General features: G+C 33.7%; 3 protein-coding genes across 6 annotated transcripts; 1 reads left to right on the top strand and 2 right to left on the bottom strand.

Moving 5' to 3' along the window:
* Positions 1-275: 275 nt before the first annotated feature.
* Positions 276-2,803, top strand: LOC107914632 (protein FATTY ACID EXPORT 3, chloroplastic). Of its 2 annotated transcripts, none has more exons than XM_016843590.2 (7): positions 276-693; positions 809-1,187; positions 1,350-1,517; positions 1,613-1,659; positions 1,769-1,806; positions 2,255-2,347; positions 2,523-2,803. In XM_016843590.2, exons 1-6 carry the CDS (start codon positions 454-456, stop codon positions 2,331-2,333), a joined length of 951 nt encoding a protein of 316 aa, XP_016699079.1. In that variant the 5' UTR covers positions 276-453; the 3' UTR covers positions 2,334-2,347; positions 2,523-2,803. The 2 variants fall into 2 exon arrangements, with proteins under 2 accessions (XP_016699079.1, XP_016699080.1); XM_016843591.2 differs by having other exon boundaries at positions 328-693; positions 812-1,187.
* Positions 2,804-4,669: 1,866 nt separating this feature from the next.
* LOC107914526 (vacuolar-sorting receptor 1) lies at positions 4,670-9,880 on the bottom strand. 2 transcript variants are annotated; one of them, XM_016843470.2, is made up of 12 exons: positions 9,050-9,880; positions 8,063-8,755; positions 7,509-7,597; positions 7,350-7,419; positions 7,183-7,266; positions 6,921-6,997; positions 6,756-6,837; positions 6,582-6,664; positions 6,428-6,494; positions 5,734-5,862; positions 5,421-5,527; positions 4,670-5,014 (listed from the first exon to the last, which is right to left on the bottom strand). In XM_016843470.2, the coding sequence occupies exons 1-12, from the start codon at positions 9,342-9,344 to the stop codon at positions 4,925-4,927; spliced, it is 1,866 nt and encodes a 621-aa protein (XP_016698959.1). In that variant the 5' UTR covers positions 9,345-9,880; the 3' UTR covers positions 4,670-4,924. The 2 variants fall into 2 exon arrangements, with proteins under 2 accessions (XP_016698959.1, XP_040958098.1); XM_041102164.1 differs by having other exon boundaries at positions 6,428-6,664.
* Positions 9,881-39,672: 29,792 nt separating this feature from the next.
* LOC107914524 (transmembrane protein 87B) lies at positions 39,673-44,274 on the bottom strand. Of its 2 annotated transcripts, XM_016843468.2 has the most exons (5): positions 43,695-44,274; positions 42,430-43,363; positions 42,019-42,114; positions 40,549-40,685; positions 39,673-40,167 (listed from the first exon to the last, which is right to left on the bottom strand). In XM_016843468.2, exons 1-5 carry the CDS (start codon positions 43,955-43,957, stop codon positions 40,032-40,034), a joined length of 1,566 nt encoding a protein of 521 aa, XP_016698957.1. In that variant the 5' UTR covers positions 43,958-44,274; the 3' UTR covers positions 39,673-40,031. The 2 variants fall into 2 exon arrangements, with proteins under 2 accessions (XP_016698957.1, XP_040958099.1); XM_041102165.1 differs by lacking the exons at positions 39,673-40,167; positions 40,549-40,685 and adding an exon at positions 40,866-41,108 and having other exon boundaries at positions 43,695-44,150.
* Positions 44,275-72,089: the final 27,815 nt, after the last annotated feature.

The following is a 72,089-nucleotide window of genomic DNA, read 5'->3' as shown; positions in this document are numbered from 1 at the left end:
CCCAAAATTTAATGATAAAAAAAATAGAAAAACTAACTGGAACAACAACTAGACAATCCAATTTATCAACAGCAGAGAAAAAGGTAAACAGCATCCAACGGCGGAGAGTCGATAATCACAGTATTGAGTGATGATAAATTCATAAGAATTGGAAAGAGAAGAGAACCACGTAGTTTTCATGTACCATATTGGAGCTTCGACTGTGATTCTCTGGGGCCCACTCATACATTTCAAAGCAATTTACGTGTCAACAAAGCATCGCATAGCATCGAAACGGTTTCTTCCAACTTCCAACTTCCAACTTCCTATTTCCCGGGCAAAACAATGTTTTCTTTAAACCGACGCCGTTTTACATCCATTTATTCAAGTGAAAGCAACGAATAAAGACAGCCCCCTCTTCTCTTCTCTTCGCTTTAGCTTAGCTTACTGCTAGGAAAACTGGTAATAGAGAAAATGTATTCGATCAAAAGTCTTAACCCTACCTGCGCCTTGCTGTCGTTGAAGACACTTAGCCGTGCTTCCGCTTCTCCGTTGCCACCGTGTTTGTCGCCGTCTCTACGGCTCAAGCCGCCTTCTGGCTGCAGAGTCTCTCTCGCCGCTCCTAGAGGTTTAGCCCTAAGTTTTCGCCCACTCGATCGGCAGCTTTCCTTCAGCCAATCTGTTGTCGCTTTCGCAGCTTCCCACGAGGAATCAGTGAGTTGAAATTCAAAGGACCTTTTATAACTTGCAATTTTCTTTTGATTCAAAAAAATCCTTTTATTTTGAATTTTGCTAATATTATGGTTTTCAACTTTTGAATTTCTTTTAGAAGCATTCGGAAATAGAAGTGGAGAGAGAAAAGAATGAAGAATCATCAAATGAAGCATGGCAACGAGCTTTAGAAGCTTTCAAAGAACAAGCCTTGAAGATGCAGAACGTGTCCCAAGAAGCTTACGAGATTTACTCCAAGAAAGCTTTGGTTACTCTGAAAGAAACTTCGGAGCAGCTTAAGATTCAAGCAGAAAAGGCCAGAAACGATCTGATTGAAATAGTTAAAGAAACCAGTGAAGAAGGCAAAGTTTACCTCTCAACGGCAGCCGAGAATTCCCCTCCACAAGTCAAAGAAATTGTCGGAACATACTATTCCTCTGCCGATGATTTCAATGACATTTCCAAAGTTCTTGACTTTCACGTCGGCATACCTTATGGTATCGGAATTTTTCATATTCATTAACACAATCAGTGAATTTTATCCCTATCATGCCTGTCAATTTTCAATTCTACACCGGTTTATGAAAGCATTATTTGAAAAAGTTGAATTACATAAACAGAAACTTTAAATTTCTTTTGTGCGTTTTTGGGTTTGGCAGGTACCATTCTTTCAGTCGGGGGATTCCTTTCTTTCATGTTGACAGGGAGTGTTTCTGCAATTAGGTTCGGTGTTATTCTAGGTGGAGCTCTTTTAGCATCAAGTGTATCAAGCTTAAAATTATACAAAGGAGGACAGTCTTCTCCTCTTGCCATCAAAGGGCAAGCAGGTTGTTAACCTTTTTCTTAATTTTGAATTATTACATCCTTAATAGGATCAAATTACCATCTTTTATGATTACTAACCGGACAATATTTTCTGCAGTCATCTCATCTGTCTTATTTTTTAGGGCGTTAAGCTCACTGATTCAGGTGGGGCTTCTATCTCTATGTATAACCTTTTGTTTTCCTTATTGTTTTTAATTCCTCACCAAATTTGTTCTCAGCTTCTGATTTGTGTTCTTATTATTCTTTTTTGCAGACATCAACTCTGGGCAGCTTTCTCACAACCTTAGTCAGGTTCATAAAGTTCTTGTAACATTTTAATTTTCCGTTATCTATACATGGAAACTAGACCGTGTGTGACATCGATGACCATAAGTTTTCAGCCTTGGTTCTCTAAAATATGATTATAGGGCGCTAAAAGTTAATGTTGGTATAAACAAAGGAATGACTGCTATATTAGGTTACAGTTTGATCCTTTACCTTGCTTCTTTCAAGTTCTCTGCAAATGTTTGTTCTCTCTTGTTCTTTTGTTATTGCATGAAAATTTTAGTTTTGCCTGCATGTGTTAATATTCTCATTAGCATACGCTCGTAACGCTCCTGTGAGATATATAATGTGGTTCCTTTTTTTCTTCTTTTCGTTTTTCATTTGGATTCTTCGCTAAATTTTAGTTCGCGAAGGCTTTCTTTATTGCGCTAAACAAAAGTTTTAAGTTTCTCTGAAAAGTTGCTATCATGTGCAGTGGTGCGGTGGCGGCATTCTATGTATACAAGCTTCTACCAAATGACAAGCCAGGCTTAAAACCTGGGATAGGAAATTGAAGTGTTCTTTCGAGGTTAGTTTATTTACATATATGCTTTATTCATTGGCTCTAATGGAAGTTGTCCCTATTCATTATGGGGAATTTTTATACCTCACTTTTGGTTGCCATAAAAATTTAAATATGCATACAGAGTTGTCATTCCACTCACATACTCCCTTTTCTGGATGGTAAAATTTGAATCTTCCAGTGGCAGGATAGCTAGGTTAAGGTGGCCAAGTTGTCTTGTACATTGTCTGAGATACATGTAGTGCATCATTTTAGCTGTGAGGAAGCACAATTGGTACCAGAATAGCAAAGTACATTCTCTTGCTACTATTGTTATAGTCCAATGAGATATAATGATATGAGAGGTAGTTTGATGAATGGATTGGTAGAAGATGTTAAAATTATTTTTTTATTCTTCTTCCCGTCTTCATTAGAAGCTCTGAACAACAACAATAATAATAATAATGTTTGAATTTCTTTTCCTGTTAATCTTGTATACGCAGGTGAATTTTCATGTGCATTGTAACCAAGTAATACAGTTTCTTTTCCTCCTAACAAAAATAGCCCCAACTTTAGAGATTTGCAATAGTTGGACTCCCATTTTAAGAAGGCCTAATTCAAGATTTGAGTTCTTATGTAGGGGAAGGGTGGTATATGACATTTGTATTTCTTTTCCAATAATTTAACTACACATCAGTATTTTCATATCGAAAAAAATCAAATCCAAATAAAAATTATGAAATTTAAGATGAAATTGATTATTTGGCATTAAACTGTTGGGAAGGGATAATATCTCTGTTTCATACAATCATTTTTCTATTAAGTATACAATTTAGTATTTAAATTTTTTAAATCGAGCTTGGTACTTAAAATCATCTTAAAAAAAAGACATACTTCTGTCAATGAAAATGTGCCATGTGTCTATCTTTTAAGTTAAAATTAATATTAAAGTTTTTTTAAAAAAAATCTCAATTAAATGAAAATAAGAACATTTGAAAAATGCGTAAAAGAAGTGCTGAATTTGTATAATTTTAAGTCATTGATCATTCTATGAATTTTGAAGGAGAAGAATGAATTGACGTGAATGGTGAATGATTTAGACTAAAATGACTTGTGAGGGAAAGTGAGGTTTTTTTTAAAAATTGCTTCGGAAAAATATTTAAAAATAACATATTTTTCATTTTAACAAAAATATTTTATTAAAATAATTTTATAGCTTGAAAAAACAAGTACACGCGGCACAATTTCATTGGTCCAAAAGTATTCAGCCCAGTTAAAATTTTGAATTAAAAAGATTAAAAACCGTCCTAGTATTATTCGTAAATTTGGAGTTTAGTACCAAAATAGTTTAGAATTCAAATAGTGAATGAAACCTTTTAAAAAGAATGAGAAAAAAGTCAAGATGTGTGGTTAGTCTCTTTACTTTGACAAAAAATTAAAATTATATCACTCTGCTTTAAAAGTTAAAAATTAAGTCTTTTTATTTTTTGAATTTAAAAACATTAATCCTATAATTAACATCTTTTAAAAATTAAATCTTTTTATTTTTCGAATTTAAAAATATTAATCCTATAATTAACATTGTGAAAAGGTGTTGTATAAGACAATTTTTATGAAAACTACTAACAACAATAATAGTTGAATTAAAATTTTAAAATAAAAAGCTAAATCTTGGAATTGCGCATTTTAAACAAACAAAAAAGGAAACATAAAACCGAAGATGATGTTTAGACACTTTTTGATGCACAAGATTGCCCCAACTGGATTGACTTATAGCTGGCATAATTCGAAATTAAGTCCTTAATATTTAATTAATTTAATTTTTATGTTTTAGTTCGATTTTTGAAAAACATCGTATTATTGTTTTTAATTTTTATATTTTATAATTCTAAAATTATTTGTTGGATTCCGATGATTATATGATTATTATCTAAATTTGTTATAATTTTGTTCTCTTACCGTAACCCTAATCTGATGTTATCAATATAAAACATAAAATTTTCATTTTCATTAAACAATAAGTCAAATTTAAATAAAAGAAACAAAAAACAAGTTCAATTTATCGTGGTACTCTTTTTTTATAACAAATAAATGAGGATTGTATATTTGAAATAATAATAATAATAATAAAATAAAGAACCTAACTTAAAAGTACAACATAAACATAAACATAAACATAAAATTTAAAAATAATAGACTTTGTGAAGATAGTCAAATAGTTCAAACACGAGGGTTTGAAAAATCCGAGAAATGTAACCAAACTAAGAGCCTACTTTTTTGATGCAGCACTGCAAAAAGCCCACGCCTGCACCTTTCTACAAGCTTAAACTAACAATAGAGATGACGACAGAACGAAGCATCCGGATCCAAATTTTATTTATTTTAAAAACTTAATATCGGGCAAATTTACCCAACTATTTTCCGACCCACCCTGAACTCAATTTTTCAAAAATAAATCCAGCCGGAAGATAAATGTAAAAGCCACATAATTATGAAAATTGTTCTTTATTTAGAATTACAATGTCGAAGAGAAGCCAAATAAGTTACGTGACCCAAAAATATAAAACCTACTAATATATAACCAACCCAATCGGAAGAGGCACTTCAGATGTCTGGATGATGAACGTTGTTTGGTTGATTATCCAATGGCATGTATTGTGCCATTATAGCCCGAATCTCTGAATCCATGTATCTCTGCATCAAGTTCAAGAGCACAAGGAAGTCAGCCCAAATTCATCAAAACACCCTCCAACTATCATTTCAGTTCAAACATGGGGTCTCATTCTGACAACTGTCTTCTGATTATCGCCATCTTTGGTTTCTACTGAACATCTATCCAACTACATATGCACTACTTGGACCAATTTGACTGCAGATATTGTAGTTTAGGTTTCTACTTAAAGGCCAAACATGCCTAACCAGATTATTTTGAGTTCCCAGTTTGGTTCAGAATTACCCTTTAATGAATACCTCTAATGTTATAAATTTCCACTCACCAAGCCATCTATCAACCATGTGATGCCTCTTTATCATGAATACCGCAATGGATCTATAACTTATTGGAGAATAGATATTAATATTAGAGCAATGACAATCTTACCCGGATTCTGTATTTGTAAATGGCATACCCTCCAGCTCCAGCAGCAACCAATCCAAGAATTATTACCCAAACAGAGCCCCAGCTTACCTCTGTTTTAACATTCTTACCTGAAAACAAATAACACGCATTTGAGGGGTCTTACGATCCTGAATGTCATCATGTTGATATGATATGCAATTAAATGGACAATCAGCTTCATCTTAAACTCAATACCAACATCTCCTATACCCCATTACAAGATGCAGGAAAACATTATATGAAAACATTTGTATCTAATACAGACTATCACGGCAGGCCTCAAACATATACTCACTGATACATGTGTCATGCTCTCGCATGTACAACGAACCACCACTACAGCTGCACTCATAACTGCCCCAGGTATTTTTGCATTTGCAACCAGGACATTGGCAGGCCAGCTTCTCCTTGCACTCATCAACATCTGGGAGACAGTCCAATGTCAGACATGGTTCACCAATAGATATATAAATGATGTGTAGCTTTAAAACTTATTTGATGCAGCTCTAATAGGGAGCACTTCTTATTTAAAAGCTTTGCACAAAAAATTATATCATAAGATGGTCTATAAGCAATCTTACTTTAAGCATTTACAAAAACCTCACTCATCCCTTGCCTATAAAAGGTACCAATACTTCAGCTTTTACTAGAAAGTTCCTCCTAAATCAGAAATCCCTACAAGTGATTCAAGATTTTACCAAACTCCCATCACATCATTTTAGATGCCGAGAGCACTAATTGAAACTAAAATACTGCACCCAAAATCTCGATAACTTCATGGTGTCTAAAACACCAATCTGATGTAGCAATAGCAGTTAAGCCTCTTGTAATTCACATGTGTTCCACAGATCAATAAAACCACACATAATATTAAATGAACTCGTTGACAAAAAGAAGAAAGCAAAAATCTAATAAGTTGTCTATTCCAAGTGTTGAGAATGGCTCTTGACGATATTAAATGAAGAAACCATGTAAACGTATCCCAGTACCTTCACAGCTCTTGACTCCATCACCCCTGAATCCGTATGGGCACTTGCAACCATGTGAATGATCATCCTGAACATTCCATTCCAGAACCAAATAACTAAGAAACCAGGAAAATGATGGAGAGATAAATAAAGAGATAGACAGAGAGACACTCACAATACAAGCAGAGTATGTCCTTCCTTCCTGTGTTTCTCTCCAACATCCTCCATTGTTGATTTCGCAGCGTAAAGCCGCAGAAGCTGTTAATCAGAAAAGCAGATGGAACTAAGCATAAAGGAGTTGCAAAATGCAAATTTCTGTTTAGCATTAATTATAACCCTCAAGTCCAACCTTCACAATGCGTATAACCATCTCCAGAAAACTTCACACCATTAACTAACGGGCATTCGCACACTCTTCCCCGGAAGGTATCCTACAAGTAAAAAAGGGGCATCAGCAAAAGGGTTAAATTGAACAAATAGCTGACCTGCAAAAAATTTCCAGTAACATACATACCCTGCATGCAGTTATGTTGGCACTCTTGTCCTGCCAGCAACCACCATTGTTTTCTAAGCACTCGTTAGTTTGTATATCTGCCAAGGACAACTTATAGTGAAATAATGAGTATCATCTTAATATAGTTTCTACCCAAAAATACAAATTTATAACTTAAATAGCATGGGAAAAAATGGTGATAGGTTAATGCCAGAAAATTTAAATGTTTCACAGCAAACCACAAGAAAAAAATGCCTCTAAATTAAGTACAACAGATGATAACCTTCAGTTAAACAAATTGCTGGCTCTGTGGTCTCTTGAAAACCTGCACAAATTGCCTTGAGAACAGCTCCTCTGTCCAACTTCCCTAAATCCATTAGAAAAGATGTTGTTACGAAGGTAATTCAAACAAGCAAATTGCTGGCAATGACAGTAAATTTTGATTCATACCTCTATACTGTCTGTTGTTTATCACAAGAGTTGGCAGTATAGTTACATCTCCACGAGAGCCTTTTCCAATCTAAAATAAGAATTACAGCATAAACGAGAAGTTCAATGGTAGGATTGCGCGAATTCTTTTTAACTTGTAAAGTTCAAGAATTGCCTCACCTGTGCATCTTGCTCAGCTTTCAGCACTGGGTTGTCCACATCAGCTTCAGTGTCTCCAATACAGTTGTCTACTTTATTGAGATCAACACCTATAAAGCAGAGAATGGAAGACATACGATAAACATAAGTACACATGTGAGATGTAAAGACACAAACTTGCTTTTAACCCATAACAGATTACTTAAGTAATCAAACATTTCCAGGGGCAAATAAGAATTCTTTTGCTTTTCTAGATCCCAATAAAATCAGAGTTACATACATATATAATAAAAAAACACATACAGGTAGGTGCACATGTAAATGTATATAAATTCATTAGCGCTACTACACAATCCTTTTTCATCAACTTCGGTAAACAGGAAGAAAAAATTACTTATTGCTCATTCCAGACAGAAGGAACCAATTCAATGGTCTTATGCTCCATTTTTGAAGAAATAAAATCTATCAAAATGCAACACTAGCACCTTCAGAGCAGTATAGCAGCAGCAATATTGTGCGACACATTTTAAGAATCATATATGATAGAGAGCATTGTAAGTAAAGCATTAACCTACCAAGGGCTTGGATAACTTTATCTGCACACTCCTTGTTATATTTCTTCTCTTTCATCGGGCAGCGGATAGCAAAGTCCGTAACATAATCCCACCAAAGCCATGGCTTTCCACTTTCATTGGCAACTTTGAACAGGCAAGCTTGGCGAAGATTTTGAACCACCACATCTTTACCATCATAACCTTTACTGAAGTCTTGCTCAGGATCAGGAGCACAGTACCTCCCATGATTGATACACTGTGACTTGCACTGTTTGCTCAAAATAAAAGCTTCAGGGCAATACCAAGTTATATAGTGGGGGGTGAACATAGTGTAGCCCTTCTGCTCAAGTATTTGAGCAGCTCCTTTGAAGTTCTTGACAAATTCTATCTGGCTGTCACACTTTGGCCCACACTCATCGTTGCTATTTGTCCAGAACTCATACTCAACCCGTTCATCAGGATGAGGAAGTGACTCCCTCCAGTCAAGATTCATATTAACCATCTCCCCACCGTTAAGGGCCTTCTTGAGGCTGTCCCCTAGTGATTTACTGATGAGGGCTGATGGAATGGTGATGTTCTGCAGGTATTCAGCATTAGCATTTTCTTCTTCAGGGGTATCCATGGTAATCAAGGGCTCATCCTTGCTGTCAGCAACAAGAATAGCAGCAGCTCCAGCTTTCTGAGCATTCCATGCCTTCAAGGTGAAGAAACAATCTACCACAACAGCCAAGTTAAAGATGATAAGCAGGTGCATTTAAAGCTCTTTGAGAAGAGCAAAAACTGAAAGCCAACTCAAATCCCTAAGAACTACCAAGTTGAAACCAGAGGGCAATGCTAAATTTAACAAGTGTCAACTGCCAGCAAAATTAAGTAGGGTTACTAACATTTAATACCATAAATTACATAAATAGAAAGGCGAAATAAAAGCATAGTTGGATTCATCTATTTCCAAAATTGGAGAATCTATGATAGATAAAAATAAGAAATAGAGAGAAAAAAGAGGCAGACCTCCACGATCAACAAGGAGAAAAGTGGGTAATCCCCCAGGCTTTGATTTGAAAGAGATGTCAAAATCATCGAAGGACTTGCAAGCGCCTTGATTAGCTTTAGGATAAACAACCGTGCCAACCAAGGTACCCCCATACTGAGGAACCCCAAAATTCCCAATCGCACACTCATAAACCCCTTTGATTGATTCCGGCGAAGTCACCTTCAAGCTGTTCTTCTCCACCACAAACCTCCCCAAACAATTCCCCACTAACAAAACCCACATGCAAATTAAAAACCAAGAATTTTCCCTCATCTTTCCAGGAGAAACTTTTTTTCTCTAATAATAACCCAAGATGGGGGAATCTTTCAATCAACAATAACTTAGCATCAAAGTCTCCTCTTTTCGCTGGTCAAGTTTCCCAATCCTTCTTGGGAGCTCAATTTTTCCGTTTGTTTTGTGCTTTCGACACGGCAATGAGGCGTTTGCTTGGTCGTATAAAGAAAAACCCAGAAGTTTAAGAAGAAAGATTTGGAAGAAAGTTGTAAGCTTTTTCAAAGTAGAGAGAAAAAGAAGATTTGGAAGTGTTGTGGAAGGAAAGGAGTTGTAATGTAAACGGAATTTGATTTAAAAAAGGATGCAAGAGGGGCTGCTTAGATCAATTAAATTTAGGAAAATTGTATTCCATTTTTCTAATCATATTATTATTTTCACCTATAAAACTGATAAGACAAAACGTAGAAAGTGAAAGGGTAATGCATCAAATACATGTGTCTTTTTCCTGATTCACTTTAACACGTCGATGCTCCGTTGATAACCCCACCCCATTCCTCGCATCCCGCCGCGGTTTTCTTCCTTTTTAACATGATAAAAAAGATTGCTATTATATATTAAATCAAATCTCAATTCAGTCAATAAATTATTTAATACTCAACAAATATATTACTTTTATATCCACTCTAATGATGGGTGTCGAATCCACCAATATAAACCTACACCTAATTTTGCAAATTTAAGTAATATAGGGAGTAGGGTCGATCCCTCAGAGACTGGGTTTATTGCAAATTATTGCTCTCTTGACCAAATTTATGTCGGGGCAGTTGTCGTGTCCAAAAAATTTGGGGAGGATAAAATAAAAACCCTGGAACCTGAAATAAATAAATAAAATGCGTAAAAAGTAAAAGCTGAAAATAAATAATAAAAAGCAGTTAAATAAATCTGAAGAAAAATTAATTAAAATAAGTTCAGCTTTAGGCACAGATTTTTCCTCGTCTTTGAACCGATCCTCGAAATTAGATGAACTCCTCTTTTTCAATAAGCTAGTTATAGCTAGCAAGGACGCCTCGGACACCAACTCTTCCTTGTGTAAATTAGTTATGGAACGTCCAATAACTAACCCTTACTGATCGAACAACCACGAAACGTTCGTGATTTAGAACTCCGGCAGCTTTGCGTTCTAGAAGAGCCTAGCTCGAACCAATGCCCTCAACCGTGTGGGACATTTAAATCCGGTTACTACTTCCCTTGACGGAACCAAACAGCAATCTCCACTTGGCACGCCAGTGTGTTCACAGAAAACCGATTAGAAACATTCCTTTCGGAATTCCAACTGTACGTCTAACCACACTAAATCAAACGACGTCTTTTTTGACTTAATGTTGATCTGACTTTGTGAGTTGACAAAATCATACTCTTAATCCGAAGAAATAATAAGTACTGGAATTTAGGAGTTAATTTGCTCGGGTGCGTAACTCACGAGTTTTGACGAGGTTAATTCCGGCCTAAAGCTGAAATGGATACTTAATAAAAAAAACTTGGTAATTAAAAACTTGATTAATGACTTGATTCATGACTTGGTTCAAGACTTGATGATAAAATGAACAAAGTAGTCCACTATTTATACTAGTGGCTTTGCTAAATATTAAAAATCCCTACATAATCTCTCACTAAGTCAACAAAAATTTTAGCTAATTAATCTTGGAAAAATTCTGCTTTGGTCCTTCTTCTTTTCTTCTTTCTTCAATCTAGCCCAATTGTCTCCTTTTTCTTCTATTTAGCCCCAAATTGCACCCCTGCACAAAATTCAACAAAAACATGGAAAAATTAGTGGTGCACTCTCATAAATGAATCAATTTAATTACATAAAATATGTAACTTTAGCATTTAATCATCTAATATATATATGGACGATTAACTTTTTTCACAGTTGATTGGAAATGACATATCTCATCATGCTTACTCAAAATTTACTCTCTTTGTCACATGTATTTATTTCTTGAATATGTATGTACTCTTAATTTATTTTTAATTTACTTGTGTAAAATGATTTCTTATGCAAGTTTATATTAATTGAAATATGCTAGTTGACAAATTTATTCAGAGTGTGGTATAATTATAACTTTTTTACATATTAAGAACATTACATAATTATCACTAAGAATATAATTTACAATTATATTGATACACTATTAATATTTATCAATTTCATCAATGTTAATATTTGTAAATAAGGAACCTTGTTTATTTAAAATTTTAAAAATATTCACTAATTAATTTCTATGGTAAGTAATAGTGTTTTATTTCAATAATTTCACCAAATAAAGACTAAAGCATTATAAACAAATAAATACTTAACAATAAAATGTGTCATGCCCTTATTTGTCATTTTACATATATTAGCATTCAACTATCAACTAAGTTTTACCAAACACTTTTAAATAAACAGTTAATAGAATCAGTTGGTCAAACCAGCCACTGCAATCAATAATCAACTATCAATTAATTGCCAAATAGTGTCTTTATAAATATATTTGTTACATAATTGTTTTCACTCATATCATGGAGTGTGTCATAATTAGAGGTGTTCATGGGCCGGGCGGCCCGGCCCGGCCCGACGACCCGTCCGAAATATGGGAGGGTTTGGGTAAAAATATAGGCCTGAAATATGGGCTTGGGTAAAAAAATGAGGCCCGATTAAAAAACGGGCCTGGCCTCGGGCACCACTTTTTTGGCCCGGGCCCGGCCCGGCCCGACCCGAATAATAAATATTTTTATTTTTTAATTTTAAAATACTTTTAAAATACTTTTTTTTTAATTTTTTTAATTTTAAAATTTTTTAAAATACTTTTTTTAATTTTAAAATATTTTTAAAATACTTTTTTTAATTTTTATTTTAATTTTTAAAATAAATTTTTGGTATTTATTTAAAAAACGGGTCGGGCCGGGCCGGGCCCGGGCTTATGATTTTTTTCCCGGGCCGGGCCTGGGCAAAATTCTAGGCCCATATTTCGGGCTGGGCTGGGCCCGGGCCTATGTAATACCCCTAACCCGTCTCCGTCGCCGAATTAGGGTTACGAGGTATTACCGAACAAACACAACATTTTTAAAACCAAACTGATCACATCATGAAAATTTAATTACTTTCGCATAGCTATTATAATTTACAATCAAAATGTAATTAACATCGTACTCAAACCTATACATGCCATAAGATTGAGTTCAAATATTTAACAAAATACCAAAAGAAGTCGATAGTGTGATGGACTATGCTGAAGATCCCCGAGCTCGTAACGCGTCTCCAAAATCTAAAAAAAACAAATGGATAGAAAACAAACAAAGTAAGCTTTTATAGCTTAGTAAGTCTATAGCATAACAACAAAAATATATATATTAACAAATGCTTATAGACAAATGCATACATAATTATCGACAATTAAAAACTGAATGTATATACACTTTATTACTTGCATACTTTCGAATTCACATATGTACTTATTATGTGCATAAAATTGATCATACACGTATATACACCAATCACATATTATATTCGTTTATATATATATAGACTCATTATGAATTTATACCTGAATACATCGCTAATACATACATTCAAATATATATACATATTCATCATATACATAGAAATGAGTACATTTATATATATATATATCCCAATTACATGCCTAAATAATTATCAAACACATAGGCTCCATATATATAAATTTAACAGCCGCATATCACCATGTACATTTATAAATTCAATAACCGCATATACCTAATGTACATATGCCTTTATCATTTGTATACACCAAATGCATACAACTATGTTTAATCAAATGCAAAACCGGAATGTAGATGTATACTCACTAAGCATATAAAAACCTAATGTTTATGTATACATCGATTTCATATAACCAAAATCATAGATATATCACTTGCATATTCTCACTTAATTTAAATAGATTCACCGGCACTTAGCCTGCTAGGTTTTAAAACCTGATTCGATACACCAGCTTTTAGCCTGCTAGACCTATAGTCCGAAATGTTTCACCGGCATTAAGCCTGCTAGACTTAAAGTCTGAATTATTTCACCAGCATTAAGCCTGCTAGGCACATAGCCTGAATAACTGAGATGCAAAGTTAATCTTTCATATAAATCTTTATAACACACATAGATCTTTCTCAAAAACTATATCTCGATAGGAATTGTTTTATATTCAACTCTTCATAGCAACCTCACATTCGAACCACTTATACATAATTCACAACATTAAATTCAACTCAAGAAACTCAAATCCTATTTTCGATTCACATGTACAATTATATATAATTATTAACATTAAATTCAACTCAAAGAAACTTGTATCTTACATTCTAACCTCTTATATATATATATTTATATATATATATATATTTCATATCTTTTCATTCAATTCAAAACATTACATCATTTATTCGAACCACATATATACATACACTTTATATCATTAAATTCAACTTAAAGAATTTGTATTACACATTCGAACAATATCATATATTTATTTAATTTATGCTATTAACTTCATCTTATTAAACTCAAGCATGCATGATATAACATATACAATATTTGTAAAATAAAATTTCAACATACCAATTTCAACTTGTATATCTAGCTAACAATATGAAAATAACAAAGCTAATTCAACTTATTAAACTTAAAACATACATTCTGCTAACATATTTATATAATTCATAAAATCAACTTCAGCTTGTAGAACATAAAATTCAGCTTATGGAACATAAAATTTGCTATTAGACTTACCTCGGATATCCGCAGACACGATCGACTATTCGATTACTTTTGACTTTCCCCGATCTAATTCTGTTTTCTTCAGTTCGCGATCTAAACATATTCAAATTTAACCCTTTTATTCATCAAATCATTCAATTTTATCCAAAAACACATAAATGGGCAAATTACCATTTTGTCCCAGACATTTTACACTTTTTGCAATTTAGTCCCTATTGCGTAAAACACAAATTACACAAAATCTCACAACACCATAGTTAGGCCGAACCTTTCTTGTATTCATACAAGTCCATGCATTTCATTTATTTCCCATTTTAGTCTTCCAAAAATTTAATTTCACAATTTAGCCCTAAATACTCAAATTCATCAAAAATCCCAAGACAAATCATGTTAATCTAAGACATATCTTCCATTATTCATCATCAAACATCACAAAACACAATATTCATCAATGGCATAACTTAAAATATTCATCAAAATCAGAAATTCAAGCATGGGTCGGGTAGTATTCAAAGCAACGATATCAAAAACGTGAAAATCATCAAAAACCGAAGCAAAAACATACTTTAATTAAAGCTTAAAAGTGCCGAAATGAAGCAAGCTTTAAACCCCTTTTATTTTCTCTTCAATTCGGCCAAAAGATGAAGAATATGACCTTTTAATTTGTTATATTAAACATATATTAATCTTATTATTAATTTACTATATTAACCTTTACATATATATATAACATATATAATAAGGTTACATTAGTCCTTTGCCACCCACTAACTTACATAGTGGACTATTTGCATTATAAAACCTCTAAGTTATAAAGACAACAACAATTAGGTGCTTTTATAATTAACCCTTAAATTTTCATTTTACGCGATTAAGCCCTTTTATTAAATCGGACACTTAAACGACGAAATTAAAACACGAAAATTTCATACAATCACATACACACAAAATAAACACACATAATAATATTAATAATATTTTTTTTCTAATTCGGATTTGTGGTCCCGAAACCACTTTTCCGATTAGGGTCAAAACCGGGTTGTTACAGCCTAGGACCCGGGCCGAAATTTTTTTCTGGGCCCGGCCCGAACCCGGCCCGGCCCGGCCCATGAACACCTCTAGTCATAATCTAATGTTGTATTTGAAAGTTTGACGGAATTTGTGTCATCCATCATCTCATTTGTTAAAATTACAAGGAAAATATTATTTTTATAAAGTAATAAATATTATTTTGTGAATACTTTTGTCTTTTTATATTTTTATATAAACTTTAAAAAACTACATACATATATGAAATTTGAACCCTTCTCATTATTTTATTTCATTTAATGAAGGAAGATGTACACCACGCCTAAAAGAATAGGACAAATCTCTCTCAAGCATGGCAGTTAGACTGGAAGGAACAACATGGAGGATTCTGAGATGATGAACGTTTCTGCAACCGTCTTAGCTAGATGATCTGCTACCATATTAGGCTTTTTCCAAACAAAACAAAAAACTAGTTGTCAAGCCTTCCCTTCATTTTGTCGATAGCTCGTACTAGAGAAACTGCACTGGAAACGGTCGTGGAGTCTTCAACAAGCTTAATAGCAGTCAAATTATCACTCTTCACAATAACCCTTTTAAATCCTTGGCCCTAGGCTAGATTTAATCCCTCAAAAATTGCCCACAACTCTAACTCAAGCATCGTAAAAACACTTAGAAAAACCCAATAGCCATCTTCCCAAAGAGTCATTTATAACATCACCAATAGAACCTTACCAGATGTCGTAGAAACTGCCCCATCAGTATTCATCTTCACCCATACATCCTTTGGCCCCATATATGTCGGGTCCAAGCAACATTATGCTGGAGAACTGACTCAATACTGTCACATTTGCTACTAAAAACAAATTCATTTCTTCTTTTCCACACCAGCCAAACGAATACACCAAAAAAACATATTCCATGGAACATCCATACAAGTAAGAAGCCTATCAACCTTCAAGTTCGCACAAATCCAATCCAGCAGGTTACTAGAGAAAAAAGTAGCATCAATACTGGCATTACTGAATCTACTCCATGCCCGTTTGATTACATAGTAGTCCTACAGAATATGTAGCGTTGTCTCTTGGCCTGCACCACAGATCAAGCGCTGTGGGTTGTCCAACATCCTCCAACAACATCTCTCAACATTTACTAGTAATCGGTCTCGCATTGGTGTACATAAAAAATGACGTACTCTCTGAGGTAGTCTCAAACTTCATACCATTTTCCATTTAAAGTCAATAGCATCCCATCTGCCCTCTATTAAGGATCTATGAGCATCCTTAACTGTGAATTGGTGATGAAAGCCCCGCTTCCAAACACATTGATCCTGTCCGTCGCCTACAGAAGGAGGCTTGATATTCCCTACATGAAAAAGCACCTTATGCAAAATACCATTATTGCAGAATATCCCAATGCAAACAAACACATTATCATTTATTGGCGCATTCCCTATATACCAATCTTTAAGGGGTCCTAAGTTCTAAACCCTCACATTAGACCAAAAACAAATTGACGAGCCTTCACTGATCGACCAGTAGAGATGGGACCATAGTGAATCCCAGATTTTTGCCAAGCAACGCTACATTTAGTTTTTAAATCAATTTTTGTAAGGTTGTTACATAAATATTTTTCACTCACATTGTAAGTGTACCATAATCTAATATTATTTTATTTGTCTGATTTGAAAAATTAAAATCCAATTGATAAAATTATTAATAGATTTTCGTTAAATTTTTGAATATATAACATTTTAGTATTTCAAATTTGTTATCTTTGTTTTTCTAATGTTTTAATATAATAAATAATCCCCCAATCAAATTTGATAAATTATGTTTTAAGAAATTATTTTTAATACTAATAAATAAGTTATTTTTAATACAAATAAATAAGTCAAAAGCTTTAAAATCTTTTTAAACAAAATTTCTAAGTATTTTCAGGTTGGTACGATACCCAAGCCAAAGGAATTGGTACCCACCTTGGCAGAAAGCAAGGTTTCCTTTGGGTACCAGTCCACTTTAGCAAAGGAACTTATACCCACCTTGGCAATAAGCATTTTGCCACAACTCAAAATGGTTCTTTTATATCCAAGGGTACCGAACCCCCTTCGTTTTGGTCTGTTATTTACAGGCTCAACGACTGAACCTCAATGACTAATGTATCGATATTTATGCTTTTGCAATTAAATTAAATACTCGAATTAATGTCTCCAATGGCTCAATTTTCCCTCTAACCATTCTAAGCGGCTACAAATCAACAAGAGGATATAAATAGAGATTAAGAACACTCAAAAGTAGACAAGAAGCAAGCTTACAAAATCTATTGTACATAATTTCAATCTTTACATTATATTTCTCATATTTCTTTCAAGTGTTGTAAAATCATTTGCGTGAGTTATATTCTTGTAAATCAGCCTTTGAGAGGCATTCCTTTTTTGTCAATTTATTTCTCATCTTTGTGAGGGTTTACTTAAAGTTTTGGGTAGAAAATCTTAAGGGGAAGTGGGTCTACCTTACCCATTAAAAAATAGTGTTTGTAAAGGTTAAACATTACCCTCAAAAGGTTTCAAATTAGTGAATTTGGGAAATTTTTAGTTGTGGTAAGTTAAGACAGTGGAGGTAGTCAAATTGGAGTTGAACCACTATAAATCCTTGTGTCAGACTTATTACCATATTTCTTCCAAAAATTGTAAACACCAATTCACTCCCTCTTGGTGTATATCAAGCTTTACAAAGTTATTATTCAAAAATTAAAATCCAATTGATAGCATATATTCAAATTTACATAAGTTCATTAATAATAGATTTGTTCAAGGGTTGGACAGTTAGTTGAAGTTTAAAGGCATGCCTAATATTTGGGAGGGTTTGAAAAAAATATTAGGCTCGAAAAATAAATTTGGGCAAAAAATTTAGGAAAATTTAAGACATGGGTTCAGCTCAGGCTCTAGCATTCAAGACTTGGCTCAGTCTAACTCATTTACTAATTTTATAATATAATGTATTATATTAATTAATATACTATGTGTTTTATATAGAAAAAAATTAAATATATAAAAATATATAATATTATATTGTAAACATTAAAAAATATGATAATTTTTCTAAAAGAAAATGTTCAACAATTAAAATATTTATTTTGTCAAAAAAAGAGCGTAATATTACAATCAAACATTCCAACAGAGTCAACCAATGTTACAAGTTTCATACAGTTTGATGGACTATTACAAATACAAAATAATTTTAAACTAAACTCCTCCATGAACGAATGAGTGAGATAATTGATACCCAAACGAGCATAATATTAAAATCAATCAGTATGAGGAACAAATATTTTGACAGAGTCAACCAATATTACAAGTTTGATACAGTTTGATGGAGTGTTACAAATACAAAATAAGTTTAAATTAAACACCTACATGAACGAATGAGTAAGAAAGTTGGCACCCAAATGAGCCATAACATTTGCGCACTTGTTACCATCCCTAAATATAAAATATGTGCTTAGTATTGTTTATTAAAAGTTGTTCAAGAGTATTTTGTAGTAAAAAACTAAGGTAGATAACACATGGTTAGTCAAGGTAGAATTCTCAATCAAGCTAATCATACTTTTAACATCAGTTTCAATTTCAAGTTTGGTAATATTCAGGGATTTTGCAAGTTGAACCTTAAGAGCACACTGTAATACCCAAATTTTGCCCGGCCCGAGCTCAACTATTAAAACCCAAATATGAAAAAATATCAAATAAATAAAGGTCCAATAAGAGTCCAGCTACAATCCAATACAATAGGCCCAATTTCAAAACATCCAAAATTTAAACCCAAACCCAAAATACATTACCCTGGCCCAAATATCCCTAGCCCAACACTGAAATAAACAAAAACCCTAGGGTTTCTGGGGTCTTTAGCTGCCGCTTTCCCTCAGCCTCACGCACGCACGTAGCACCATTCATGCGAGCCTCCATACGCGCTCGCCTGCACACATCCGTACGTGCCACGTCCCCGACCCTACACGCAGTACCTGCAAGAGACGAACAAACGAGCAGCAAAGCAGACACCAACAGCACACAAAAGGAGCAGAGAGAAAAAAACAAAAATGATAGAACGGGGGCGATTTGTTTTCATTTTTATTTTTCATTTTTCCGTAAATAGAGACTATAAAAGACTAAGAGTGTACTATAACTTTCTCACGCAATCAGAATACAAAAAAATCAAAAAACACCAAAAGGTGATTTCTGGATTCTTCTTCTTCCTTTTATTATTCGCACTTCGTTTTTTGCTTGAGATTCCATGGGGGTTTAGTAAAGAAAGAAATAATAGCATTAAAAAGGGGGGAATACCTCGCCGTCGAATCCCTGTTCTCTCTGCCGCCGTCGAAGCCTGAGCAGGGATTCAGAGATCCGTTTTGAGGGATCGATGAGTAGAACGGCGCATGAAAGGGCCTAGGTTTTTTTTTTCCTTTTTTTTTCCTTTTGTTTTGAAAATAAAAAATGGGCTGCTGATTAGGTTAATAGGGTGTATGTGCATTGAAAAACGACGTCGTTCAAGGCTGAGACCCATGCAGTGACCCGACCTGATGGCAGGATCCGCGCACTTGGGTTTATCGGTCTATTTGCGCGACAAGTCCCCCTTTCTTTTGTGTTGTTTCAATTTGATTTTATTTAATTTTTTAATTTGTACCACACATTTGGTTTCGATTCCATTTTGATCGATATTTAAACGATGTCGTTTCCTGTGTTTGGTTTTGATTATTTATTTCTGCGTTTATTTGCCGTTTTGGTCCCTTAAATTTGAATAGACTAATGATTTAGTTCGTTTTTATTCTAGTTGAAATTTATTTTTTATATATTAATTTTTAGATATATTTAATTATTATTTTGACATAGTTATTTTTAACATCATTTTAATATTTAAATTTAATATTGTTTTTAAGCTTATTATTAGTATAATTTAAAATATAGTATTATTATTTAAATTATTAAATTATATTATTTAAAGTTATCATACATTAGCTTTTATTCACTATGCGTTCTTTCAATTTTTAGTATATTAGAATTTAATTTATCATTTATCAGTGCATAACTTTGTAGATTGGATATAACTTATATATTTTAATGTTTTTGTATTTACCTTTTAATCTTTTGCATATCAAATATTTATGTGATAATACTTTTTATATAATGCTATTTTTTTTACATGTATAGGTTACCAAATATTCTTTTAAAAAGAAAATAAATTAATGTCTTCAAACCCTTTTAATGAATTTTCATATGTATCTTAAATTTATTTTATTATCATGTAGTTTATTTTTTTTAGTATACGCATAATATTTACATTTTTACATATATTATATTTATATGGCATATTATTTATGTGAAATAAATAAATGTATATTATCTGCTATAAATTTATTTCAAAATATTGTTTTATAATGTTGTTGTTGTTCCATGTCAAGTTTGTTTTAAGTTCATGTATCATGTGAGAAAAGTTATTGTTGCTACTTTATTTATATTTGTTTACTGCTTAATTGGCTATTTGTGTAGTCTAAGTTTGAATTATCATGTATCATGTACACTATATATATTTCTTTTAAAATTTTTTATTTTTATTATTCAATTTTACATTAAAAAGGCCTAGCATTCATAATTCTCGAGAGAATTGTGTCCTAACTTATTGGGTTACAATTTTCCCCGATGAAATTAAATAGTTATGTGCTTATTTTATTAAAATCATGCTATTTTAAAACTAAGCATTTAGGATTTCAAAATGTTAGATCCTAACTTACTGGATACAACGTTTTATTATCTCGTTTTTAAAATAAAGGCAATGTTTGATGTTTAAGAATTTCGAGAAAGTGAACCCTAACTTACTGGATTCGGATTTCTCGATTGACTTAAATAGTCAAGTATCCTTCTAAAAGCACATGATTTTCTAAAAAGGAACAAATCTAATTTCGAAGATTGAATGTTCACAACCTAACTCACTGAGTGTGACAATTTATCTCTTCGAAATGAATGCGTCTTACCATTAAAGTTTTCTCACCAAAGGATCGTATCTTAAAATATTTTCAAAATTCGAGAATAAAACATTGAACAATCAATTCAGTACCAATTTTGGGCGTCACGAGGGTGCTAACCCTTCCTCGTGCGTAACCGACTCCCGAACCTGTTTTCTCAAAATTCGTAGACCTAAAATCGTTTTCAAGGTGATCCGATCACACCTCATTAAAGACCGGTGGCAACTCCAATTTTCATTTTTTTTAAGTTGACTTACTATTTTTTTGTTTTTCACAAAAAAGGGCTTCAACACACACAAATCAGTTTCAACATTGGTTACCTTAGGAATAAGTTGCGACAATCCTCTTATCCCACATTTATCATGGTTTTTTTATCATTGTTCTCACATCTACCATGCCTAGATTTCCCATGGAAGAGCCATCCATATTAAATTTGGACCAATCTAAAGTTGGTGGCTTCTATTGCATCTGTACACAAAGAGAGATACAATATTGTTTTGGGGGTAGAGAAAGCGAAAGTTGCTCTCTTACCTTGGCCAACACAATATCATTCACATGATCAAGACAAGAATTGTTCTTAAGTATAATGGAGTTTCTAATTAACCAAACTTGTCACAAAAAAGAAACATAACACAATTTTTTAAATGAATTTATGATTATTCATCCAATCTTTAGAATAGATGTTAGCATCTAACCAATTAGACCAGTCCAAATTTCTAAAGAATTTGAAGGTTAAGGGAAGGTTAATCTCATCCCACCATTTCTCAACCACGTGACAGGCCCTAAAAGGTGATTGATAGTCTCCTTGCAAACTTTACAAAAGGGTCAAACACTTTGATTTTGGAACTTACTCATAATTAAAAAAGATCGAGTAGGAATGGATTTATGAGTGCACTCAAAAAGGAAGAAAGTGACTTTAGGAGGAAATTTTTAAGTTCCAAAGAGCCTTCCAAACACCACCCTTAATATCTTGATTGTAGTTATTTCTAATGATTAGATTATAAGAGCTAACAAGACTAAAGCACCCATTTTCAGTAAAAGCTCATATAAAGGTATCTATACTCTTTATGGTAATGGCAATAGGAATACTAAAAAGAGCATTGATAATGTCTCGAGTCAAAGGCAAAGAAAATGAAGTAGAACCCATTCTCCCCGAATTTTTTCTAAAAACCTCGAAATCCAAGCTCTCTTCATCACAATTTAAAAGACCTTAAATAAGGTTCCTAATCAAGCCTAAACCCGACCAATTATTGGTCTAAAAATCGATGTCTCTCCCATTATAGAATTTCTATTCAATACCCCTCTCGATAAGGTAACTCACTTTCCTAAGAGATCCCCAAACCATGGATGCGTATCTCTTTTTTTTATGTTTCTTACAATTCATAATTTTAATGGAATTCGAGCCCACAATTTCTCTCTTTTAGTCATAATTCTCCAACCCAACTTAATAAGGAGATTTGGTTATGTGCCTTATAGACCTTGATTCCTAGTCCTCCCATACTCTTGGGATTAGTGACTCGTATTCAACTTAACATGGTGGAGTTTCCTTTTATTCTAATTCTCACCCCAAACAAAAATTTGATCAATCTATCAAGTTCATTATAGATAATCACAGGGATTAAGTTACATTGCATAAAATAGGTTAGGATAGTTGAGGTAGTTGCTTGGATGAGGTTTACATGCATGGTAAGAGAAATGAGGTTGGCCTTCCAATTACTGAGCTTAGAGTAAACCTTTTTAACGGTGAAACTACAATCTTGTTTGGACACTCTCTTACTATGAATAAGAAAACCAAGTATCTACCTAGATCTTCTATCTCTTGGATATTGAGCTCTTGAAGAACCAAGTTCCTATGAAATGTCCTAATACTAGGAGAGAAGAATACTTTCAATTTAGTGGAACTAATCTTTTGACTAGATTCATGATAGAAATTCGTTAACACTTGTTTTATGGTGTTAATGTTTTTTATATCAAACTTTGTTAGTACAAATCTCCGGTGAGGAAAATCTCGAACACACGAACGAAACTCAAACAAAAAAGAAAAAATAGGACAATCCTCCAAGGTGTGTATCAAGCCACTATCTTTAAGGTTATATTTTCCCTCACCTATCTTTGATGTGAAAATGAGTTCCAAGCACATTAACCTCGAAGATACAATGAAGCCAATGACTATTTGCGTTTTGTACTGACGAGAATAGTCCACTAAGCACTAAGCAATGTATAGCAAGAAACTTAATTTCTACAAAGAATTTTTGCAGTAACTCTCTGTAGAACAATCTAATAATATTAGAAAATGAAGAAGGATAGAAAGAATCTTTAGAACTTGTCGGTGTAATTTCCAAATAAACCCCTATTTCTATTTATAGGAATTTTCATGTCTCTTCATAGAAATATCTTTCAATAGGTATCTTTATGAATAAATAAATAATAATTATTCATTTAATTTTATAACTATTCAAATAGTATTGTTTGAATAGTTATAATTCTTTTTCAAAAATCAAATGATATAACTTTTGACCAATGATCAAAAGATTTATCTTTTGATTAATTACACTCATTCATTTATAGTTACTGGAATACTATAAATATTTGAAAATGTTCCAACAACCTCCCTCCCATTTCCAAAATATTTATATTTTGATATCCTTGGAAATCAATTTGCATAAATGAATGTGTCTTACGATTGAACCTTCATTTAGTGAAAATATGTTAAAATTAATCGAAATTGCATGGTAGACTAAGGTTTGAACCAACTATTCCATTTGATTAATTGAACACATCTCACACAATAATTTCAACATCGGTCAACGCATAGTATCTAGGGACACTATTATGGCCATGTGTTTGTGTCCTCTTTTCATGAGTGTTGTCAGAGCCAGCCTTTGAGCTCCTAGAAGCGGCCACATTTGCACTCACATAGGTAGATCCTATCAAAAGTGTTCCCGTAATTATAACACTCTAACATATTTATGTTATGGGTTCATTAAGAGTACATTACTCATCCTTCCCTTATCATTACGGGTGCCGAACACTTTAATCTTAGGATGGATTTATTTATAGTGCTAACAGTCACATACTAATGATGTACTTTGTCTCATTGAACTCAAGACTTGACGTTATACCAAGCTTTGAGTCGAGTTTCCATCATGGGTGACTCTAATTAATGGTCTTGAGTCCTATCCCTTTTGAGGTCATTTTTACTGCATTTCTAGCAAGACTTTTTGTCAAAGGATCCGCCAAATTTTCACTTGACCTCACATAATTAATAGTGATCACTCTATCAGAGATTAATTGTCATACATATCTATGTCTTAATCCAATTTGTCTAGACTTTCCATTATATACTTGGCTATATGCCTTTGCTAGAGTAGCCTCACTGTCACAAACGGATAAAAATAGGTGAAATTGGCTTAGGCCATAAAGGTACATCATAAAGCAAATTTCTTAACCATTCTGCTTCTTTAAATGTAACGACTAATGCAATAAATTATGCTGTCATGGTGGAATCAGTAATACATGTTGTTTCTTGGAACCCCAAGAAATGGCTCATCCACCAAGAATGAAGATTCATCCACTAGTAGGTGAATGATCTTCCAAACTTGTAACCAACTAGCATCCGAATACCCTTCTAAAACTGGAGGATATCCATTATAACACAATGCATAATTAATAGTTTTCTTTAAGTACCTAAGTACTCTATTCAAAGCTTACCAATGTAAACTACTTGGCTTACTTGTGTACCTACTCAATTTCCCAACAGCATATGCAATATCTAGTCTTGTACAAGTCATTATGTACGTAAGACAACCAATTAGACTTGTATATTTCAACTGATCAATTTTCCTACTAGCATTAGATACTAATTTTATTTGAGGATCCATGGGTGTAGATGATTGTATACAGTTGAAAAGACCAAACTTTTTAAGTACCTTTTCAATGTAATGTGATTGTGATAAAGTTATAGTGCTTTCATCTCAGGTTATTTTAATTCCAAGAATAGTGTCTGTTATACCCATATCCTTTATAGCAAAATTGTTTGACAAGAGTATCTTTGTGTTTTTTATTTGCTCCAAATTCGTGCTAAAAATGAGCATGTCATCTACATATAAGCAAATTATGACACCTTTTTTATTTTCAAATTTGCTATATTATATACACTTATCGAATTCATTTATTTTATAGCCATTAGCTAAAACAACCTTGTCAAACTTTTGGTGCCATTGTTTTGGTGCTTGTTTAAGTCCATATAAAGATTTAACAAGCTTACATACCTTATGCTCCTGTCCTGGAACAACAAATCTTTCTGGTTGTTCCATGTACACTTGCTCTTGTAATTCACTATTTAAAAATGCAGTTTTAACATCCATTTGGTGAACAACCAAATTATATATAGAGGTAAGTGATATTAAGAGTCTAATTGTAGCAATTCTTGCTATTGAAGTATAGGTATCAAAGTAATCAATTCCTTGCTTTTGTGTAAGACTTTTGGCTACCAACCTTGCTTTAAATTTATCAATGGTTCCATCGACCTTCATTTTGTTTTTGAAGATCCATTTACAACCTATTGGTTTGGAATCCAGTGGAAGATCAACTAAGATCCAAATTTGATTTCCCCTTATTGAATCCATCTCATCATTTATTGCCTCTTTCCAAAAAGCAAAGGCTTGAGATTTCATTGTCTCTTCAAATGTAATAGGATCAGATTCCATGTTATAACAATAAGGTATTTTATTGCATATACTTTCACATTTTCCTTCTACAAGAAACATAATGAAATCTGGTCCAAAATCTTTAACTTCTTTAATCCTCTTACTTCTTTATAATTCTTGACAAGATTCATCATTATTATCAATTTGTTCCAATGGAATCTCATTCTCATTTGAAGAATGAATCAATTGTTGTGCCTGTAATTGTCTTGAAATAAAATTAAATCTATTTTAATAAAAAATAGCATCTCTTGATTCAATAGCAGTATTAATTGAAATTGAATCATTTGGTTCAATTTCCATGAACCTATATGCCTTGCTATTATGTGCATATCTTATAAATATGCATTCAATTCCTCTTTCACCTAACTTTTCACGTTTAGGTGTTGGAACTTTGACAATAGTTCTACAACCCCAAAACTTTAAATAATTAAGGTTTGGTTTCCTTTTCTTCCATTGTTCATAGTGGGTTATTTTAGTTTCCTTATTAGGAACTCTATTCAATATATGACAAGCTGTTAAAACAGCTTCTCCCCAAAAACCTTATCCAAGACTTGAATATGATAACATTGAATTTACCATTTCAGTCAAGACTTTATTTTTCCTTCCAGCTACACCGTTTTGTTGTGGTGTGTAAGAGGCTAAAACTTGATGGACAATTCCAATAGATTCAAAATAACTTGGATTATAGTATTCTCCACCTCTATCCGATCTTAAGCAATTGATAAATGATTCACACTGAAGTTCAACTTCAGATTTATAAACTTTAAATTTATCCAGTGTTTCATCTTTTGAATGTAATAAATATACATAACAATAATTAGAACAATCATTAATAAAAGTAACAAAATATTTCTTTCCTCCTAATATAGGAGTATTATGCATGTCACATAAATCACTATCTATCAAATCAAACAATTTTGCTTTCCTTTTAACCTTAGGGAAAGGGTTTCTTATAATTTTAGTCAACGTACATGTATTGCATTTTTCAATATTATTATTAAAAATAGGAATTAAATCTAAATTATACATGTCATTCAATTTTTCTATAATTCAAATAACCTAATCTATAATGCCATAAACAAAAAGATTCAACCATATAAGCAGAAATAGTATTTTTATTCTTATATAATATTGAGTTTGAACATACTCTTATACATATACCCTTTCCCTACAAAAATTCCTCCTTTAGACAAAATAAACTTATTTGCCTAAAAAACAAGTTTGAAACCAAACTTATTCAACAGACTTCCAGACACTAAATTCTTCCTAACTTCTGGTACATAATATACATCATTTAAGGTTAAAACCTTTCTAGAAGTGAATTGTAGTTCAAATCCTTTGCCTTTGACTGCTGCGGTGGAAGAATTTCCCATGTACAAGCCATTGTCATTTTCACATTGTGTGAACTTTGTGAACATGCTTTGTCTTTGCATACATGTTTGGTTGCTCCAGTATTAATCCACCATGTATTATCATCTTGTGCCATATTAATTTCAAATATCATTGTAACGAACTTTTTGTTATTATCAGCCTTAGAAGATGGTTTCTTCTTTAAACATTGACATTCATTCTTGAAATGTCTCGACTTACCACAATGATAGCATGATCCTTTTTGTTTCATTTTGAACTTAGGTGCCCTATTAGTCTGTTTGAACTTTCTCTTAAATGGTTTAGTAGTCTGTACTTCCTCCGTAACATGCACTTTAGCATTTTCAGAATTTTAGATTCTGATCTTGCTTTCGATATTCTTCTTCAATACGAAGATGATTTGCCAAAGCCTCAAGAGATATGTCATTTTTCTTATGTTTTATACTTCTTTTAAAGTCTTTCCAAGATGAAGGAAGTTTGTCTATTATGGAGGATACAACAATCATTTCATCCATTTTCATATCATATTGCTTAAGTTGATTCAACATCTTTTCAATATCATGGAATTGTTCCATAACAGAACAACCATCAACCATTTGATAATTATTGAAATGAGTAACAAGAAATTTCTTACTTGTAACATCTTCGGTCATGTATCTTGTCTCCAATTTGTCCCATAATTCTTTAGCAATGACCTCATTTTGATAAGTGTCAAACAAACCATCAAATAAACCATTAAATATGTGGCCCATGCACATGCAATCAGCATTGTCCCATTTTTGCCTTTCTCGGGTTACAACAACAGATTCGTTTTCATTCTCTTTAGTTCTTGGAGTATCCAAAACATAAGCAATCTTCAAAGTTGATAATAAAAAAATGCATCTTTTTCTGCCATCGCCGGAAATTGCCACCATCAAACCGATCAAGTTTGACAAAGTTGGAAGCCAACTCCCTTAGTGTTCCACTTTCATGTGTTGTGGTAGTCGTCATGAAATATAACCTTAAAATTGTTAGTACAATTTTTCGTTGAGGAAAATCTCAAACACACGAACGGAACTCGAACAGAAAAAGAAGAAATAGGACAAGGATCCAAGGCGTGTATCAAGCCACTATCTTTAAGGTTATATTCGCCCCCACCTATCTTCGGTGTGCAAATGAGTTCCAAGCAAATTAACCTCGATGATACAATGAAGCCAATGATTATTTGTGTTTTGCACTGACGAGAATAGTCCACTAAGCACTAAGTAATGTATAGCAAGAAACTTAATTTCTACAAAGAATTTTTGCAGTAACTCTTTGTAGAACAATCTAATAATATTAGAAAATGAGGAAGCATAGAAAGAACTTTTAGAACTTGTTGATGTGATTTCCAAATGAAACCCTATTCCTATTTATAGGAATTTTCATGTCTCTTCATAGAGACATCTTTCAATAGGTGTCTTTATGAATAAATAAATAATAATTATTCATTTAATTTTATAACTATTCAAATAGTATTGTTTGAATAGTCATAATTCTTTTTCAAAAATCAAATGATATAACTTTTGACCAACGATCAAAAGATTTATCTTTTGATTAATTACACCCATTCATTTATAGTTATTAGAATAATATAAATATTTGAAAATGTTCCAACAAACTTTACAAACGAGGCCATGCCATCCAAGAATAGAATGTGTGATAGGTTAGGCCCTCTCGTAGAGATTTTGATTAGGTTCCAAATTTTCCTTCATGTGCATTCTCGATACTAAGGGTAAGGCATGCAAAGAAAAATGTAAGGCAAAGGGTAACATTGTTGGATCCTTTTAGAAGGCTTAAAGCTCTCAAGACATTGTCCATTAACTAGAACTAACAATATGGAGGTCAAGATGTAGTCCATAATAAGTGAAATACACTTATAGTATGGTTATCAATCATCAACAAACCTCCTATTCCTTTCCAAGGTTTCTAGAGGATATTGGAATTGTAATACTCATAGGAAACTTTAGTGGACAAAATCAAGGCTGCAACAGAGTTGGAATAGGCTTGTGAGGCTCGAAAGTTAGGAGTCAATGTTTGTAAGGTTAAGAAATGACCCTAACAAACCAATGACCTTCTTTTAAGACATAATCATAGTAAAATACACACATGAATTTAATAAAAAAGCAATACTGCCCTAGATCAATGATTTTATAAGCTCATTTTAACTTCCACAGAGCTTGGAGTCTTATTTTGAGAAAGAAAAAAAAGCCCATAACCTTGCCAAACACTTTAACAATGAGAGTGTGCTCCCATTTCTTTCTAATTTTATGCATATCCTCTTTTGAAAGAAGCATATGCAGTTCACTCTCTTGTTCCATTTCAAAGGTTTCTTTGATTTCCTCATCTTCTGACTCCACGTCCATGATGTCATCCTCCAGTGCCAGTTCATCTCAGAATGAGACTAATGACTTGATCAAGGTGTCTTTGTAGAACTCCAATTTGGACAGATATGCCTCTTTCTCTATTGAAATCGGTTCCTTACTTCTTTTTTTTTAGTTTAAGTTCTTCATTAACTCTATATTTGGATTGTATAAAAACAAGGGAAAGTAATATCATTTTCATTGTTTGGATAATTTTTTATATTTAAGCAAGTGAAAGTAAGGGGAGTTGAATATCTTTTACTTTCTCTTAAATTACCCAGTTTTTAATTACCCCAATTTGGGGAAAAAGTTGAGGAAAGGAAAGTGATGTTTCCTTTAAAATGCAAAATGGCATTGTTATCCTATTAGCTTTGTAGGTAAGTTGTTTTATAAAAAGGATATAATGAAAAAAATTATTATAAGTAGTAGTATATTGTCACTCAAAGGTGAAACCCACCAAGAGAACGTAATTTAGAATCTTGAGGAACCTTAGGAGGAGTATAAGCTTATTAAGGTAGTAGTTGTATTTATTTAGGAATATTTAGTCATGCAAATTTTCACACAAAAAAATAGGCATAATTGCAAAAAAAAAAGCCATCAACCTTTGGGGGGCTTTTGGATATATGCCCCTAACTTTTTTTGTTTCTGATTTCGGCCTTCACCATAATGGATTTTTCAGACATCAACCCAGTTGAAACGGTAATCATCAGCTGACCATTAGTCACCAGCTGGTCAAAAATATTGGTCTATGTGGTGTGCCAGTTAGCTGATGATGTGGCAGACAATCAAATAATAATGCTGATGTGGCAAAAAAATTAAACAAATTTAATAAACATAAACAAAAACCCCTAAATTCCCTAAATCTTCTCAAACCCCTAAATTTGAAACTTTCCCCAAATTCTAAAATCTCCAACTCGTCAAATTCCCCAAATCGTGAAATCCTCAAATCCATAACATCTAAAATCTCCGTTGAATCCCTAAAATCTTCAGTAAACTCCTTTTTGAATCATTGATTGAGGGATTTTTCTACATCCTTAATCCTTTAGAACCAAATCGTGAAATCCCTAATCTTTCTAGAAATTTTTATTTTTCTTCCTTGTCGTTTGAAAACATGGATTCACATAGTTCGAATAGTCAGTCTAGAGGTTGGGTAACACATGGTTCAAAAAAAAATCATTATACGCAAATATTGTTACTTCATCGCGGAGGGAGTATGTCTACAATGGACCAGCAGTAAAATGTCACTGCAATAAGTTAGCTCCAAGAGACACTTCATAGAGCGATTTAAATCTGGGGAGGAGATTTTATGGTTGTTTAGATTTTCGGGTAAGTGAAGATTTTTTATTTGCAAATTGAGCTTGAGCTCAATTTTGATGATTTCATAAATCTCATAATTGACTTTGTTTTCAATTTGGATTATTTCAATTTGGATGAATTGGGGTTTGTTCGTAGGACGGTGGTTATAATTTCTTCAAGTGGTACGATGGAAAAATGTGTGACCATGCGACTGAGTTACTGTGTCAATTGCGTGACAGTGAATTAAATCTTTTGAAGGATAATTTAACACTTAGAAAGAATGTTATGGATTTGGTTGCATTTGATGGTAACCATAATGGTGGCAGTAGTGCTGTTGAAATTGAGGTTGCAAAAGGTAGATTAGTTTGTGGTACTGAAGGAGAAGTAACATTAAGGAAGAAAATGTTGACCATGAAGTAAAAAATTAAAGTTATCAAGAAAGAGAAGTCAATGTATAAGATATTATTTTCTTACTCTATGTTATATATTGTATGCATCACCATAGGTTTCTTTTTTAGCAGTAGTGGTAAGAGGCATATGTAGCTAGCAGTTGCAAATGTTGATTAAATGTAAAATGATCCAACATATGTTTGTTTATGTTTGGAGCTAATGACCAATTTTGGTTTTTTTTTTATGTAATTTAACATTATGCTTGGAAGTAATGACCAATATTGATTGTTTATGCCTAATTTAATTTAGCTTAGTAAATAATGCAGTGACAATAAACATAAGACTAAAAGGACAAATTTGATCATTTAAGCATATGATTTCTCTATTGCAATTTGGATAAATGTACTTTACAAAAACATATATTATACTATACACCATGTACGCTATACCAGCCAAAAACCAGAATGTGAGTGAGCTATACATGAACTACAAAAAAAACCATCATATTGGTTTTCAATACAACAAAATAACATTCAACATTCGTGTATTCCAAAACTAGAATGTTGTTGGGTCAAAATGTGACTACCATCTTGTGTTCCAAAACCAAAATGTTATAGGCTCAAAATATTGTAGGCAGAATACCTTACACCGTCCTTTTTGGATTATGAGCTATCGCAAAATGGTCCTGTGAAACAGAAAATAGATACAAGATAAATGTTATAGGCCAAGCAAGTTTTGGCACGTATAACCAGTATATGAGATGTAAATAGATAAATGAAATTATGGCACCCTGGATAAAATGATTTGCTTAACAAAGGAACTTTGCAGATAGAAAATTGTTGCAATAAGAGACTTGTGTTGTATGACCTATTTGTAGAAGGTTATATGCACAGTCATGAAGTGAGTTATGGCATGATTTGGCATACAACATAAAGAAAAAGATAACATCCCCAGTTCCAGAGAAGCCACAATAGATATATATAATGAAGTTGTATTTTTTCCATATAAGATTGTACTAGTTCAATGGCAAGTTATTACTGTGAATCACAAGACAAACAACAGAAGTCATTCAAAACAAAATAACGATGATTTACTCATGTTTCTTGCAACTGTTGTTGAAGAAGTTTGTCCACTACCATCTTGACATGAAGTTGTCGTCATGCTCCTTATGGTTCTACCAGACTACAAGATTATTTTATATTAATATTAAAACACTATACAATGTTTGATCAATAGTAAAAGAAAGTAACTCACACAAAATGTTCACTTTCCCTTAAATTTATTTGAGGTAGTTGACCTATTAATAGGAGATTTCCCCTTTTGTTTGGGTGGTCAATACATATAACTGAAGAACAACACTGTCCCTGTTTCGAATTTGTACAAGACTACTTGTTATGGCCATGTTGGTCACATTGAGTACGTGTTATGAGTAGACCTTTCCTACTCAAGTGGCCAAGCTTTAAATTTTTTGGTTCATCTTTAGCCATCCTCCTATTTTTTGGGGCCTCCTAGACATCTTCATTTCAATAGAAGGTAGCACTGGCTCAATACCATTTTTTCCCCAATCATGTGGCCCATTTATGGGCTGCATTGGAAAAGATTAAGCTTTCTTATAGGTACCAATGTGATAACATTCATGCAGATATTCATCTAATTGAAACCCTGAGTAATACAAGACAGCACATGCATGGGAACATGGAATCCCACTAATCTGCCAACTTCTACAACTACATATGCTTTAATTTAGGTCCAATGTATATTGATAACTTCCTTTCCTCAACTCACATCCATTTTCACCATTCCATATCAGTTGCCATCTACATGGTCCTTTTTGTTGGTATCAAACTTAGCTTTCACCAATGGACCATAATTTTGATTCCATCCATTATATAACTTTCTTTTTTGCACTATTCTAGTCATCATCTTAGTCCTAATATCCTCAAACATTCTGATAATGCTTTTGAACCTAGCTTCAACAATGCTTGAATTGAATGCTTCACACAAATTGTTGTAAATTATATATGATTTACAAGTAGTCCTTAAAAATGCCATAGTCCACATCTTTAGAGATTTTTCATCAAATTATTGTAAGCATCCTTATCTTTCTTCTCCAGTGCTGAACATAGATCCTCCGATTCCCTCTCAGTCGTGTACTTCACAATCTACCAGAAATCACACTCATAAGATTTCCCTAACTTCTTCCCTGACCAATTTGTAAATACGTGCCTCGCACAATTCCTATGCTCCACCCTTGGCAGTATGTCAAAAATTGCAATCTCAAGGCCTTAATTCAAAATAATAAACCTGATATATTGTTAGAAAATTTTAGTTAAATACAAATAACAAAATAAAAAACAATACCAAGCTTAAATTTGCATATTCACTAACCTTTTGTTGGTCACTGATAATTATGTACCCATACCCATCTTCCAAGTCCAAATTAGTTGATAGGAGACTGAGAAACCAGGCCTATGAATCATTGCGCTCCACTTCAACCACAACCCATGCAATAGGGAACATCTGGTTGTTTGTGCCCCTTCCAACAACTATGAGAAATTCACTCTTAAATGGGCCTTTTAGGTAGCAACCATCTAACCCAATAAGTTGCCTACACCTCGCTTTCCAACCTCTCTTTAGTGCATCAAAGCACACATAATACCTCTTAAAATAAGGAAGGGAGTCTGCTATCACCCTTTGCACAACTATTTTTATTATGCTTCATGGCATCTTTGACCTTAACTCATGAGCATAGTCTCATAGTAAGTCAAATTCCTCCTTATGGTTCCCAGCCATTTTCTCTTTCACTATTTTCTTCGCTTTATAACAATAGTCAATGGTCACATTTAGATGCATCCCAGAAGCACATATTCTTTAAATTTCCTTCAGCTTCATCGTAGGGTGATCTTTGATAGTTACTTCAAAATATTGGGCAATCATAGTAGCAGTCACCATTTTGTTCTTAAAACTAACCGAACAATGGTGATCATCCTGAAAAGTCTTTATTTGCAAGCATTTCGCAACAAGATTGTAGCTAGCCTTAATTCTTCCTAGGCAGTTAGGGGAAGCAATACATCTCACAACAACCTTTCTCTGTTCATTCTTAATAAATTTCAGTTGTCTTCTACATTCTTTGGAGTACTTTTGAATTGCACTCTTAAACTGTTTGTCATCCTTAAACAACATTTCCAAACTAAATTTTAACTTATCATTGTATAAGGGAAACTTGCTCCTCTTTCTCTCACTATCTTCATGTTCTTTATCTTTATCGGACCCAACCTAGCTTCCATGTTCATCTGAGTCCCATACCTCTGTCTCATTCCCATCCTACTCTTCTCTACTACTAGCAACAACAACATTATCCACTCCATCTGATGTTACAAAATCACTAACATATTCATCAACAGCAACTTCACTATCATTATCCTTTCCAACAGTAGACCCTAAACTAATCTACCATCACTTTCCACACCACCATACTCATCTACCTCAATACCAGTAGCAGACACACCCTCCCCATCAGCTTGTACCCCTTCTACATCACCCTTCCCAACAAATTCTACCATTTCCAAATCACCTTCACCATTAGATTCTACCCCTTCATCATCACCCTCCTCATCAACTTCTACCCCTTCAACATCACCCCCCTTAACAGTCAACAGAAACATTTCGTCTACAATTATAGGGTTATCAACCTCATGTTCAACATATAGATCAATCTCCTTAAACTTGACCCAAAAGTCTAACATAGCTATGGTAGAAGTGTCATCATAAATCACCCTTAGATTATTTTGTAACCCTACTGTACTAGGCTCATAAAAATATATTAACAAGACAGTGTTAAGCCCTAACCCAATTTTCACTATTTTACATAATTCAAAATAAGATATTTTGTCTGGGTCCTCTTTAAACCTAATCACTTCCTCACCTACATATCTAACATACGAGTCCTTTAAAAAGTGCCCACCCACGTGCAAAATAATATTGTAATATCTGATTTTGCCCCGGGTCAATTAAAACCAAATAAGGGGTCCAGATATAACAGTCCATTTACAATAAAATAGGCCCAAAACCCAGGCCTAATTTAAAAACAGTGGCCCAATTACAATGTGGCCCAACAGTTTCAAAAATCCCTAGGGTTTCTAGGGTAAACATCAGCGCCGCAGCCAAGCCCCCGCACGAGCCGAATCTCTACATTTGTACCTGCACAACAAGAAAGGAAACAAGGCAGTATATGGCAAGAAAATCAAAAGATTGCGAATCAAATAGATAGGAACAAATTTTTTTTATGTTTCATTACGGCTATAAAAAGCCATTAAAAATACTGTAAAAACCATTGAGAAATCAATAAAAAAACGAGTATTTTCACAACACGAGAACAACAGAATAGAAAGAGAATCAAAAGTCAATCAAGGAATCGAAGGTTGATATTCATTTTTTGCTTCGTTTCGTTATCTATTATTTTTATTTTTATTTTTCTTACACACGAAAGTAAAAATAAAAAGAAAATGTGAAGGAACTCACCCTTGTTCGGATCTGTAATGCCGCTGGGACGGCCAAGGGAGCCACCCCCGAGGATAGGTGGTCGGAAACCGAAAGGTTTTCTTGATTTTCTCGTAATTTTTGTTGAGATTTTGGGGTTTCAAACTTGGATTTGGGTTTAGAAAGGTCGAAAAGACCGGGTAGGGGATTTTCTCCTTTTTCGGCCACCACAGACGGCGGTGCCGTTGCCGGAGATTGGCGGCCGGCGCAGTGGCCGACGGTCGGACGTTGCCCTTGCCCTTGGCCAGACTCACTAAAGGGGAGAGGATTTTTGGAGAGGTTTTCTATTTTTTTAGGGGAAGGGTTGAAAATGAATGTTTTTTTGAAAATTTTGGGGTTCATATAGGGTACCAAAATGGTACCGTTTTGGAGTGGCCCCAGACGCCCAAAACGGCGTCGTTTTGGATGGGCCGACCCGACATGGGCAAGATCTGCGTGCTTTTATGCGGAGGGATAAATTGCGCTTTTAGACCCTCCGCTTTCTAAGGTTCTTTCAATTGAGTTTTCTTTTATTTTTAAATTTGCCCCTTTAATTTATTTTCGATTTCAATTTAGTCCCATTTGAACGGCGCCATTTTAGAGGAGAAGGGAAAATTTCCTTTCTAGATCCTCTATGTTATTCGCGTGTTCGATATAGTCCTATTTTCATTTATTTACGTATTTAGACCCTAAATTTTGTTTTAAAGTTTGATTTAGCCCCTTTTTTGTTTTTTATTTTTTATTTTATATAAATGTCATTATTGTTATTAAATACCATTGTTATTATATGCCCATTATGCTTTAAGTTTTTTTTTTTCGTTCTACATACATGCATATATATTTTAAATATACCCAGTTTTACATAAATAGTTTTTTTTTATATTTTATAATTTGTATATACATATATATATTTATAAATTTTACAATCCACATTCGTATATATATAAATCCATATTTATGTCTTTTATGCTTCATAATTTTAATGTACATATTATATACACACCTTATATTCTTTATATTTTTTTTATAATTTTGTTTATTTCCTTCACTTGTTTATTTATTTGTGTTTTCATTTATATTTTAAAATAATGTCTTATTTTTTTTATTTTGCTCATCTACTTGATATTTTGTATGTCATTGATTATTTTTTCTTATTTGTATTAATTTCGTTTATTTATTGTTCATATTATTTCTATACCATTGTTGTATTCATTATTGTCATTTGTTAAAGCGGCATTTATTCATGTATCTAATGTAGCATTACACCGATTTTTTTACTCGAATTATTAAAAATAGAAAACTTTGAAAATAAAGGTAATACTCGTATTTAGGATCTTCGAGAGAATTGAGCCCTAACATATTGGGTTCCAATTTTCTTCGTTGAATCTAATAATCAAGAATGCTCATTAATCAAAAATAAAATAAAAAGCTCATTATCGGGAATTCAACACGTTGTGTCCTAACGCATTGGATATGACTCGTTGATTTCTCGAGATGAAGATTTTTAAAAAAAATAATAAAGGCAATATTCAATGTTTAGAATTTTGAGAAGTTGTGCCCTAGCGTATTGGGCTGCGATATCTTCATGACTTAAGCAATTGAATATTCTTTTAAATTTTATTGCATGAGTCTTTTGGACTAATTTATTTTTGAGGAAGTAGAATATCGTGCCCTAACGCATTAGGTGTGATATTTTCTTTCTCTGAAATGAGAAGAGTCTTAATAAGTAACTTTTTTTATATAAATTTTTACTAAGGATCGTATTTTTCAACTCTCGACATTAAGACACTAATTAATCAACTAGGTACCAATTTTTGGGCGTTACGAGGGTGCTAATCCTTCCTCGTACGTAACTGACTCCCGGATCCGTTTTTCTAAAACTCATAGACCAAAGTCGTTTTTAGGTGATCCAATCACACCTCAATAAAAGATTGGTGGTGACGCCCAATTTTCATTTTTTAAGTCAATACTAATTTTTATTTTTTTTCAAAATAAAAATGGTGTCGACAAATATAATATTCCTCATCTGATGATATCTGCAAAGCATAAACAAACAATTTTCTAAGCAAAATTTTAAAAAAATAAAAATAAAACTCACTACCTACATCGAGACCACTTCTTTGAATACAATACAAAACTGTAACACATGTCTACAATTTTAACATCTTTTTGCTTGAGTAACAGAAATCAACAACATCGGGACCATTGTCACATCACAAATTGACAAAACAAACCCTACATTGTGGCACTGAAATTGCAATAATAAATCACAAATAACCAACAAACCAAACCAGAAATGGAATTTATTTTCCAAACAAACCAAATAAGAAAGCACCCACCTTTTGATTTTGGGTTACGGAAACTGCTCGCGATTGTTGAAGCTTTTTTGTTCCTAAAAGTTTTAGGGATTCAACAATTTGGTTCGTAAAATTTTTAGGGATTTCAAGAATATTTCAGAATGCTAACTATTTAGAGATTTCAATATTCAGGGATTTCAAGATTTTAGGGATTCAACGAATATTTTAGATGTTATGAATTTGGGGATTTCACTATTTAGAGAATTTGACGAGTTGGGGATTTTAGGATTTGGGAAAAAAGTTTTGAATTTGGGGGTTTAAGATTATTTGGGGGATTTAGGGTTTTTTTTGTTTTATGTTTATTAAATTTTTTAATTTTTTTGCCACATTAGTGTTATTATTTAAATGTCTGCCACATCATCAGTCAACTGGAATGCCACATAGACCAATTTTTTTGACCGACTATTGACTAACGGTCAGCTGACGGTTACCGTTTCAACTGGGTTGATGTTTAAAAAATTTGTTACGTTGAGAGCTGAAATTAGAAAAAAAAAATGTTAGGAACATATATCCAAAAGCCCCAAAGGTTGAGGGCCTTTTTTTTTTTTGGCAATTATGCCAAAAAAATAATAATTTCCTTAACTTTTTACAGTTTAACCAAAAATTAGTGAAAAATCTCGCTTTCCTTTCCTTCATTAATTTTAACCATCCAAACAAAATAATCATATATAATTTCTTTTCCATAGCCTTCCCTTCTTTTCCCTTCATTTCATTTCATTCCTTTCCTTCACAATTATTTACCCAAATATAGTGTAAGCCAGAGAGCATTTTCCTTCATTTTCAAAGATTTGCTCCTATTAAAGCATATTACACAACATTGAAATTGGAAGGAAAATTATTGAATTGAACCAATCCCTAATGTGATCAGTGAAAAACACAGAAATTTAAGAATTAGGACAGCTACAAGTATCTGTGATTTCATAAAAGTTAAAGTATGGATTTCACTAAATAAAAACGATTCTAGCCATTACGTCTTTTAATTATACAATTTGTAAACCCCTTTCTATCACACTTTCTAACTTTGCTTCTAATAAAACAGTGAAAGTAGAACAATTCCAAGGAAATCTAGAATAATTATTTAGGTGAATTATGATGGTTGAGCAGCAAAAAGATATTGCATAGTTTACAAATAGATTTTTTTTTAATAAATATTGACTTGATTCATTTTAAAATGATTTGAAAAAGTTAAAAGAGATTTTATAAAATTAAAAGACCAGGAAAATAACTAGTGTGATTCACGCTTATTTATACACATAATTTATGTATAAAAGACAAAACTTGGGCCATCAAGATTAGATATGTCATGATGAAATGGCAATGACAAAAGATGCAGCACAGAAGGTAGGATAATCTTCTTTATTCACTGTCATTCGTTTTATGCTCATTCAAAAACCATTTTATGCTAAACAAATTTAAGAGAAGAAAAGACATTATCTGCAACATGAACCGGGTAAAAGGCATTTATGTCCAAAACGGTGGAAGAAAAATGAAGGCCAGATGGGGTTTATCAGAAAAGTATGAACTTTAAGCTACCATAGTATTCATAGATATAATAAATAAGATTTTAATTAGAACATACTATGCTATGGTATACTGATATGGTGAGAAATGAGGCATGACAACCTGAAGATGAGCTAAGCACAAGGTTGGCTTTGCTCATTGCTTAAATTAGCACTGGTCAGACCATTACAGTTGAGCTATAATATTTCACCAATACTGCAATTCTCTCTCTTTGTTCATGCCTTCTCCAAGTGTTTCTGTCACGAGTTCTTTATACATATGACACAGACCGGCTATTCAAGGTATGCTGATATTTCCTAGGTATGCAACCGAAGCTTCAATAGGATTTTTTAGTATTATACATGGAGGTTGTCAATCTATTCACGCTTATCCTCTTCAAGATCATCTCCGATTGCCTGCCTTTCCAGCTTCATTGCCATGTCCCCACTGTTTCCGGTCAATGCAATACCCTCCTCATCGGAGTCCTCACCCATCCCCTCCATGTATGCATATCTACAAGTCCACACCACATTAATGGCCAAAAACTCATCCTTAGATTTTTTTGTACTCTAAATAAAAGTATAAAATAAACATCTCATCGCATATCAACCAGCAAAATATACTAGACCTACAGTAAGATCAAGTACTAACACAAAGCTGTCATAGTAAGCAGACATCAAAGGATTAAATCATAATTCATACTTCAGCTAGCTATTTAACTGAAAAGTGAAACTTCGTATCTGTTCCTGATACAGGGAACTTATATATTGTCACCATTAATGATCGAACTCAAAAAATAAAGATTTTCTGGAGCAAGATATTTGTTAGGTAAATGCAAGGGTTAACTATCAAGCACTGAAATGCAAAAACTGCCTGTAGCAAATATAAAAGTACCTCGTTGGGTTACGTGAAGGAGCCCAGAGAACACATATGACCACCAAGAGACAGTACGCAAGCATATTCCAGAAAGCTGGGATGATCCATGCAATTTGCCAAAACTCACTCAGTGGATCAGTTGCATTGAAGTATAGCTGCGCCAATAGAAAATCAAAGTTTTAATTATTCTTGTTTATTCTTTAGTTTGCTTTACTGTTCTGAACTCTTTTGGATGTTCATGAGTTGGCTGAGAAAAGGAGTTGGTGGGGGGAGGGGGAGCGGGCTTGTAAGTGGTGATAAAAGTATGCACAAATATGATGAAAAGAGAAAATTACACAATATCAAACTTCGCGAAGCTGGTGTTGACACACAGAATCATGAATTTATCAGCATGCCTGAGAACTCTGAAGAAGAAATCTCAAGTACCACAATTAGCAAACAAGAAGTCTTTTTTCACTCCCATGCCTCTAGACCTTTATTTTTTGCTTCATTTGGAACACATCTTGCAGGAAAGTCATTTCCACAAAAAGAGCTTGCCAATTGCCATCTTCCTTTCCCATGGAATGCATAGGAGGTGACTAAGTAGAGCCAAGAGTTGATGTAGATATTACAATTAGTTGCATCAATAATGGTAAACATCCAATTAAAAGTGGGTGCCTATTATTTCCATTTGCCGATGTTTTAGCAGATATGACTAAGCAGGTTGATTCTGAAAGATTTTTAGATTAAGTAGGATCTAGATGTGGAGCATAATTTCAATATAAGTAAGAATGAGAGTGGCGGTGGAGTATTGGAGTTAGAATAGAAAATCACGGAAGTCCTAAAACTGATTGTTTTTAGTACCTTCAACAATCCGTAAGGAAAGCTTTGTTAACTATAGCATTTGAGCTGGCAGGATGAAGAAGAAAACTGATGAATTTGTCCTTTTTCCCAGACTTAAAAGTACCAACTAACTAGGTTGAACTTTGAAGCAAAATCTCTAGGAAGGCCCTAAGACAAGCTATGCTTTTACAGAGTGGGATGTTGGCAAGTTAGAAGACATGCCTGCAAAATAAGTCTAGCAAAGAGGAGGGATGACTCCCTAAAAATAACACAAGGACAGTTATGGTTGATGGTATGAAATCTTGGGCAGTTAAAAGAGTCCACGGAAGATTCGTAAGATAGATCAGTCAGTGTGTCAGGAGTGATGGATAAATAACAGAATATATATTTGTAAGATGGTAGATGTGGCAATGACTAAAAATAAATTGAGAGAAAAGTGACCTAGAAGGTTTAACCTCTGCAGTGTAAAGATAGAGATGCTTTGGCACATAAAAGTGATTTGATTCAACTAGGAATATTAGAAGAGAGAGGCAGAATGAAGATTACATTGTTCAAATCAAAGAGAAGGATTTGGCTTGTTTAAATCTTTAAAAAAAACTAACCCTTAATTGTGCCATAATGGATGTATAGAATAAATAGCCCATCTCAACTAGGTTGTAGTATTACCTCAAAGCCGATCCAAGCAATAGAAAGCAACACAGACACGGCAAGTGCATTAGTGAACTTGCGGTATAACTCCAATTTTGCCAAGTTTCTCCTCATCTACACCCAAGAAATAGAAGAAATGGAAATAAATCGACCATTTCAAAAGTTGTTGCAATTTAGATAAGAGTACAGCTGGTATGAATAACTTAAAGTTTCAGAAAATTGACTTATTTATACAGAGCCTACTGCCGCCAGGAAATTTTTAGTAACTAAACACCCTACAAATACACTAGCAAGGCTTAGTGAATTTTGATTTCTGATAGAGCTTCATGCCGCAGATACATATATTGCCTAGTCATGTCTATCAGTTTCTACATCTATAGCTATTAATCCCAAATAAGTACTAATAGTTTTAAGTGAAACGAGTCTTACCTGAAGTTTCTCCAAAGTTTTTGACAGTGATGAGAAAATCCATAGAATAAAACAAGCATCCAAAAACGCAACAGGTAGTACCAAAACTAACTTCGCTTTCCCAGAAAAGTCATTAATGTTCCCCAAGTGTTCTACTAGCTCAAGTGCCTCTGTCGCAATAAAATATATCAGACCAAGCAGAACTACTTTGGATGTTAAGCCACCAAGTGTTGGCCTCACTACACCAAAGCCCATGGAAACCACCAAAAGAAGAAGGCGAGATAAAGTTTTCTTAACAGAGCCAAATGTGACAGCCCACAATGTAATACCCATTGGTCTGGTCCCAGTTGAATTGAAATTAGAATATTCGAAGTACCAGACAGCCATCTCACACATTCCAAGAGCAATAACAAGGGTGATATGGTAGTGTAAATGGATGATATCCTTCCAGAACTGAACGAACCTTAGAAACCAGGCAAGGCCAAGCACAAGGTAAGCCAAAGACATGAGACCATAAAATGTCATCAACGGAGCCATCTTCCCAGGTAAATAACCATTGGGGTTCTTCCACACGGTCCTTCCTTTAATAAGAGTACCCTTGAGTTGGGGATCGCAGAACATAAAATAAAGGTAGTACATCCCGGTGCTGTTTATCTCAACTGTTTCAACATCCATTTTAGCTTCTTCATTGTCTCCTTGGAAAAAGGTCTTAATCCGTTTAGGCCACCCAAGGTTGTTCGGGTTATGTTGGATGATAACCTCACCTTGGTTGCAGGACCCTTGGTCCGCAAGTTGTTTGTTGCAGCAAATGGCATCGGATTTTAAAGAAGACCCTCCAATCCTTGCTCTATCTTTAACTTCGAGTATGATTGCTTCCACTAATCCCGTGTTCTGCTGCATCTGATGATGGCTCTTTGCAGTCTCTTTCGGTCTCACAAAGGTGACCGGATCAAAACTGAAAATATTCCAACAGGTACAGTAACATCAACATTCAACAACAATCACTACCAAATTTTGACTGACACTATGTATCTACCAAATTAAGCACATGGCCAATCAAATTGTTAACTAAACAGTAACTAGGGTTTCGAAATGGAAGGGGCATCATCATACTATCGCGTGAAAATGATGATGATGATTCTCAATGTGAATCGAAGTCCAAAAAAATCAAAACCAACAGTAGAACTAGAAAGTGTAAAAATAATTCTTCAAATGAAAGGAAAGGCAAAAGCAAAAGCAAAAGCAAAGATCAAATGAAGGAAGAGTAAATATAAATAAAAAAGTACCTGATGATGGACTTCCCCTTGAAAGATGGTTTGGTTTCAGAAGAAGCATCAGTGGTGGGTTCATGGAGCTTAGAAGCATAGAGACCTTCACTGCCTCCATGGAAAAAGAAAGCATCGGATTTTGGGCTAAAAGCTTCCATTCTATACTCATGAATGGAAGCATTAACATTTGAGAAGCAAAGCAACAAACCAACACACACAACAAACATGGGAATCTTAATCCTTCCCCTTCGAAACTGTCTCTGCTTCATATCTTGCAGCATTTCGTTTTTTGGTTGAGGGCGGGGATCGTCTGTTTTTTGTTGTTGTTGTTAGAGGTATCTGGCGTTGTGTTCTGGAAATTGGTAAAGAAAGAGAGAGAGACACCAGCAACACAAAAATGAGTCCTAACCGATGCAAAAGCAGTGAAGAAGCATTGACAGCGACTCAGCAGCTTCTTTTTTGTTACGTTACTATTTTTTATTCATCGGCCCGACACTAATACTGGGTTCCTGATAATGATGAAGATATTTCTCAGTTCGGGCATCCATCATCCCCGCTGGCCCTTTCTCAGTTGGGCTTCGGGAATTATAACATTTTTCTAGTTCTTCAAAGCCCCTCTAGGACACATTTCTATTGCTAGGTGGCGACTAATAAATTCGGTATTTTTTAAAAATAGAATAATATTTAAATTTTACTTGAGTACGCCACTGAGTTAATATCACGAATCAATAAAAAATTAATTTGATTAAGTTGCTATTTATATCAATAAAACATTAACTTTACTGTTAAACCAAAACTTTTATTTTAATATGATATGTACATTTTAATTGTATTATGCATTCTTTATTACCTCCATTAATTCTATATATTAAGGGTCTATTTGTTTCACTGAAAATAACTTACGGAAAATGATTTTTGGAAAATGACTTACTTTCTTAGAAAAGTTACATTTTCTGGTGTTTGGATGAATCTGTGTAAAATATTTTCTGTTATTTGACAAATTTCTTAAAAATGTTTCATAAAAGTTGTTTTCAATGAAACAAACATACATTTGAGATTTTCTTATTTTTTCATTGTTTAATTTAGTTAATTTTATATCTATAAATTTATATTTTACATTGTTTTTGCATATTGTAAAAATATTTTGTTAAACTCAGGTTCATTACAACGTCATTTTTTAGTTACGTGACTACCAAATGAATATTTTGTTTATTTAAAAATGTGACATCAACAAAATTGATAAAAAAAAATTAACAATGTTAATAATTGGACTTGATTTTCAAATCTGAAAATTAGAGGGATTAAATTTTTGAAAATAAAAGTACAAAGACTAAATTGCAAATTTGTAAAGAGTACATAGACTTATAACATATTTTAACCTTTATACTACAAAATATTTATTATTAATAAATTTATAATTATAATAAATCTTTGTTATTAAAATATTAATATTGAATATTTTTAATAATATGTGAAGAATATTATTTAAAATCATTATTTTTAAAATTTATTATTAAAATAAAATTTAAATATTAAATAATTTATTAAAATAATAAATTATATTAATAATTTATTATATGACTAAATATAAATAATTAAATATGTATGTTTAATAATATTGAAAAATATAATATTTTATATCAATATTTTAATAATTTTAAATATTTTTAAGAATAAAAATAAAATTTATTATCAATATAATAATATTAAGCTTGATTTAAGTTAATTTTTATATAAAAATAAAATTATCTATATATGAACTCTTTTTCGAAAAATGACTTACGTCTTTCAAAATGGTAAGTCATTTTACAGGCAAAATGGCTTATTTTACGTTGACATGTAAATCATTTTCCGTTGACCAAACTGTTTTAAGTGAAACAAACATAGGAAAATGTAGAAAATATTTTTCGTAAAACCTTTTACATGTAAACAAACGGACTCTAATAATGTTGTTAATTGAATGAGTGTCATAAGTGAACTCGACACTAACTCAAGTTTGATGACAACATCATGATGAAAAAATTTGTAATGCATTTAGCATTCTTAATAAAATGTATTTACATGTTTAAATTTTATTTAACTCACAATTTAATTTATTTATTTATTTTAGTATCGTACATATTTTATGTATCATTATTAATTAGTTTTAAATCATTATATATTATTTTCAAACTAATATTTGTGTTCTAAATACATAATTTACATACGTATATACATGTGATAGAATTTTTAGTATTTATAATAAAATTCATAAACAAATTTTTTTTTGTTGAAATGGAAAAATTAAGGCTTTACATATTTTTAATATCTTAAATTCAAATCTCATCAATTATAGATTTTTCCTTTTATAAATTTTTAAAATGTGTATATAAAAAGAAAAAAAACTCTCATAAATATAATAATAAGTGTTAAATTTTAAATATAAGATTTTTTAGTCATTTTTAAATTAAGTTGATGTCCAAATAATTAGTGACAACAATTCAATTGAAGACTAAATATATTATAGATTTAATAAAATTTAATAAAATATTTTAATATAAATTATTAACATATCAGTTAAGCCCTTAAGAAAATGCAAAAAAAAAAATCAATTAAGCCCTTACATTAAATTTGCACCTAATTAAGCCATTACCGCTAACTAAAATAACCAATTAAGCCCCTCTGATAACAGCTTCCATTATTGACCACGTTAACCATTAAAATAAATTAATAAACCAATCAGATGGTGACACGTTGTAGCTTCTGGTTTAATCTAATATTTTCTCCATAAAAAGTGATTAAAAATCATAAAAGATATTTAAAATAAGAAAAATATTATAAAAAATATTTAATATTAAAAATATTAAAATTAATATAAACTTATTAATATTTTAAAAAATATAAAAAAATATAAATATTATAAAAATATAAAAATTCTAGTAAATTATAAAAATATAAAATTAATAAAACTTATTTAAATAATTTAAAATTTTTAAAAAAGTATTAGACTTCTTAAAAATAATTTTTTTTAAAATTTATAAAAAATATATAAAAAATTATTAAAATTGATATAAACTTATAAAAATTAAAAAAATCATAAAAACTTGAATTGGACTGATTATCCCGAAATCAACAATGGTACCGGTCCAGAGAAAGCCATTAGACCGGTTGACCTAGGAACCAAGCAGTTGAATCGATTTTTTTTTTATTTTTTTAATATTTTTATCAAACCAAAATTTTATTATCCAACTTCTCAAAACTAGACCGGTGGTCGAATTGGTCAAGCCATCGATTTGCCAGTTCAACATATTCGTCTAATTCCCAAGCCAACAAGTCTGATAGCTTTCTCTAGATTGATACCGTTGTCGATTTAGGTCTAACAAGTCCAACTGACTAATCTGGTCTGATCCAATTCAAATATATATATTTTTATAATTAATAATTTTTACATTTTTTTTATATTTACTGTGTGGCCAAGACATGTGACTCACACGGCTGAGACACATGCCCGTGTGCTAGTCGTGTGTCTCACACGGCCAAGTCACACTCTAGTGTGTTTGGCCGTGTGGACCTACAATGTGCCTTAAACAACAAGTTTACCCTTTCCTACTTGCTTGGGCATTAAGTAACTCAAAAACCATTCGTTTAACCTATTCAAAATACGATCTAACACACTTAAAACATGCCAAAACAATCATCCTAGGTGCCTAACCAATGTACCCTCATTGGTACCACATTTATATAATCAAAACATAACATAAATGTATCATTTAAATCAAAGTTTAAAACATACCAAAATCACTCCATTTAGCCTAGTTTATAACTATCTAAACATCAATATTAAATTCACATACACCTAACAATCTTAGGTTCAAATCAACATGCCTAAATTATGGCTTCAAACACAAACATATGTTTATATATATATATATATACCAAGTCAACATTATACTGAAACTCAATTACATCACATATACCAAATTCATTAAAAACCAAACACATCATAGGTACATGCCATTACAAAAGGTAAACATCACCAAATTTGAGATCAAGATTGTTGTTGGATGTTGAATCAGCGATCAAAAGATAAGTATCTAACTTGCGCACGGAAAACAAAACCATACGCTGAGTGAAACCCAGTGATATTTCTATAATCCGAACAATTAAAGACATGAGGATACAAAATGCACAATTTGAATTATGCAAACATATTATTGTCTAAGCTCACAACTACCATATACCATCATTTCGAATTCACGCTTAATAGCATATCATTTCATATTATACTCCATTTAAACATGCTGTCATATTTAATTTATTTAACAAGTCCCAATTCACATCACTTGCTATATAAATAGCTTTTTACATATCAAACCACATTTGTTTATACAATGACATTGTCCATTCCATATTCAATTCCTGAGTACATAACTCATGTATTTCATTTAATGACAACAAATCTCATTTTTCATGTTTCAATTCACTATCTCATTTCCAATTCACATACAATACCATTCAATATCAAGTATAGAACTTTATTGTTTAATTACCCTATTAACATGACTCGGACTCGGACGAATACACGGATCCAACCAACACACCAGTTTGGCACCCAGTGCCCCATCGGATAAATCTGAAGTAATAATTGCGCCCAATGCTATATAAATTGACACCCAGTGTCTCATTGGTTAAACCGAAGTAAATTGGCACCTAGTGCCTCATCGACTCGAAGTCAAAGAAATCCTTGAACTCTTCTTATCCTATGGCATGCCATTTATATCCGACTCAGCCCGATACAGTTAATAGGGTTCCATTTCGCTTTCAATATATATATCCAATATCAAATTTCATATAAGCACATTATCACATATACACCTATTCAATTCAATCAATATAAATTCAATAAATTCATCATATACCAAGTCAATCTATTTCAATTGTAAAACACAATAGTTCTCACCTCCAATGCTTACCATACGCAAGAAATCAAAATGCAATAATTTACAACTTAGTTTGGATTATAGAAACACAAATCGTGGATTCCGAGCTACTTGACATCGATTTTATCCTTCCCCTTTTTAGTCGAGGATTCTGGTACGACGTTAGCTACGAAATTAAAATAATTAAAATACATCAATACCACAAAATTCAATTTCACATTGAATATTTCAATTTTTTACTCAATATTTTCCCAAATTTCAATTTAGTCCCTAAACCGAGACTAATTTTTATTCTTCACATTTAATCCTATATTTTTATACTAATTTCACTTTAAGCTAAATTTAGCTTATTATTTTCAATTAAACCCCTAAATTTTGAATTTTTCACAATTTAGTCCCTATTACTCAAAAGTTACAATTTGTTATACAATTTAACCCTTTTTCCATTTCTAGCTTCAAAATATATCAGTTTAATCCCTAATACTAAAACTATTCAACATTAACAACATTTAAATCTTAACCAATGCTAAAATTTCAACATGGGCCGGGTCGTACTTAACATCGAGATTCCAAAAACATAAAAATTATAAGAAAATGGACTAAATTGACTAACCAATGAAACTTGGAAATATTTCAAACCCTAGGCTGTGCATTCTCCTTCTTTTCTTTCTTTTTTTTATTATTTAATTTTGCATGTTTCCTCTTACTATTCTATTATTATATTTATTATCATTATAACTATTATCATTATTATATAATACATATATATTCATTTAGTTTCTTTTAAAATTACTTAATATTATAACATATATAATATATGTTGTCCACCATATTAAGAAATTGTTAAATTACAACTTTAATCCCTCAATTGATTTTTAATCTATAATTCATCTTTTATCTTATACGCGATTTAGTCCTTATACTATAGTAACTCTTAATTCATGCAAATTCACTTAACCGAAACATAATTAACTATACAACTAGCTTCGTAAAAATATTTACGAGTCTAATTTATGGGAACAGAGTCCCGGGAATGCACTTTTTGACACCCCTAACTAAAAGGTCATTCCAACTCTCCCCCAATTAAATTTCGTCCCCAAAATTTACCTAAAAAGAGATGAGGGTGCTGAGATCTCAACGTCTCTTTCGGTTCCCAAGTCGCTTCCTCGACATTATGACTACGCCATAACACTTTCACTAACAGAACTCGCTTGTTACGCAACACTTTCATCTCGCGAGCCAAAATCTCAATCGGTTCTTCTTCAAACGACAAATCGGGAAAATTTCAATGTCTTCCGTCGAAATCACGTGAGACGGATCCGATCAGTATCTTCTAAGCATTGAAACGTGAAAAATGTCATGTATTTTCTATAATTCCGCAGGCAAAGCTAAATGATACGCAACTGGTCCCACTTTTTTCGTGATCTCATACGGTCCGATAAAACGAGGACTCAGCTTCTCTTTTAGACCAAATCTCAAAATTTTCTTCCTAGGCAAAACTTTAAGAAATACTTTATCGCCAACAGAAAATTCAATATCTCGATGTTTCAAATTTGCATACGATTTCTGTTTATCAAAAGCTGTCTTCAATCTATCTTGAATTTTCTTAACAATATTTTTCGTTTCTTGGATTAGTTCCGGCCCTATCATTCTTCTATCACCCAATTACATCCAGCAAATAGGTGTTCGACACCTACGATTGTATAAAGCTTTGTTCGGAGCCATTTGAATACTCGATTGAAAGCTATTGTTATATACGAATTCAGCCAAAGGTAACTAACGCTCCTAACCTGATTCAAAATCAAAAACACAAGTGCGAAGCATATATTCCAAAATCTGAATAACACGTTCAGATTGTCCATCTATTTGTGAGTGAAAAGCTGTGCTAAAAATCAAGTCACGTACCAAGAGATTCGTGCAACTATTTACAAAATCTTGAAGTGAACCGCGGATCTCGATAAGAGATTATTGACATAGGGACACTGTGCAATCTCACAATTTCTTGAATATACTCTTCAACAAGTTTTTAGAATGACCAATCAGTCTTGACTGCTATGAAATAAGCTGATTTTGTGAGTCGATCAACAATCACCCACACAGTATTTTTCTTACTTGCTGATAAAAGTAACCTTGTTACAAAATCCATTGTGATACGGTCCCATTTCCACTCAGGAAAGAAATAGGCTGAAGTAATCTTGTGGGAACCTGATGTTCTGCCTTAACTCGTTGACAAGTTAAGCATTTACCCACAAACTCGACCACGTCTCTTTTCATTTCAGGCCACCAATAGGATTCTTGTAGATCGCGATAAATTTTAATTCTTCCAGGATGCAAAGCAAAAGGACTATCATGAGCTTAGCAAAGTATCAACTCTTTTAATTTAGAAACATCTGGAATGAAGATTCGGTTATGAAACCTCAAGCAATCACAATCATCAATGCTGAAATTTTCTAATATGCCATTCTGAATCATTTCTCTTTTATTCGCCAACTTGTCATCATCTAATTGCGCCGACTTGATCCGATCAAATATCACTGATTTGATCTTTAGTTCAGCCAATAAGCTTCCATCATCATTGATACTGAGCTGAGCAAACATTTCTCGCAATTCAACCGCTGTTTTTCTACTCAACGCATTAGCTACGACGTTAGCTTTACCAAGATGGTAACCAATGGTAACCAATAACGCAATAAATTTTTTCAAAAGCTTAACCCAACGACTTTGTCTCAAATTCAACTCCTTTTGATATATGAGGTATTTGAGACTCTTTTGATCAGTATAGATATGACACTTTTCGCCATACAGGTAGTGTCTCTAGATCTTTAGAGTAAAAACCACAACAGCTAGCTCTATATCATGCGTTGGATAATTGCGTTCATGCGTTTTTAACTGACGAGAAGCATAAGCGATCACTTTTCCGTCTTGCATCAAAACACAACTGAGACTGTTCATAGAAGCATCACTATAGACCACAAAATCCTTTCTTAATTTTGGTAAAGTCAAAACCGGCGCTTCAGTCAACATCTGCTTCAATTTCTCAAAGCTTTCTTGACATTGGTCGCTTCAAACAAAATGAACATTTTTGTGCAACAGCTTTGTCATCGACAAAGCTATCTTCAAAAATCCATTTACAAATCTTCGGTAATAACCATCTAATCCAAGAAAATTGTGAACCTTTGATACATTCCTCGGTACTTTCCACTGAACAATTGCCTCGATCTTTTTTGAATCAACTCTGATCCCATTTGCCGAGATAATATGATGCAAAAATACCACCTCTGATAACCAGAATTCACACTTGCTGAGCTTTCCATATAACCGTTTCTCTTGTAACACTTGTAAAACAATTCTGAGATGCTGCTCATACTCGGATTCAAATTTCGAATAGATCAAAATGTTGTCAATAAAACTACCACAAATTGATCCAAATACGGTTGGAAAATACAATTCATGAGATCCATGAATGTAGCCGGAGCATCTGTCAACCCAAAAGGTATCACTAAGAATTCATAATGGCCATAACGCGTACGAAATGTCGTCTTGGATACGTTACTATCTTTCACTTTCAACTGATAGTAACCCAATCTCAAATCAACCTTAGAAAAGGTAGAAGCTCATTTTAGTTGATCGAATAACTTATCAATACGAGGTAAAGGGTATCGATTCTTAATCGTCAACTTATTCAATTGCCGATAGTCAATACAAAGCCGCATCGAGCCATCTTTCTTTTTGACGAAAAGTATTAGAGCTCCCCAAGGTGATATACTAGGGCGTATAAAGCCACGATCTAGTAAATCTTGCAATTGCACTTTTAATTCTTTCAACTCTGTGGGTGTCATATGATAAGGGGATATTGACACTGGAGTCGTACCAGGAAACACTTCAATTGCAAACTCAACCTTCCAATCTGGTGGTAACCCAGCAAATTCCTCGAGAAACACATCAGGCAATCACTACAGCAAAATAGGTTTTCAGTAGCGTTTTTTGGTCTTATAGCGGCGCTTATAAGCGTCACTAAAACAATTTACGGCGTTTATTAAAACGCCACTAAAGATCATGTTCTTTAGCGGTGTTTTTAGTAGAAGCGCCACTAAAGATAATGTTCTTTAGCAGTGTTTTTAGTAGAAGCGCCGCTAAAGATCATGTTCTATAGTGACGTTTTTAGTAGAAGCGTCGCTAAAGACCATATCAGATTCAACTTCTTTTTTAATCATCTCATTTACATTCTTACCTTAAATTATCATACAAAATTTAAATGACCTAAGAATGGACATATTTTAAATTGTTTTGAGTTCAAAAACATTAACAAGAGAACTGTTCATAATGTTTTCTCAAAATGTTAACATAATCATCTTTGAAAAACCAATCTAATGACTACAGTACATACTTTCTTCTAAAACTAAAATCTTTGAAACTTTTTCCTAATAAACAACATGATGTTCACTATAAGAAACTTCAACTACAAGCATACTACAATAAGTTACTACAAAAGAGTTCTTTCAAAGTTGTTACCACTGCATTATAAGAAATTTCAATATATTACACATATATTGAAATTACATTTCAATTTAAAGAATACAAAACATATTTTTTACAAGCTTTACTAGATACTGGAACTACAACCTGTAGTTGCAGAAAGAATGTCATTCTTTTAGAAAAATGGGAACCTATGAAGCATCCAATAAGAGCCACAGGAATAGATGGTAATGAAACCATAATTCAATATAAAGCTAGAAACGTACCAATTTACATAAATAATATAAGATTTGTGATACATAAAATATTATGTTTTCCAGAAATGCATAGAGATATATTATTAGGTAATAATTTTATATATCAACATTTGTCATTTTCTATTGATAGAAATTTAATTACGCTATCTATAGAAAAACTTCTATAGAAATACTATTAGTAGAAAATCATAAGTTTGTGTGCGATAAAAAAATTTCACCACCAAGAAAGGAACAAATTAAACAACTTGAAACAAGTAATTGATTGTTTAAAATATTAGATAATAAATTTAGTGAAGAACCATTAAAATTATGGCAAAATAACCCTAGATATTGTGATATTAAATTAGAAAATCCTAATAAAATTATTAGAGTAAAACCTATGATCTATACTAAACAAGATATAGAAGAATTTGACATACAAATTAAGGAATTATTAGGAAAATGATTAATAGAAAAAACTAATAGTCCACATTCGAGTTTAGCTTTTATGGTTAGAAATCATGCGGAAATAAAAAAAGGAAAGACTGGTCATTAATTATAAAAGATTAAATCAAAATATTATTTTTGATAACTATTTCATTCCAAGAAATGATGTTTTTGAAATGCCCCGGTTTAATTAATGTTGTTTCTGTGAATTTTGTCACTTATGAGTATCTGCTTTAGTGGTTAAGTGTTTTAGGGGTGTATTTGAGGTCTTAGGTTTAAGTCTCATTTTTAGTAATTTTGCTATTATTGATCCTAGCCTTGACTTTGGTGGTTTGGCATATATTTTATTTTCAGTAAATTTATATTAGAATGAGTTTGTTGGTTCAAGTGGTAAAATGTTAACTTGTCTTAAAGTCTCGTGTTCGAATCCTTGTGTAAGCGTAGATGATAATTTTTACATCGGTTATGTGATAGAGGTTCGGTCGAAGTGAAATTCTCAAGTAGTTGAGAGTTAGTAGCTCGGTTAGTTATAATAGGGGGTTGAGATATAGTGGAATTTGAATTTTCTTTTCTTAAAACTTTTTATGACGTTAGTCTCCCCTCCCTGTTCCTTTCTTGCGTTTTCTTTCGTTCGTTCTTCTACTCTGTTCATCAATCATTCATTCGTATAATTGCTTTTGGAATTTCAGTGCTCCTCGTGCGGTTAAGGTAAGAAGGGTTTCGTTTGTTATAGTTTTTGACTTCTATAAGGTTGTTTTATTCCTTTCATGTTAGCGTAATGGTAGAGGTAGGGATCTGATTTTTCTGCGACCGTAATGCTAGCTGAAGTGAATTATTTCTTTCATTGTTCTAGAAAGACAAAGAATAAAACACCAGTGATAGGTGCCATATCCATAAATAATGCCAACCAATTATCTCTTGGAGCAGTTTCTAGAATTGTCACCAATTTAAACCTAATATAAGTCAGTAGCAGCTTTTGACAATAAAATTGAGAAAAATACATAGTATGTTGAATAAGAATACCACATTTTGATCTTATTTTCATTAGGTCCAAGCAACAGGATGTTTTGCCATGAGACAGATTACCTTTTTCTTCTCTTCATCAAGGTTTTGCCTTTCACGCTCAGTTAGCATCTCACGTTTATTCAGTTCCCTGGTCCAGTTGTCAATCTTCCTTTTCTATGTTTCCAGTTCATGATTCAGCTTTTCCTATTCTTCCAATATCCTTCGAACATTGTCTTGAAGTAACAGCGACTTGTCTCTTTCAAAAAAACACAAACATATTTCTAATGGATTGCATATTAAAATTTTATTGCAGAAATTGATTAAAAAATTAATAAAATAAGATATTGGAGCTTAATTACAGAATTTATGAAGCTTCATCATACCTTAGCAACTAATTTTGAAAAGAAAAAATTCAACAGGCTTTGTCAATCTAGCTATTGCTGCTTCTGTAACAGATAAAAGTGAAATTACTACAGTTCCAAATAAAATTGAAGGATTAGTTTTTTTTTCCATAAAAAATATATATTATAGGGAAGAATATTAAGAAAAAAAATGTAAAGCCGAGAAAGGTCATCATCATCGCACAATTTCACAATAGCTCAAACTAGTAATCAATGGAAGGAGTGATTATGGCCCAAACACTGCAATAGCTTAACCAAGAATGACAATAATATGAATAAAAAACATGGTTCCCATCTGCCAACACAAATGTGCAACTCTACTGCTTCTACTTTGGGATTCCATTCCCCACATCTCATGTTTTAGTTATTTTCCCATCTCTTTTTTACTCTCTTATATCACAACCTTGTATGTAACTTCCTTACTCCTTTTCTTTGGGATGGGAATCCATTCTCATCAATAACCACCACCGTATGGCTGTTGAGAAAAATTTGGAAATCTTTTTAACATTCTTAAGTGTTAAAGAGAAGGCATATATATGACCAGCTATATATATGAAGAACAAGCAAATACATAAAATAAAAAAAACTGCAAACAGGTCAAGACACAAGAACAAACCTTCAATAAAGGCAAGGTGCAGCCTGTCTTTCTCTTCAAGCATTCTGCTTAAGGATATAATAGTCTCATTGTATTTGTACTGTAATTCATCTAAATTTTCATTCGTCAAATCAATTTTTGTTGTCAAGTTTGCCACAATGCTATTCCTATCTTGAGCAGTTTCTTGGACAATGCCAGAAATGGTTTGTAATTTACCCATCTTCCGAAGATAACCCCCTATTGGCCCATCAGATTGGTAGTCATCATTATGCGCACACCAGCCATATATATTGGAACCAAGCTGAGTTTGCTACCCATTCCAATGCTTCTTACTGTGGCGCTTAGATTCAAATGCTTTCTCAAATTGAGTTGCATTCACAAACCCATTCCAATCACTATTGAACACTACTATACTCTTAACACTATTCCAATCACTATTCCAATCATCTTTTTTACTAATCACCAATTTTACCTATTTTATTCAACAACGGCTTTGACATGGATAAAACTATACTTTTAACACTGCTTGTCAATAATACACTTTTTTAACAAAAAACGACACTTTGAATTGAAAAAAAGAAGAAGAAGGAAAAGTAATCGTTTTGTTGTATTTACTCAACAAAGAAAATAAAATCGTGCAGTGCTGTAGCTAATGCGTTAAGTATCCCGCATGGGGAGTACGTTTGCAAGAATGAAACTCAAAGGAATTGACGGGGGCCCGCACAAGCGGTGAAGCATGTGGTTTAATTTAATGTAAAGCGAAGAACCTTACTAGGGCTTAACATGCCGCGAATCCTCTTGAAAGAGAGGGGTGCCTTCGGGTACGTGGACACGGGTCAGGAATTACCCGACAAAGAATTTTGCTACCTTAGGACCGTTATAGTTACGACCGCTGTTCACTGGGGCTTCGGTCGTCGGCTCCCCTATCATCAGGTCACCAACTTCCTTGACCTTCCGACACTTGGCAGGCGTCAGCCCCAGTGAAAGTAGAAAACCAGATGGAAAACCAGGAAAAAGGAGGAAATTACTCATAGTGCATTGTCATTCTAAATGGAACTTAGAAACTTACTTGGCAAATCAAATCTCCAACAGAAGTCAAAAGTGTAGATGTTTCTGTTTTTGTCAACATGGGATGTTTTGCTAAAAGAGCCAAATACCTGTTAAATAAGCAACATAAATACTTTGGAACCAAGCTAGAGTAGTAGTTTAGAGTACTAGTCCTGTGAAAGTTTTGGGAATAAAAGAATTATGGATTTGGGGAAGGGGGAGGGGAGGGGGAATTAATTTGGGGAAAAATGATTTGGGGGAGGGGGAGGTGGGAACTGATTTGGGGGAGGGGGAGGTGGGAACTGATTTGGGGGAGGGGGAGGTGGGAACTGATTTGGGTGAAAAAAAGGGTTTTGGGAATAAAACGGCGCAGTTTTGCAAAATTTTAATACATATTCGTGGTGTTTTTAGTCCAAACGCCGCTATTTCTTTCTTTTGTGGCATTTATAATAAAAATGCCGCTATAGCCCTAACCTTTTGTGGCGTTTATAAAGAAACACTGCTATAGCTCTAACCTTTTACGGTATTTTTCGATTAGCGCCACTAATGTATAAATTTTGCAGTATTTTTGGTCCAAACGCTACTAAAATCTCCGCTAAAGCTTAATTTCCTGTAGTAAATTCACAAACAATTCAGATTTTACTACTCCAACTATCACAAGAATTCGAATTGATAACATAGGCTAGAAAAGCTTCACAACCTCGATTGAAAAGTTTATCATCTCGAATTGCTGAAATGATACGAGTTGAACCACTTGTTCGAACACCATTCACCTCAATCATACCATCGTCTTCGCTCTGAAAAACAAACTTCTTTTTACGTCAATCTAGAATCACTCCGTGTTCCGTAAGTCAATCCACGCCCAAAATCAAATCAAAATCACCAAACGACATTATCAACAAATCAACGGGGAAGATTATATTCTTTATCACTAACGGACATATCCTACACACTTGATCTACTCACACAGATTATCCCAACAGACTTGACACCACTATCGATACTTTAGACGTCTCAAATTTTAAACTCCCTGATCTAACTAATTCAGTATTAACATACGAATATGAAGATCTTGGATCTATCAAAGCATAAATAGGTTCTGAATGAAATAAAAAGATACCCGTCACAACGTCATTAGCATTGCCATCCTCACGTGTCCGCACAACATAAGCACAGGCTAGCGCTCTGGCCTCCGACTGATGAGTAATAGTATCATTTCATTTTCTAGCACCACCTCTAAAAAATGAACCACCCCAACTCGATCCACGACCCGTAGATGCAGGCACAAACCTCTGAGAAGTAACAAGTGCAACATTTTCATTCTTCGGACATTTTCTAGTAAAATGCTCCGTGGATTCACAGCATAAACAACCTCGAGTTAACTTCTAGCATTCACCATGATGCCTTTTCTCACAATGCACACAAATTGGAATATCAGTATCCCTGATTAGACCTCACACATTACCCGTGGACACAGTCGGTTGTTGATCACGATTTCTATCAACTCTATCTGACTTAAACGTCAACCTCCAACTACCAAGAAATTCTTTTGATCTATTCGGTTGTGGATTTGAACTAGCAGCTCCAGGAAGCTTTTCAACAGTATGAGTAGTCTCGATTTTCTTATCAAAATTGAGAGCTTGTTCTACCATTCTCGTCCGTTCAACTAAATCCTCAAACTCCGTAATTCTATGCGATACTAACTGTACTTGTAGCTCATTGCGTAAACCACGCAAAATCGCTTGCAACTTTTAATTTTAGCTAGCACAAATTCAACGATGTACCTACTAAGTTGCGAAAACTCTCGTTCATAATCAACTACAGACATTCCACCTTGTTTCAACAAAAAAAAATTTAGTCTTCTATCATTAATATACAGTTCGCCAACATATTTCTTTTGGAATTCCTTTTGAAAGAATTCCCAATTAGCCTGATCTGTAGATACGTGGTGTGCCACTGGCTGCCATCAGGTATATGCTTTTCCTTACAGTAGAGAAACAACACATATTATGCTTTTATGCGGGTTGCATTCAAGTTGTTGCAATATGCGTTTAGTGGATTCAATCCAAACTTCAGCTGCAGAAGGGTCAACTCCTTTCAATCCTAAGAATTTGGTCGCATTGTATCTACATAACTTTTTTATCGGAGCTCGACGAATAGTAATTGCAGATGCCGTAACGGATGTAGTTCCTGCTACATGCTGAAGAGCATCAGCGATAGCTCAAAGTAAACGTGAGCCGCCTCTTCCCTTAGTATTACCTCGCTAAACGTTAGGTTGTTGAATATTAACTGGATTAACACTCGATGTTATCGATTCGGTTCCATCTAATTCATTGGAGACATCATCTCTGATATACATCTCTTGATCAATATCATTATTATAATCATCCAACATTTTCATCTATAAAACAAAAATAAATATATAAGCATCAAAATCTCGAATCAATTTGACTCAACTATGGCATATACCTCTAGACTCAATTCTGAGCTTGATTTAGTCTGACAATCAGCTAAACCTGCACGCTCTAATACCACTAAATGTAACACCTCTAACCCGCATCCGTTGTCGGAATAAGGTTTCAGAGCATTACCGAATAAACTTAATCTAAATCATTCATTTCAAACATTTTAATAATCATAATATAATTCATCATTAAACATGCATAACGTCCCTTATACAAGCCTTCGAGACCTAAAAATCACTTTAGAAACGATTTAGGATTAAATTAAAAAAATTTGAAAATTTTAGGAAAAAGTTAGAAAAATTCAACTGCAGGGGTCACATGGCTGTGTGGCTAGGACATTTAACTCACACGGCTGAGACACATGCCCGTATGCTAGCCGTGTGTCTCACACAGCCAAGTCACACTCCAGTGTGTCTAGCCGTGTGGACCTACAATGTGCCTTAAACAACAAGTTTACCCTTTCCTACTTGCTTGGGGATTAAGTAATTCAAAAATTATTCATTTAACCTATTCAAAATACTATCAAACACACTTAAAACATGCCAAAACAATCATCCTAGGTGCCTAACCAATATACCCTCATTGGTACCACATTTATATCATCAAAACATAACATAAATCTATCATTTAAATACAAGTTTAAAACATACCAAAATCACTCCATTTAGCCTAGTTTATAACTATCTAAATATCAATATTAAATTCACATACACCTAACAATCTTAGGTTCAAATCAACATCCCTAAATTATGGCTTCAAACACAAACATATGTTTATATATATATACCAAGTCAACATTATACTAAAACTCAATTACATCACATATATCAAATTCATTAAAAACCAAACACGTCATAGGTACATGCCATTACAAAAGGTAAACATCACCATATTTGAGATCGAGATTGTTGTTGGATGCTGAATCAGCGATCAAAAGAGAAGTACCTAACTTGCGCGCGGAAAACAAAACCGTACGTTAAGTGAAACCCAGTGATATTTCTATAATCCGAACAATTAAAGACATGAGGATACAAAATGCACAATTTAAATTATACAAATATATTATTGTCTAAGCTCACAACTACCATATACCATCATTTCGAATTCATGCATAATAGCATATCATTTCATACTATACTCAATTTACACATGCTATCATATTTAATTTGTTTAACAAATGTCCCAATTCACATCACTTGCTATATAAATAGTTTTTCACATGTCAAACCACATTTGTTTATACAATGACATTATCCATTCCATATTCAATTATTGAGTACATAACTCATGTATTTCATTTAATGACAACATATCTCATTTTTCATGTTTCAATTCGCTATCTCATTACCAATTCACATACAATATCATTTAATATCAAGTATAGAACTTTATTATTTAATTACCCCTATTAACACGACTCAGACTCGAACAGATACATGGATCTAACCAACACACCAGTTTGACACCCAGTGCCTCATTGGATAAATTCGAAGTCATAACTGTGCCCAGCGCTATATAAATTGACACCCAATGTCTCATCGATTAAACCGAAATAAATTGGCACCTAGTGCCTCATCGACTCAAAGTCGAAGAAATCCCTGAACTCTTCTTATCCTATGGCATGCCATCTATATCCAACTCAGCCCGATACAGTTAATAGTGTTCCATTTCGCTTTCAATATATATATCCAATATCAAATTTCATATAAGCAAATTATCACATATACACCTATTCAATATTCAATTCAATCAATATAAATTCAATAAATTCATCACATACCAAGTCAATCCGTTTCAATCGTAAAACACAATAGTTCTCACCTCCAATGCTTAACATATGCAAGAAATCAAAATGCAATAATTTACGACTAAGTTCGGATTATAGAAACACAAACCGTGGATTTCGAGCTATTCGACATCGATTTTATCCTTTCCCTTTTTAGTCAAGGACTCTGGTATGACATTAGCTACAAAATTAAAACAATTAAAATACATTAATGTCACACAATTCAATTTCACATTGAATATTTCAAGTTTTACTCAATATTTGCCTAAATTCCAATTTATTCCATAAACCGAGATTAGTTTTTATTCTTCACATTTAATCCTATATTTTTATACTAATTTCACTTTAAGCTAAATTTAGCTCCTTATTTTCAATTAAACCCCTAAATTTTGAATTTTTTAGAATTTAGTCCCTATTACTCAAAATTTACTATTTGTTATACAATTTAACCATTTTTTCTATTTCTAGCTTAAAAATCTATCAATTTAATCCCTAATACTAAAACTATTCAACATTAACAACATTTAAAACCTTAATCAGTGCTAAAATTTCAACATGGGTTGGGTAGTACTTAATACCAAAATTTCAAAAACATCAAAATTACAAGAAAATAGACTAAATTAACTAACCAATTATACTTGGAAAGATTTGAAACCCTAGGCGGTGCGTTCTTCTTCTCTTCTTTCTTCTTTATTTCTTCTTTTTCTATTTAATTTTTTATGTTTCCACTTACTATTCTATTATTATATTTATTATCATTATAACTATTATTATATAACTATTATCATTATTATATAATAGATATATATTCATTTAGTTTCTTTTAAAATTACTTAATATTATAACATATATATAACATATGCCGTCCATTATATTAGGAAATTGTTAAATTACTACTTTAATCCCTCAATTGATTTTTAATCTATAATTCAACTTTTATCCTATACGCGATTTAGTCATTATACTATAATAACTTTTAATTCATGCAAATTCACTTTACCGAAACCTAATTAACTACACAACTAGCTTTACAAACATTTTTTAAAAAATATTTGCGAGTCTGATTTACATAAACAGAGTCCCGAGAATTCACTTTCTAACACCCTTGACTAAAGGGTCATTACACCCTAAGTATTTAACGTATTAGTATTAATATATCATAATTATTAAGTTTTTTTCGTAAGCCTAGCCATGAGCTTGGACATTATATATCAGCTCAAATATGATATTGAGCATATTCAAAACACATGAATCATATTATAATAACGTGTGCACCTATAGTATTAACAACTTGGATATGATAAGCCTAAATAACGTCTTTTTTCTCTCTAAGTCCATCTACTTTTCTCTCTTTTTTTGTACTCCTGAAGAGGAGCATTGCCTCTAGTGCCGACCATTTCTCCGGCCAAGGTCAGCATCCATCAAGAGCTCTTCCACTCATTGACAACCTTTGTTAATTGTTTGATCCATAATCTTCCTCAAATCCCTGAAATTTTAACTTTTTCGCTCAAGAAAACCCCTTCAATTTTTCCTCTAGTGACCTCCGATTTGGCCTCTCCCACATTGGCGACTTGCTATTCTAGCCAACCACCCATGTTCCTCCATGCTCCATCCACCTCAGAACTTATCCCCATAGGTCATTAGTTCGTTTAGATCTTCAGTCAGAGATCTTGAGCAATTGTGTTTTTATTTTTTAGTCTCTAGTTTTTGGTTATTGTAATGGTGACGGTCGTTGAACAATTAGCCACTGACCGTCTTATCATCCCTGGCTTTTACCCCATGTTGGTTTCGACCAATATTTCCGATAGGAAAGGACAAGCCATTGGAATAATAAGTTTTTTGGCCCATGAGCCATTGTGTCATGTGATGTTTGTCATGACACCCGAGTCCTGTGGTAAGTTTTATTTAAATCAGTGACTTATGGTCTATTAAGTCTTTCCAGTAACTCAATTTTGTCTAGGGTTCCATTGCAAATATTATTTAGGTTAAAGATGCTTTCTGTTGGTGCTGTAACTGAAACTAACAGATTCAGTGCAAACTTGTCAAGCAAGTCTCGAGTCTTGCTGAGCAAACAAGAGAATTCGAGCAAGAGAAAGAAAGAAAAGCTAAGAAAAATGAAGAGAAAAATTGATGAACAAACTGAAATTCATTCATAAATTGCATAATGGCACAATGCCAATACATAAACCAAGCACTAAGCTTGTCAAAAACAGCAAATAATTACCTAAACATCACCTACCTCCACTAATGACATGGAAACTTGAAATTTTGGCTTGTAAACTTATACAAAGTTGTATTTACAGCTCATACATAAGCTAATTACATCAGTCAACAACCTAACTTAGTTAGAAATGAACTATGATTACATTTCATTGACTAGGAATTACAAAATAAACAAAATAAGCTTGCATCAGCAGCTCCTGCATGACTTGGTCTTCATGGCCTGCATGCTGTCGAGTTTGCTGCATGCTGAACCAACTTCATCACTCCTCCTTGGTTTGCATGGAGCAAACACCTAACTTCTTTCTTAGACATTCGAACTTTGTGACACTAAGAGCTTTGGTTAAAATGTCTGCAAGTTGATCCTCTGAATTACAGTGGATCAGCTTTACTTCCTGAGCTTGCTCCATTTCTCGAACAACATGCAACTTGATGCTGAAATGTTTTGTTCTTCCATGGAACACTGGATTTTTAGCAATTGCTACTGCAGATTGGTTGTCACAGAAGATCTCAGTAGCTTCCTCTTGATGCACATTCAAGTCAGCCAATATTTTCCTTAGCCATATGGCTTGGTTGACAGCACTTGCTGTTGCCACATATTCTGCTTCAGCAGTAGATTGAGCTACTAGACTTTGCTTCTTTGAGCTTCAACAAAACATGGCTGAACCAAGGTTAAAAGCATACCCTGAGGTGCTTTTCATGTCATCTATCGAGCCAGCCCAGTCACTATCAGTGTAGCCAACCAGCTTCAGATTTCCTTCTTTGCTGTACTTCAAACCATAGTTTAAAGTGCCTTTGACATATCTCAGCACTCTCTTTGCAGCTTGGAAATGCTTCTCATTGCAGCAATGCAAGAACCTTGAGAGCAATCCTACAGCATACATGATGTCTGGTCTAGTGGCAGTCAAGTATAGCAAGCAACCAACTAGACTCCTGTAGGTTGTTTCACAAACTTTCTTAAAATCACCTTGGCTCGATAGTTTTTCTCCAACAGCAACAGGTGTTTTAGTTGCCTTGCTGTTTTGCATGGAGAACCTGGTCAGAATCTTTGTGGCAAAGCTTCTCTGGCTTAAAAATATCTCATTCTGTACTTGAGACACCTCCATTCCAAGAAAATATGACATCTCCCCAAGATCAGACATTTCAAACACTTCCTGCATCTTGGTCTTGAAGTCAGCCAGCACTACTCGATCTCCTCCTGTCACTAGAAGATCATCAACATACAGGGACACAATGAGTTGTATTTGTGTCCCTTGTTTCTTGACATACAGTGTTGGCTCACTCTTGCTTCGATCGAATCCCAGATCAGTCAAGTAGCCATCGATTCTGCTATACCAAGCCCTTGGAGCCTGTTTTAATCCATATAGGGCCTTCTTCAGTTTGTAGACCATATGCTCTCTGCTAGCTATTTCAAACCCTTGTGGTTGTTCAACATAGATGTCTTCATCTAAGAAACCATTCAGAAAGGCTGATTTCACATCAAGTTGATGGATTTTCCATTCGAGCTGTGCTGCTAAGGCAATCAGCAGTCTGATGGTGTCGAGCCTGGCCACTGGTGCAAAGGTCTCCAGGTAGTCCAAGCCATACTTCTGACTGAACCCCTTGACAACTAGCCTTGCTTTCAGTTTGTTCAAGGTTCCATCAGCATTGTGCTTGACTTTGTACACCCATTTCACCCCAATCACCTTCCTTTTGACTGGCCTTTCAACCAATTCCCAGGTCTGGTTCTTCTCAATCATGCTGATTTCCTCAGCCATTGCCTGCTTCCACCCTTACTGAGCCTCAGCCTCTTCAAAGTTGTTTGGTTCAGCTATGGCTACATGAGCCCTTTCATAAATCTCAGCCAATGACCTTGTTCCTCTGACTGGTTCATCATCAATATCCATTTCAGGGACATTTTGGTCTGGCTCAGCTTGGTCTGCTGCAAGTTCTTCAGAAACTTCTTCAGGTTCATGTCTTTCCCAGTTCCAACATGACCTCTCATCAAATACCACATCCCTGCTTACTGACACTTTGTTTGTTGAAGGATCTAAAATCCTATAGCCCTTCTTAACAGTGCTATACCCCACCAAAACACCAGGTCGAGCCCTTTCAGACAATTTGTCCCTTTTAACAGCAGGTACATGTGCATAACAGATGCATCCAAAGACCTTCAGATGAGCCAGTGATGGCTTGAAGCTAAACCAGGCCTCGAATGGGGTCTTTTGATCCAAAGCCTTGGTTGGAAGTCTATTTTGAATGTATGTTGCAGTGTTAACTGCTTCTGCCCATAGTGCTTTAGGCAGATTCTTCTGAATCATCAAGCACCTGGCCATATCCATCAAACTCCTATTCTTCCTTTCACTTACCCCATTCTGCTGAGGTGTATATGTGTTGGTAAGTTGATGTTTGATGCCTGCCTTATCACAAAAGGCTTGGAACTGAGCTGAGGTGTACTCAGTCCCATTATCAGACCTTATGGTCTTCAGCTTGCAGCCTGTTTCAGTCTCAGCAGCAGTTTTGAACTTCCAAAACACAGTGGCCACCTCTGATTTCTGTTTTAAGAAGTAAATCCAGCAATATCTCGAGAAATCATCAATGAACAGTATGAAATACCTGTTTCCACTTAATGACTTAGTCTTCATAGGGCCACACACATCAGTATGCACCAGTTGGAGTTTTTCAGAGGCTCTCCAGGCTTGATTCGAGGGAAATGGGAGTCTGGCCTGCTTTCCTAGCTGACATACTTCACATACATCATCATGGTCCACTGAGTTGATGAAATTTTCAGCCAGGTCCTCTCTGACCATTCGGGCCATCGATCTGAAGTTGGCATGTCCCAGTCTTTGATGCCACGGCTTGGATTCATCTGAAGTGGCTGTGTAGGCAATGTCTGACTTTTTTGTCCAGTCAACCACAAAGCTCTTATCAGCCATAGGGACTGCCATCAGTTTGGATCCACTTGGATCACTAATTTGGCACTGGTGGTCTTTAAACACAACTGAATAACCTTTTTCCAGCAACTGAGCTATGCTGAGCAGGTTTCTGTCAATTTCAGGTACCAACAGCACATTTGAAATCACTTTGGTACCTGTAAGGGTGCATATCAGCACATCACCTTTGCCTTCAGCTTGAATAAAATGACCATTTCCTATCTTGACTTTAGTTCTGCAGCTTCTGTCTAAAGACTTGAAGATTGCAGCATCAAGTGTCATGTGGTTGGTGCATCCACTGTCTAGGAGCCAACCAGATGAGGACCTTTCCTGAGCAGCTGAGCATGACACAGCAAAGACTTGCTCCTCTTGATCACTGTCCTCCTTAGCTACTCGAGCCTCAGCTTTCATCTGTTGAAACTGATTCTGCCTCGATTTGGTCTTACTCTTGCAGACTCTCTCAACATGACCCTTCTTCTTACAATGCTGACACACAGCATTTGGATTGAACCAGCATTTTTCTTCTGAATGACCAGCCTTTTTGCAGTGCTTGCAAGTCTGACCTTCTCTCCTTGCAGCATCATTCTTTGGCTTGTCTCTACAGGCCTTTTTGCCTTTGTAGGCAGTATTTGTTCTAGCCTGAAAGGCACCTTCTTGGTGCTCCTCCAGTCTGCTTGCTCTCCTCTGCTCTTGAGCATATAGAGCATTGATCAACTCTGTCAGGGAGATGGTGGACAGATCCCTTGAGTCTTCGAGAGATGAGATTTTTGCCTCATACCTCTCAGGCAGAGTTGCTATAACCTTCTCCACTATCCTAGCTTCATTGAACTGCTCTCTAAGGAGCCTGATGCTGTTAACCACAGCCATAATCCTGTCAGAATATTGCTTGACAGTTTCTTCTTCCTTCATCTTTAAATTCTCGAAATCTCTCCTCAAGTTTAACAACTGTTGCTGCCTTGTCCTCTCTGTCCCTTGAAACTCTTCCTGCAACTTGTCCCAGGCCTGTTTTGGTGATTCACAGGCCATAATCCTTGTGAAAATCACATTAGACACTGAGTTTTGGATGCAAGACATAGCCTTGTGCCTCTTGGTCCTTTCATCAGCATGCTGCCTGATCTGAGCCACTGTTGGATTAGCTCTAAGTGGCTCTGGTTCAACATCAGAGTTGACCACCTCCCACAGATCGAAAGCCTGCAGGTAGGTCTTCATTTTGACCACCCATATGTGATAGCCTTCTCCATTGAAGACTTGAGGTGCAACTGGTGAAAAGCTTGATGAAGCCATAGATTTGTGTAACAGATCCCTTAAGAAATAGGCTCTAGATACCAATTGTTGGTGCTGTAACTGAAACTAATAGATTCAGTGCAAACTTGTCAAGCAAGTCTCGAGTCTTGCTGAGCAAACAAGAGAATTCGAGCAAGAGAAAGAAAGAAAAGCTAAGAAAAATGAAGAGAAAAATTGATGAACAAACTGAAATTCATTCATAAATTGCATAATGGCACAATGCCAATACATAAACCAAGCACTAAGCTTGTCAAAAACAGCAAATAATTACCTAAACATCACCTACCTCCACTAATGACCTGGAAACTTGAAATTTTGGCTTGTAAACTTATACAAAGTTGTGTTTACAGCTCATACATAAGCTAATTACATCAGTCAACAACCTAACTTAGTTAGAAATGAACTATGATTACATTTCATTGACTAGGAATTACAAAATAAACAAAATAAGCTTGCATCAGCAGCTCCTGCATGACTTGGTCTTCATGGCCTACATGCTGTCGAGTTTGCTGCATGCTGAACCAACTTCATCACTTTCACTGCCACGGGAGTAAGGAACTATATAGAGGCTCACCACATATGATTGATGGTTGGGCGTGTCATTGATAGAGAAGGTCATGATAATGTGTCGGGGTCTCTTCTTTGCTGTCAATTTAGGTGGCTTTCCTAACTTTGTCTGGTACGAGACCGACGTACTCGACTGCTTTCTCTATTCGTGCAATTGGATTTATGGCTTTGTTGGCCTTTGTTTGTATGAGACTTTTGTGGATGTTTTACTTGTAATTATTTTTATGGAGTGAAATGAACTTTCAAAATAATAACAGTTTTGATATTATGTGTTTTAAATAAAAGAAATAGCACTAAAAAAACTAATAAAAATTTTTGTTTATTTTTTAATTTTTAATATGTCATATTTAAGGGTGTGTATTTAGTTAGTTCGGTTTTTATAAATTAAACTGAATTTTTTCGATTCGATTTTTAAAAAAAAATTATTTATTTTTCCCTAATATTTATAAATAAAATAATAATTATAAAATGTTTAAAAAATGATATATTTTTATTTTAATGAATTTTCAGAAATTTGATTAAATATTGAACCGATGAATTCTTCTATAATTATAAGGTATAGACGAGGGTGTTTAACACCCCCAGTAGGACCTTTCGTTGGTCATTTTTCATTTTTCTTTTAACATATACAATGGGGTGGGTTCAATTGTATATAGCCTAACCTGAATAGTATATAGTTGCTATGGTTTCATCTTCGATTGTAGCTTCCATTGAACACCCACATCTATATTGATTATAAACAACAGATTGAGAATTATAGGACCAACCAGTTATGCCAAATACTTGCCAAGGTGAATTAGACACCTAATATACTCCCTCATATTCGCAACACAGTCAAAAATCATTCCCACATTCCCAAGCAAATAACCAAATATATATTTAGAATTTTAAAAGTTTTCCTTTTCTCTCTTTTGTAAAACCTTTCCCTTACAACTAGTTTTATTCTGTAAATTTGTATCGCCATCTACAATCTTCTTTCTCTTTCTGTAACTAGTATTAGAGCGTTAGTGTAACGTTTTTCTGGAGAAATAATATCATAGTATTCATTGTAAGTTTTTATCCTTTATTTTTAATTCTATTTATTTCATGCTTATTTATCTTAAAACTCATATATTTGTTATTCTGTCTTACTATAGCCTGTTTATGTTTGTGTGAGACTATTAACATTTTAAAGTAAGAAAATATATAGATAACAGATGGTTTTAGGTACCTAAGATAACTTTCATGGAAGAAATTGATTGTCTATACAAGGATACAAGGATAAAATTTACAATCATGCTATGCATATTGACTCTAAAAATGAAAATAATATTTCATCACTTAGTAAATGTTTTAATAGTTTAATAGATATTATTTCTATATATTTTCATAAGTTATATGATAAAGTAAATAAAATAGAACAACAAATAAATAATTTAGGAGAAGTAACAGAATTAGATTTGAACAACGAATCTAAAGACATCTTATCTGAAGTTAATAATAAATTAGAACAAGTTCTTATTAATAGAAATATAGAACAAGAAATAGATTTAGGACCTTTATATTATGGAAATAGTAACATAATATTAGTCTTGTCAGAAGAAGAAGACACTTCCTTTGAAGAATCATCTTTTAAAAACAAAAGACATAAAAAAAAATTTGAAAAACAGAAAATAAATTATACTTATCAACAAAAATATGATTCCCAACCCTATAAACAACTTATAGAACATTGGAAGAATAAATTCAGTAAGACATCTGATAAAAATGAAAGAATAGAATATCTAAAATTAATAGAACAACTTTATGAAAAACATAAAGACATGTTTGTATTATTTAATTATCATTATATGTTAAACTATGATACTACAGACAGTAGTAGTAGTTCTAATAATTCTGATAATTCTATAAACTTAGAAGATATAAATGTTACAAGTTCTAAATCTGATGAAGAAAATAATTCAACAGATGAAGAAGAAAAAATAGAAATACCAGAACCAATGGATATTGATCAAATAGATCAAGATCCTAATGGAAAAAGAAAATTAGATTCAAATATTCTAAAAGATGATTATTTAAGATCCTTTAATAAAAAATATGAACAAGTTGAAAATACAACTAGAATTTTTGGTAATCAAACCGAAAATATTGCTACTAACGAAATAAAATCTAAAAATTTAGGAGATTCATCTACTCAACCTATCCCACATAGGATAGATGATCTAAATAAAAGAAATGTTGATCAAGGAGAAATATACTTAGATCTTACTAATATTCCTATAGCAGACTATGAAAAAAACCATAGATGATTGGGCACAGTCTATGTAACACCCCCAACCCAGCCTAGACGTTATGGTCGAATCTGGCAATATCACATTGAAGTGTTTTTCGAAAACATAGTTCCAATGAAAAAAAACCCGTTCTATATTAATTCTCGTTTATTGAAAACTCAAGTTGTCTTTAGCAGTTTGTTGATCATATTAGTTTGTTACTATATTTAAAACATTGTTGATACGAAAGCTTTTACAGTATTTTACGAAAACGTGGTGTCTTGAAAAGCATACATCTTTTGAAAATCCACGTCCTACTACTATCAGTAAGATTTTAAATAATTAAAATCCCAAATTAAAAGTTAATAATTTAAAAAAGCCTTATTACAATCAAATACCCACATTAAATTATTATCAGTAAAAATCTAGTATAGAAGCAGGTGGGGTTGTGTGGCCACCTCCAAGTCTCTCGTAGCACTGGTCCCTAAGGCTGGGGATTACCTGTAAAATAAACAAAGGGGTGAGTTTACGAGAACTCAGTGTGTAACCCTATGTAAGCAAAATGGCCAAACATGCCCTAGGCAAGTACAGTATGGGCCTAAGTCCAATTCAATAACAATTCAGTTCAGTTGGGCCTTAGCCCATTACAGTAATAGTAATAGTTCAGACATGCAATCAGATATCCTACGCATCCAGCCTTTACACTCCACTCCGTCCAGCCCAACACTCCATGTGGGGATAAAATCACCCACCCATCCCTATACTTAAAAATTACAACCGGTGGCCGCACTAAACAGTAATTACAGCAGAGCTGCCAGTACAGTACACTTCCTCCAATCATAATAATCCCATCCCCATACAACATATCATACATGTATGCAACATATATATCGTGGCATGCTCATATATAGTCATACATAACATAAAGCATACAATCATTTTATAACAAAGGGGTATAACAGTCATTTTACATCAGTTTTGGGGTCTAAGTATACTTACCAACCCATCAGTAAGTCCACAATCGTCTCAGGCGACCCGTGCAACCTTAATAGCCAAATAGTGAAAATGGGCCTAAGGCCCATAATACAGGCCCACATAGCCCAAAATTTGTCTCGGTCATGAAAATCACACAGTTTGGCCCAATAATCTCCTCACATTCGTGTAGTTTACCCATGTAGGGCCCACAAGCCCATTGGGCCCACATAGCCCATTTCGGCCCAATATGGCCCAAAACGGCCAAAGACCACGATTCGCTCATGGCGGCCTCAGCAGTCTAACGCCCATGTTTTATGCATTCGGATTACCACAAGAGTGAGCGCACGCTCGTGTAGCGTCAATTGTCATATTTTCTGGCTTTTGCCGGTTTACGATTTGGGCAGTGGTTACACACCTGGTTTCTATTTGTTGAGAAAATCGCCCCCACCTTTGAAAGTTTTGATCGAGTATAGAGGGGAGTTTCGCCTACCCAACTGGTGATTACAAACCTTCAACTCTTTCAAATGGTTCCTAGGCACAAACCGAAAATGGGTAAGCATTCAATCGATCAGCAACAAAATAAAAATTTACTATCTTCACTTACCAATAACGCGAGAAGAGTATCCACTACGAAGTGCAAGACTTATCGGCAAATAGAGAATGATAATCAGAAAAGTAGAGACTGGAAAAAAAGTTGGCTTTTTTAGAAGAGTAATATTCCTGAGAAGTTTAGAGAGAGGCAACACAGGAACACTGATCGGCAGGAAGCAATAAGAACAGAATCGGCATAATGAGGGTAAAAAGAAAAGAGAATTGACAAGGGAGAAAC

Source organism: Gossypium hirsutum, chromosome D10 (genome assembly GCF_007990345.1).
Source record: "Gossypium hirsutum isolate 1008001.06 chromosome D10, Gossypium_hirsutum_v2.1, whole genome shotgun sequence".
Classification (NCBI taxonomy): Eukaryota; Viridiplantae; Streptophyta; class Magnoliopsida; order Malvales; family Malvaceae; genus Gossypium; species Gossypium hirsutum.
The sequence above is the reverse complement of the archived record's forward strand: the minus strand, read 5'-3'. Positions and strand labels throughout refer to the sequence as shown.

Excerpts from the sequence above, each read along its gene's own strand:
- LOC107914632 (XM_016843590.2), top strand. The coding sequence starts at position 454 with ATGTATTCGATCAAAAGTCTTAACCCTACCTGCGCCTTGCTGTCGTTG. Across the intron at positions 1,188-1,349 it reads TCACGTCGGCATACCTTATG|GTACCATTCTTTCAGTCGGG; the intron begins GTATCGGAATTT and ends TGGGTTTGGCAG. Across the intron at positions 1,807-2,254 it reads TTTCTCACAACCTTAGTCAG|TGGTGCGGTGGCGGCATTCT; the intron begins GTTCATAAAGTT and ends TATCATGTGCAG.
- LOC107914526 (XM_041102164.1), bottom strand. The coding sequence starts at position 9,344 with ATGAGGGAAAATTCTTGGTTTTTAATTTGCATGTGGGTTTTGTTAGTG. Across the intron at positions 6,838-6,920 it reads CCAACATAACTGCATGCAGG|GATACCTTCCGGGGAAGAGT; the intron begins GTATGTATGTTA and ends TTTTACTTGTAG. Across the intron at positions 5,528-5,733 it reads AGAGCATGACACATGTATCA|GTAAGAATGTTAAAACAGAG; the intron begins GTGAGTATATGT and ends ATTTGTTTTCAG.
- LOC107914524 (XM_016843468.2), bottom strand. The coding sequence starts at position 43,957 with ATGCTGCAAGATATGAAGCAGAGACAGTTTCGAAGGGGAAGGATTAAG. Across the intron at positions 42,115-42,429 it reads AAACTTTGGAGAAACTTCAG|ATGAGGAGAAACTTGGCAAA; the intron begins GTAAGACTCGTT and ends TCTTGGGTGTAG. Across the intron at positions 40,686-42,018 it reads TTGCTTGGATCGGCTTTGAG|CTATACTTCAATGCAACTGA; the intron begins GTAATACTACAA and ends CTATTGGCGCAG.